The sequence below is a fragment of the Lotus japonicus genome, chromosome 6 (genome assembly GCF_012489685.1).
Source record: "Lotus japonicus ecotype B-129 chromosome 6, LjGifu_v1.2".
NCBI classification, from domain to species: Eukaryota; Viridiplantae; Streptophyta; class Magnoliopsida; order Fabales; family Fabaceae; genus Lotus; species Lotus japonicus.
The window spans coordinates 40,185,316-40,255,973 of record NC_080046.1 but is presented as its reverse complement, the minus strand read 5'-3'; the positions used below and the strand labels follow the sequence as shown (position 1 = coordinate 40,255,973).

The window sequence follows — 70,658 nt, the reverse complement described above, 5'->3', positions numbered from 1 at the left end:
ATAGAACCGCCATTGCTGCTGCGCCTCCATCTTCTCCTCGCCACCCCAGGTACGTTCTCCCTCTTCTTCTCGCTTTCTCAGTGTTAAAGTTTACAACTTTGCTCTTTCTCACTCTCCCTCTCTTCACTACACTGCAATTAAGCTTTGAACTGCAATTAGGGTTTTAGAACTAGATTAGAATGATTATCGGATTGATTAGAATGATTTTGATGCTGTTTAATAGAATTTTTGTTTCTTTACACTTTGAAAATTGTAATGATTAATTAACTGTTCTGCCCTTGTTGTGTTTGAAGCTGAAAAGTGAAAAATTACTCAATCTGATTGTGTTAAACAAATGGGGTTTTTTTTGTTTGTAGTTTAAGATTGGGTTAAGGCTGAATACTATAGAAAATTTAATTTTTTTAATAATTATAAATGAGGGGATGTGTGTTGTTTGATGTATTAGCTTATGGTTTAAATTGTTGAACTTTGCAATATCTTAAACTTTCAGAGTTAGTACTGTTATTGACTGTATTCTGTGATAGTAATCGCCAACATGCCGAATAGAAATTTGTTAAATTTGCCCTTAAATTTTGTCACTGAACTGGTCTGCTGATGTCTAGAACTGCTGGAGAAGATTTTGTTTATTAGCATTTTAATTTTATGCTTGCTTTTGTATAACTATAATTAACTTTTATTTTGGGTGGTCTTGGAACAGTTGCGCAATGCAGTCGAACGAGGCACCTTCTACCATGGAAGTTGAAGCTTCCCCATCTGAACCCAAAGTTCTGCCACCGAAGCCGTTGTTTGAGCCTTTGAAGCCTCATGAGATGTCGGATGGGCAGGTTCAGTTCCGCAAGGTGTCTGTTCCGCCTCATCGTTATACGCCTCTCAAGAAAGCCTGGATGGATCTCTACACTCCGATATATGAACAGATGAAGATCGATGTCCGTATGAATCTGAAGGCTAGAAAAGTTGAGTTGAAAACAAGGCGTGATACACCTGATATTAGTAACCTGCAAAAATGTGCTGATTTCGTCCATGCTTTCATGTTGGGATTTGATGTCATCGATGCCATTGCACTTTTGCGTTTGGATGAGCTCTATATTGAGTCTTTTGAGATCAAGGATGTTAAAACACTTCGTGGTGATCACTTGTCCCGTGCTATTGGAAGACTATCCGGCAAAGGTGGTAAAACAAAGTTTGCAATTGAGAATGCATCCAAGACAAGAATCGTGATTGCTGACTCCAAAATTCATATACTGGGATCTTTTGCCAACATCAAGATTGCCAGGGATTCTCTTTGTAGCCTAATTATGGGATCACCTGCAGGAAAGGTATACTCCAAGCTAAGAGCAGTTACTTCTAGACTGGCAGAAAGGTTTTGATCTTCTATTAATCATGGCATTTTAGGAACTTTCTTTCTGGTTCCATAGAAATTTCTATAATCTCTCTGTTATCAAGTGTGATGATGAGTTATTGTGGGGAAGTTGTTTCATTTGATTTAATTAAGCTATTTGTTGTACTCAAATCAAAAGTTATGGATGTAACAGCGTTGCTGTGAAGTTTTGCCTGTGACATTGATAATTATTATAGAGAGTTTATATACATGTTTAGTGTCTGATTGATACAGATAATGGTTAGTTTCTTTCTCGCAACGTACCCAGCATATTATCTAAGGTTTTAGATAAACAATTGATGTGTTTTTACTTTTACTCGGCTTGGATCCCCTGAAGTTGTAAAAACAACTGCAGTTCCATCTCGTACCTCATTCTAACTTAGCTAGTGTTTAGCCCAACTTATTTTTTGACTTTTAAGTTACTTTTAAGATAAGTTGGCAGTAGTTGCTCGTTTCTGTTCTTTCATCGTCTCCTTTCTTTGCCCACAAATCTCCTCTAGTTCTCACGCCGATAGTCGTACGTTTCTGTTCTTTCAACTTAGTCTTCATCTCATCTTCTCTTCACCCCTGTATTTTGCCGTCGTTACAAGGTGGATTGTATGCATAGTCGATTTTTGGTGGGGTGCTGTGAGATTGCAGAGTTCAACTTGGTCTTCATGAATTCATCCTTGTTACTCTGTTTTTCCCTTTTTTTCCTGTAACTCAATCTTCATTGATTTGTCCCGGTTTTAGACTTTGAGACTCTGTTTGAAACTTTTGAACTTTGTTTCAGACTTTCTTTTGAAGAAAGAATACTAAAAATAAGACAGAATTAGAAGAGAATGGTGAAGTGGGATGGGTCATGGTGTTAGGATTAGTGGTGAACTGTGCAGGCAATGTTCACAGGTTTTCTTTTTGTGGTTTTTCCTGGTTTTAAAAAGAAATTAACATGATATAAAAGAGGTTAATTTTGATGGATTTGTCACATAAATTATCATGTCAGTGAGTGCTTCATGGATGGAAAATGTTTCGGATGTTGTTTATAGATGAATGATATCAACCTTTGTATGTATAAGCTTGCATACCATTTGGATGAATATATATGAAAATACATACATTATTCATCAAACAACTTTTAACTTAAAAGTTACATTTAATATGTTAAAATATGAAAACCACCAAACAACTTTAGCTTTATTTTTAAAGATCTTATTTTTAACTTTAACTTATAAGTAACTTTTAAGCTTTAAAAAAGCTGGGTCAAACACTACCTTAATATTTTATTGATATCTTATTATAGTAAGTTTTAATGGTTAAGACCTCGTTTTCTTAATTTACCTATTGACTGTTGAGTAAACCTTTGCTCCACACCAGCCGTACTTAATAAGTTAATAGTACTAAGAGCATCAGCAACAAAGAAACTTTCTTTGTGAGTTTCTTTATGACATGTCATCTGAAGTAAAGTTTCTTAACCGTTGCAGAAAATTAAGTTTCTCCACGTGGCAAGCAACTTTGCTCCAAAGTTTCTTTCTAGAGAAACTTTGCTCAAAGTTTCTCTTCTAAATTTAATGATTAAAAAATAAATAAATAAGCAAATAAATAGGTAACTAGATTTACAAGAAAGTAGTGGGGTATATTGTGGGATCCATTTAAAAAACTTTTTAGAATTTCTGGATTGGAGTAAAAAGTGAGTAGAGTTTATTAAAGTGGTTTAAATGACGTGGCATTACCAAAATTTAAATTAGAAACTCTAATGAGTTTCTTGGATAATGATGCTCTAAGGGTACTAAGACCATGTACAATGGTCTCAACAATTTACCCCCTCTCAACACCACTTTTTCTCTTCCCAACACTCCACATCATCTTCTCTCTCCAATTCAACACACTCTCAACAATTACCCACTCCAATGGTTTTCATTCAACACCCTACCCCACCACTCACCCTACCCCACCACTTTTTTATTTCATATTTTTTTAATTTTATATTTTTGTTTTTATTATTTACATAAAACTACAATTATTATTTTAAATTAAATTAAAACAATAAACACTTAACAATTTAATTTTTTTTAATATAGACAATAATTTATTTTATTTCCTTAAATTAAAAATGGAAGACGACAAACTAAGCACACAATAATTTATTTTATTTTCTTAACTTAAAATGCAAGACAACAAACTAAGCACACAACACACAAATGGTGATTGTTGGGATCCATTTCAAAACAAATGTTAATAGAAAGATAATAAGATGGTGAGAGAGATAATAAGATGGTGAAAAACTTGGTTTTTTTTTCTGTGTCAAAATCAAACGAACCAAGTCTCTATTTATAGAGAAAAAAAATCATGAATTTTGGTATAAATTTTTTTTTCAGAAAATATTTTTTTGATGAAATAATTGAGTTCAAAAGATAAGGGTAAAAGAAATCCGACGAGCCAATCAGATTAAGACACGTGTCACTGCCTAAAAAAAGCATTCTCTCTCTCTCCTGAGACAAGGCGCGTCACGCGCCTTGTCTACGCGTGTATGACACGCGCCTGTCGGTGGCCACTGGCCTCGCACCACGTGGCATACCGCAGGTCTCTCAACAATGTTGAAAATCCTCAACATTTCTCCCCTCCCTCTCTCCTCCACATCACCCTCAATAATCTTTAACAACCATTTCAACATCTCAACAATCCTCAACAATCTTCAACACAAATTTTCAACAACCATTGTAAATGGTCTAAATAGTAAATACTATGGAGCATAAGGTAGAGTTAATCTTGACTTTCAATTTGAACATGGATAGGTAAGATTAATTTCGTTTAATTGTAATGCTTCAGATCATGAGGTTAATTAAAGAGTGATTTTCTCTTTTTATAATTTATGTGCTTTCACTTGAAAAAAACTTGATATGCATTCCCTTAGTATCTAGGTAACTCTGTTTATAAAGCCTGTTGGATTTAATAAAAAATAAAGGACTAAAAAGTTCATTTGATATGCATGAAGAAGTATGTGAATGATGCTAAAATGCACAAAACACAAGTCTGAACAAAGTGTTCAAAATTTATGATGCAAATTTTTTATTTGACAAGTCAACAAGCCATGTGCTTGAGTTTAGTGAAATTCAACCTCAGAGAATGAACACATGCAAGACTAGATAAGCAAAGCCGCATGGACATATTTTTCTTTTCTTAAAAAATACAACATGCAGAAAACTCATGCAAGCCAATGAAATTATTTGTATCGTGCAAATATTTAATTCATTTTTTTTATGTTTTTGCTCTATTTTTAATGACAATGCAAGAATGTCATGCAAAAGCCAATGAGTATGAATTTTTATTTGCTTTTTTTTATGTAATAGACAATATACAATATGCAAGTGAACATGAGATGACAAAACTACATGGGTGATATAAAATTTCAACGCAAGATGAAGGATTACATTTCTGAATCATGCTATAATTTCACGAGGATGGCAAAAAAACACAAGTATGATGCAAAATCATGACATTTATGAACCATTGCATTCTTTGATAAAATCATGGTAATTCTAAACAAGTTTTCTTCAACCACTATAAAGAATGCATTCTTTGATAGTATCATTTAAAAAAATCCTCAGTATAAACAATTCAGAATAAATGCCACAACATTTACAATTTAGTTTTAGAATTTATAATGAAATTGGCTAAAAATGAAAGTTGTTTCAAGTAATAAATTAATCCTTTCAAATAAAAAAAAAATTGTTCTTCTCAGCCAAAGAGAAATCCAGCTGCCTGTTCCTCATTGCCATTGCATAACTGAAGGGCTTGTATAACTTCATCTCTTCCAAATCCCAGCTCAACAAGCTTAGCAACTTTGGCTTCAAAAGCAGAGTCCTGCAACCATATAGACCAAATCAGGGAACTTAAAAGGTGAAATCAGTAATCATTAAGAAAAGAAAGAAAAAGACAAATATATATATAGGTACGATACATCAAGCATGTCCCAATTGTATACTTGTCATGAACATAGGTACAATACAAACGACAGTTATTGGTCTTCTTTTTCACACAAGCAAACAAGGTTTAACTATATAAGGATTCTTCTATCTTCAAACTAGCATTCCCTTTTAAATCCGAAAAGATGGGACTCCAGCAACCCATCCATGTCAATATTATAAGTATTTTCTTTTTATGTTTTTGCCTTCTTGTTCACCATGTTCATGAGATGATATGGTACTACATTTTGCTTCATAGACAAATGGACCAAGAGTAAAATAAATACTCCTCATTGTGAGTAAAGCTTTCTATATTAGTCATCCAAAGCCTAGTAAGACACATATTAGTTTTTTAAATATTTCACAGCGAAACTTAGTCCTTTAAAAAAATACAATAATTAACAAACTCCTAGTTTTGTACCACCACTTTAAGGTGTGTTTGGTTAACAAGCTCTTATGAATTGAGTTGGGAGTCCATTGCACTCAATTGGGTATACACACACTTGGTCCTCTACAAGGACAAATATGATGACATTTTAGATCTTTTAAACTAATTTGGTGGCTAAAATCTATAGAGTCTATAGAGAACTAGTATGGTAATTGGTAACACGCGAACGTTTGGAGGATCAAGCAGGGTTTACTCAATTTGTTCTACACCTACAACAAACTACAAGTGAATGCAAATATGTGAAAGATTTTAAAAGGATAAAGTACAAAAATTGAAATAGTGGTTGATATTTAACAGCATACCTTAGACTTGTCACCAGAAGCTCCTCCTGAAAAATATGTAAAAATAAAAAAATAAAGCAAATATGTTACTAACATTGGCTCTATTGATCAGTTTAGCAAATGTGAAATTTGACACAAGAAATAAAGCAAATTCAATCATATAGTCAGCTACGAAATAAATAACTACCCCATGAACACTGCATAACAATAAGCCTAACTACCCTAGAAAGAAGAAGAATATATTATGGTCATATTGCAAGCTTAAAAAACATGTTTACGATGGAATTTAATGGAAATTTATCCAATTGAACTCAAAAATAGGATAAACAAAATAAACTTTTCTTTAAACAAACTCCACTACTAACCAGATGATACACCTCCCTGTGATGGATTATTGCTCCCTGAAGTAACCTGAAGGTATGACACAAAATACAATTGTCATTGTTTTCATCAAAACAAAATGACAAAGCAAACCAGAAAAGCCATAACAATTCATGATAATGTATCACTGTTTTTATCTATTTCTTCATTTGTTTTAGATCACAGTTTTGTGGGCACTTAAAAACAGCCGTTGCAGATTTGAACTTCTAACCGGCCATAATACTGTTTTCACGTTCTCAATAATGTTCTGGCATCACATCCCTCAGTATGCAGTGTTTAAGATATGATAATAAGATCATGCACTCAATTTGGGGGGAAAAAGATGTACTTAACCACTAGAAATCAATCACCATGTTACAATCAAAAAGCAATAGTTAAAAAGGAACAGCCAATTGAAGATCAAATTAAGCAAAAATGCCATGGAAGGAAACGTGTCCTGCCTTCAACTACTCAGCAATCAAAGCGTCATTCTGCCCTATGAGGAACAAGGAAAAGGAAGAGGCTAATGAAAGCCAAATTCCTACTTAATCATTAAAAGTGTACTTACTGGGCCACCTGAGGTAGAAGCTTCCTTAGATAATTTTTCCTCATCAAAAAACCGAGATGGTATGTCTTTCTCTGAGCATAACAGACAATGTTAGCTATATATAAAATGCACAACAGAATCAAGTTGGAAAAGAACTGCGCAAACTAATGAGAAAAACAAAATGGTCAATACTACAAATCCAGAGAGTGGAAAACCAACCTTGCAAAAATGGCACAGAAACTTCTCCCCCACCAACTCGCAAAACATTATCTTTTAAATCAATTATACACTGCAGACATAAGAAACATCTATAAGAATAGCAGTTTAGGGTAATCATTGAAAGCGAATATATTTAAGATTGCAACTGAGGGTGGTACCTGGTGCTTTCGGAGCATATCCAGCCCAAAGAGAAATTCCATATTGGGAGAATCCAACACTAAGAATGAGCAAGGGTAAAATATAGTCCCAATCTATTGGAAACAAAGACACAAAACTAAAGTTGGTGTGGAACTATTAAAAGACAAAACATGTAAGATAATGGTGATCCATTTTAGAGGAAATGAAAATAAATGAATCTCAAATGATTAAATTGGAATAGTTCTTCCATAAAAAACTAAAACCACGAGAGAGTTCCTCTAGTAGATATTAGACACAGAAATCATAAACTACAAATTATACAATAAGCATTCACAAGAAAACAGAAGACATGGAGGTGTCCGCATGACTAGCTTACAACTCATATCTCCAATCATTTCCCTTCACCCTTATGAAAGTTAAAATGAACAGCACAAAACACCCACGAAGGGAGGCAGAGGCTAACAATGTTAAAATTTAAATTACAAATCCTCAGTATCACATATGTTAATACATTTGAGTAAGTAAGTAATACCGGATACAAGTTTATACAATTATACTTATTAATTTTGCCCCAAATATAATAAGGAAAATATAAAATCATATATAGTTTAACTCCAAAATAGACAAATCTAACAAATAAACTAAATATGTTTTCATTTACTAGAAAGACCAACACTACCCCATCAGACCTTATTAGAATTTAGGAGGCCTAACACTACCCCAAAAGATAGCTTAGAGGTGACGGTTGCTCTCCCTTTTATAAACAATTATTTGACCATATCTCTAGTCAATGTAGGACTTCTCAACACCCCCTCAAGCTCAGAGCTGGACATTTGGAGCGTGGAATTTGCAGGTATGAACATCTGCGGTGGCCCATATATGGGTGGTCTCCACTAAACAGATCTAGCATAGGCTTTGATACCATTTAGAATTTGGGAGGCCTAACTTTACCCCAAAAGCTCTACCCTATTAAACACTTATCTGACCAAATCTCTAGTCAATGTGGGACTTCTCAACAGACCTGTTAAAACATTACCTTGATTGGAGCTACATGTATACGACCCAATATTTCTGATTGACCAACTCCATGAGCAATTCCTTTGTAACGCTGATCTAAAAGTCTCAACAATCTGGAAGATAACATGAACATTAAAAAAAATCCCATATTTTAAAAACATGGAAACTTACACTACACTACTATTGATAAATAAAAGCACAAAAAGTATAAAAAGCATCCTTCACTGAAGAACCAGTCAACCAGAGAGAGAGAGAGAGACCCTTGCAATACACAAAAACTAACGATGGTTTAGAGCAGGGTTGTATGTAGCACCGTAGCGGCCCTTGGCCGCTCCTAGTTGTTGTGTAGCAGTTCAGTTCAGTGTAGCAGCTGTTGCGGCCGCTAAAGCGGAGGAAAAAAAAGCCATAGCGGCGCTATTTGGCCGCTATTTGTTCGAACTGATAAAAACCCAAAAACAACCCACAAAAAAGTTCATGTTAGGGCATTTTTGGGACGTATTTCAAGGTTTTTGCTATGCAAACATACTGAAAATGGTCTAATTGAGGAGGATGAGGAGGAAGTGATATAGAACTTTCATGTTTTTAGGCACTAAATTTAGGACTTAGGAAACTTAAACTTCTTGGTTATCTTGACTTCTGTTGGTACTAGTATGTTTTGTTTAAGACCTATGACTTTTTAATGTTAATTATGAGTGCCATGAATTTTGAGTATTTTTTACCAATTATATGTATATAGTTACATTATATAAGCTATACAAAAAATTCTTCATAGAGGACATCCCGCTATGCTATACCGCAATAGCATTTTTGCGGTAGGCCGATACGCACCGCTATTGAAGATTGACAACACTGGTTGAGGGATGAAGCTTCATAAAAGGAGCAAATTATTATAACAGAATGGACCTAAGGTCTCTACAAAAACAACAAGGCTCACAGAAATCATTTAATGTCTTTCTAATAGGTTTAAGTAAACACTGAAGTCAAGTCATTCATGAACTTATCTTGCACCTACCCCAAGTCACTCTCATCGACTTATTTACAAGCTTAAAAAATATCAGGCTCTAAATTCACATTTCAAACTCAAATGCAGTGTCTAGAAAATTTGTGAATATGATATTATGATCATATATCATATTCCTTACATGCCTGCATTTTCATTTTTGTTTTTTTAGTCCTTTTTTCTGAACTACCTGTTTTCAGTTTGATTCACATAAAGAGCACAATACACAACCAACTAAGGTGAATTTAACTGCCTCAGCCACACATCCATCTAGCTATGTACAAGTAGGGTATATTCATAGGCATGTAAATATGCTAAGTTGCTAACTGCTACTCAACAAAATAAACCATTTCCTAGCATTATAGATGTCTTTGAAGCAAATTCGAGTCAAACATGTGTACATACCCCAATCGCTCAGCACAGCTTTTTGATATAATGGTAGACTGGGCTCCACTATCAACAAATGCCTGAAACAAAGTGAAAATTCAATTGATGCATGTTCCATTTCAAATACCTGTCAATGAAGAGGGAAAGAAAAACTGCAATAGATAGCATGCGCTACCCAATTAAATGGACTAGTAGTCCCTAGCAGACAGGTTGAGATAAACAAGAGGAATATAGCCATGTATTTTACATAAGTAATAATTGAAAGCAGGGAGCTAAAAAAATATAATATCTATAATCTGTCTCCATATAAAACCCCGAACTTAAAGAGTAATGCTCTTGGTATGACAAGCCACTTGCCTTCAGTGGGACACCATTAACCTCCATGTCTACATACAACATGACCTGATATTACATAAAAAGTTAAGATTTTATTCAGAAAAACGAACAAATCTATTAGCATCGAATAGAAAAGTTGAAAATGATACAGACCACTCTAGCAAAAGCTTCAGGATTATGTTCAAGTGCAGCTTCCCAATTTTCATCAATTCCTTTCTGAAAAAATAGTTTAAATACCATTATTCGTAGTAAAACAACAGGAATTGTGAATAAGGAACGAGGAGGAGTATAACATCATTAATAATTTAATATTATGAACAGTGCATATTGAGGATAAAATAAGTAATAGGTAGCATGTAGATAGTAAATAGAAATATATTAGACACTGAGATTGACTTTGCCCCAACAAGAACAGACTTACAAAATTTTCTAAAGGTTATCTGATAAGGCAACACTTGTATTTAGCCAAGAAATTATGACAAACAAACTAGGAACTAGTTACCTAAAGATTGGTGGGAAAAGAAGATTTAATTTAATATTTTTCTGGTAGATAAATCAATATTTAAACAAATGTCAATTTAACTCTGTTCCAGACATGATTGGGTAAACAATATGCTCTTGAATTCATTAGAATCATCACAAGTTATTCAACATAAATACAAATAATCACATCAGACAGAATCAAAGCATAATAAATAAGTGATTTATATAATCAAAATAACAATTGAAATTAACATATACATGGTAGCACTTGGATAATCTCAAAACACTAAGTGGAAATAGATGTCCTATCAGTGGATGTATCAGGAGTTTTAAAAGTAACAAGACCCACATAAAACATCTCTTGGAGTTGCAAATCATAACTTCTAACTAATATTAACAACGCAACTGTCAAACATCAACTCTCCTAAATGCTCAGCTTAAGCTGTTGGGCAAAGGTCCAATGAAGATTTTAACCCAATCATGATTTGATTTTGACAAATAGGGCAGCAAGTAGCGAATTCATGTCATATCATGCCTAAAGTTAACCACCAAACGCTTAAGCTGTAAATTATGTAGATATTCGTAAAATGTTTTTATGTCTAACAGAAATGGGGGTAAAACTGACCTGACGGATGGCAGCTTCAATCTTCTTTTGTGCTTCAACATCAAAAGGATCAGCATAAAGAAGAGCCTACAAACAAAATAGAATCCAAGTAAATTTAGGAGGAAATATCAGAGTAATGGCAATGCACCAGATATAAAAATGAAGATCTCCAAAGGATTAGGAGCAAAGCAGCTTGTAATGAAACAATTGAACCTCTTGATAAATGTGAAGAAACAATACAGACTACTTACAAGCTCTTCTTCTTTCTGACGCCGATATTCATCTTTTTGGCGATGACGCAATCGTAAAATCTCCTGCAGTCTATTCAGATCATTCCCTAGAATAGCTTGTGCCAGCTCCGGGTCACTCTGTATATTCCATTGTAAAGATGGTCATAATATAGCCAATCCCAAAAAAAAGAACCAAAAAACAGCAAAGGAAGAAAATGATTAAAAATGACCAAATTATATCAAAATAATTTGAAATTGAATAACATTTACATCTATACGCTAATCAGTTTGAGAGGATATGTTACAATAATTTTATTAAGCATAAGAAATAAGAATACATGTATGCATTTAAAATCTTGATAAGGTTGACTGAAGACAAAAATAAAAGAAACATCAATTTACCTGAAAGAGCTGACCCATCATATTAGAATCACGTCTGATGTGCTGCTGGAAAGCACTAGGGTTTACAGCAGATCCATCAGGATTGAAGCTCAAATCATTGGCAGATCCACTGAAATAATTTAAATTTATCGCAAAGAGTATATCAGGTTTTTTGGTATTTTCTATTTCAACGAAAATGTACTTTCCCAAAAATTGGGGTAGAATATATAAAGATTACAGTCAAGACGGTATATGTCAATAACTCGGCAGCCTGTAGCATGCAATGGCTTCTTTCTTTATTCTTATTGTTTTCACATATACTCAAATTACATGGATGGTGAGCAAATGAGAAAAACAAATCAACTTATAGAAAGAGTGACTGATCTAAAATAAGGTAAGTCCGTTTTCAAGTGGTACCCAGTAAACATCTTCCAGATCCGTAATTGCAGCAGTATCACTTGATTTTCTTTTTTATGCATATACTCTTGACAGTTCATCTATAGGCCTATACAAATTAGGCCCAATTTAGCTGATAAAATTTGACAATGCATTGGCGGTTACGGAGCAAAATTTTATAGAAGAGACGTGATTAGAAGCTCATGAAATTGGATGGAAAATACTGCGACCTGTGCTACAATCCAGAAGTGGACTGGTCATTTTAACAAATTACATCACTGGTGAAACGTCGCCCTATAAAATCAATATCATACGTACAAGATCATAGTGCAGTACTAAAGTCAAGGAGAATCTCAATATTCTTATAAATATTTAGCATGTCTTAGTTCATAACTAACACCTAAGAAAAACTAGAGTACATGCTTTCCTATCATCTCATATTATTGGAGGGAAGCATAAACAGGACAAGGTAATTTCTAGGTAAAAAAATAGAGGTTCCCAGCATTATATCATAAGCATACCTAGAAGCAGCAGCACCACCACCACCACCAGACACCATCATTAGCAAATCATCATCCTTAACACCAAGGGCACTCAACTTCTCAGGATTCCTCACCTCCTTCCCATTAAACAGAAGTTGTTGCTTCTGAAGAGGCACACTTGTCTTTCCACACACAAGTTTAGCATCAAACAAACACAACAAGAAAGTAAGAAAACCCAATCACAGAAGCAGTGTATCCAAAACCAAAAAAGACAAACTAAAATCAAATAAATCCAACATCTCATGCACACTTCCCATCTCAACTCAATTATAAAAACACACATGAATCCAACACCAACATCATCATATGACCCAGAATTGCTAAACAAAAACAATGTTTGCTAAATATCCTCAGCAGCATTACTCATGGAACAAAATTTTAAAAAAAATTGACTTTGTATTAAAAAAACAATCTTTAGGGAAAAAGAAAAGATGGGTATTGGAGAACTCACCTCAACCTCGAGCAATGCCTTGACGTTTTCTACCTATAACAAAAAGAACAAATATTGAAGGAAAAGCAATAGAGTAAAAAGTGAAATACGAAGCCAAAAAGAAGATCTTTGATGATTACAGATTCGTTGGGATCCACATCCAGAGTGAGAATTTGTTCATCAGCAGTCATGACAGTGATCTTCATCTTGAAGGATTCGTGATGATGATGTTGTGGGAACAAGAGAAGAAAAAATTCGAGTTTTGTTTTGGGTGGTAGCTTCAAGGTACAAGATAACGACTGATGGAAGACTCGAATGTTTTATAGATGAAAACTTTTTTAGTTGTGACTTGTTGAAGGGGTTCAAGTAGGGGATGATGACTTTCAATCTCAACTAAGAAATTTGTTATTTCGATAAAGATAATTACAACAATAAATGAGATATATATGTAGATAAGACAAATAAAAATTTCGGGTGCGGGTGTCGTTTGTTTTTTACACATCGGAAAATTAACAACTAAAACGACTAAGGAGTATTAATACGAACACTTATTATGAGGATCTCTAAGTTTAAGAGCGGCACCTCCCGCTGATCCAGAGGGACAATGGGGGAAGAAGCCTATTTCCTTGCTATCCAATTTGTCGTCTTGTTGCACTCTCTATTAACACCAATTAGTAATACATTCCACTGCTTTTTTTGTACGGTCACATTTCACTATTATTAGTTGTAATAACTTATTTTACCTTCTAAAGTTACATTCTCTCACTTTCCACGAGTTAAATCTAAAAATTAATTCTCTCACTAATCCAAACAAAGCTAGAAGTAGGGAAAAGAAGTATTGATCACTATAACTACATGTGGTTACAAGTGAACATGTATTCTTATTTTCTTAGACTATTTTATTGAGTGAATAGTCAAATTAATCTCAGAAAGTGTTGAGCATTGACAAGTTCGTCCACAAAAGAATAAAATACCCTCGCGATCTCTGATTGTGTAAAATGTCAGTCAAGTTAGTCCTTGCATGGACTAACTCGACCCAGGTTTGACCCCCAGAGACAAGAGGGTTGACCTAAACCCTAAGCTCTAAACCCAAAACACAAAACCCGACGGGCCAGATCAACCAAAATGGGTTAAGATCAACTTCAAATGCTTGTCCTAAACCAACCGAGCTAACATGAACGAGCTGAATAGACTCAACCTGATCAGGGCGGGTCAACATCAACAGGTAGGCTTCAGGTTAGGCATGTAAGCTTTGGTTTGAGCGAGTCGGCGACAAGTTGGGTGGGTCAACATCGCGGCGAGCGGGTAGGCGTCAAGTCAGGCGGATCAAATATAGGGTTTAGGGCCAATTTTATGGTTCAGTTATGGGTTTATGAGTGATTTGAAGGTTCATTGCAAGTCAGATGTTTCATTTTATAACTTTTTGAGATAAAAATTGTTCAGGTTGTTTTTTACCAACGCATACCTCATACTCCACGCATATATCTCAACCTTCACCCTGTACAAAGACCATAGCTAGGAGGTTACTCTTCCGACCAATCTACAATTTGGTCATTTATGAGATATCTTGGTTGAACCCATGGTGAGGTTCCCAACTTCACACCCGACTTAGGTCACATAACCACCGACTAATGTTGTTAGTCTGAGTTGTCCTTCAACGAGTCCAACTTGTGAGCAAATGATGGTCGGCTTACGCTTTATGACGATCGACATTCTCCTCGTAGAGACAATGATCTTTGAAACTATCTATGCTTCATTTCCCTCTGAGTTAAAAGCTAAAGAAGCACCACACTGACTAGGCCAGGGTATTGAGACATTGTCCAAGATCTTGATCACCATATTGATCTCTTAATTAATTTCAAACCAATTCCCAAACGTCTTTCCCACTCGAATCCCCCAAGGTCAACGACACGTTGCCATATATCAAGTTCCTAAGGATATGCACATGAGGGGGAAGAGGAAGACCCATCACCATCAACCTGCTATAGAGGCAATTGGCCTATATGATCCAAGGGCTAGCTGCGAAGCACCTTGGGTTGTGGAACTCGAACGACGTTACACAACCTATGACTCTCTAGCCTTTATCTATATTAAGGATCACCAAATCACCACTTGGTATACATAATTCTAATCCTAGCTAATAACTAAAATTAAGGTGTCTTCGCAGGTACCATTAATATAGGGCCCAACACATACTTTGGAGGAGCAATCGTTAAGGAGGAGCACCATTAGTATCGTCTCTATCACCACTGTACTAACACTCGATCTTGAGTGATTGATTGAACTTTCCCCAATAAAAACCAATAGAAAACATTTTTTTAATGAAAAACATGAAAGAAAGATTCAAGTCTTCCAACTTTGGAGTCTTCCTCAAGTAGTGAATCATTGGGCTTAATGTGTATTTTTGAGAGATTTTCCTCGGCTTGGTCTATGAAGAGACACCATTTGGTGCTCCATTTTTCTTTTTCCAATTTACTTCCGAGCTCAAATTGAACGCGATATAATCAAACTTATGGTTGATGTCGTAGAGAATATGAACATTACATATATGAATGTAAATCATGAAGGATCGACCACGGTTCTAAATAAAGTCCAGTCCATCTTTATCTACAAATATTGTAGGTATCATCTTCTCAATCTTAATTATTCCACGTCGTAGAAGGAGACCTCATGTGGAACCTTTGCTTTGTGGCAAGCAAATAGGATTGTATTGAGAAGAGTAACACGTTCAACTTCTCAAGCGACTTTGTTCCCCTTTTTCAATAGGGGAGTAGAAGGTTTGTTTTCCATCACAATCTTTCACGACACTTCAAGTTTCATTGTTTCTAGGGATTATTTGGGTAATTCCTCTATCGAAAAACCAACCTTACTTAGTTTACTTTCCTCTTTGTCGATGCTTTTCATAGATCAGTTTCAATTTGTTAAAGTTAAATGTAATCCAACTTCAATGCAAATACTCACATAATTTTATTGTCCTTGAAGATTTTTGGGTATTTTGAAAAATACAAAATTTGTTTCTAAGATATTTAATAAGCTTAATTTTACCCATTTCAATAATTTTTTCATATTGAAAATTCTTTGAAGCAAAAAAAAAATCAAATATTTCTGAATCAATATTAATATTTTAAACTAAAACATTATTATTTATTTGTACAAGTAAGAAAGGAAAAACAAAGCTAAATCCTCTCAAGACAAAATAATCAGCAAACAAAGTAGGCGAGAGGCCTAGAGAAGCTTCCATATGAAAATGAAACTCAACCTAAGAAGATGATCCAAGTTTGGCAAAAATTTCAGCCGCAACATTACTCTCTTGCAAAGTATGCTAAAGAACAACAACCCAAAACCTCTGAAGCAACATGTGAATACCACAAATGACACTAGCACATAAATGGAAAGTTTGGCAATTGTGTTGAATAAAATGAAGAGCTCCTGACGAGCTCGAAAGAAGCAAAAGACCACGATAACCCATATCCCAACACAGACGAAGCTCAGATGGCAAGGAGCTCCGCCTGCAACCCATCGAATATACCAAAGAAATCTGAAAACCTAGCCATCCACCTATCACCTTCATCGCACAAGAGACCACAGTAGCCATCCAACTCAAAATTACCTAAAGAACTCCCATCAACATTGAGAGAACCCAACCCGCCGGAGGGAGCGACGTCGCCGCCGACAAACAAAAATTTGGAAGGGGTGTAGCAGCTTCTCTTGTCCTTAAAGTTATCTCAAGCAAGAATAAAAATTGGAAAAAAATAATGACGTATAAGAAATCAGTATGTTCGTCTAGATCTTACTCTCTTCTTTGTGCACTCACTCACTCTCTCTCTTTCTCTAAGTCAGAATCTTCATCTGAATCTCAAATTCTCAAGTTTTCAGCTTTTATGAGACTGAAGATTTTATGTTATGTTGACTAATATTAGAGAGTGTTTGGAAAATCATTAGTTTTTTATTTATTTTGTAAGAGATAAAAAAAAATGTATTGTTTGTTTCCTACCAATGAATACCTCGGACCCCATTTATATATCTCGACATTCACCATTCACCCAAGACAACGAACAAAGCTAGGAGGCTACTCTTCCGACCAATTTACGGTCAACTCATCTATGTGATAGCTCGACCGAACCCATGGCGAGGTTCCTAACTTCACGCCTGACTTAGGCCACATAACAACCGAATTATGTTGTTAGTTAGAGTTGTCCTTGAATGAGACCAACTCTCGAGCAAAGGATATGACGACAGACATGCTCCTAGTGGAGACAATGATTGTAGAAACTTTGAAACCGTATATGCTTTATTTCCCGCTAAGTCAAAAGCTAAAAACTGAAAAGGAACCACGCTGACTAGGCCTAGGTATCAGGATACTATCCGAGACCCTGATCACCAGATTGATCTCTCAAGTAGTTTCAAACCATTTCCCAATGTCTATCCCACTTGAATCCCCCAAGGCCAACGACATGTTGCCATATACCAGACTCCTCAATACTCGATGATAAGTGCAATAGTGCTAGAAGGAAGATCCTACGTCCATCAACCTGCTATAAAGACAGTTGGCCTAGAGGATCCAAAGGCTAGTTGCAATGCACATTGTGCCATGAAAATCGAGCGATGTTGACATAACCTAAGACTCTATGGCCTTTATCTATACAAAATATCACCAAATCACCACTTGGTACACATAGAATTCTAATCCTAGCAAATTACTAAAACTCTTAATAACTTGAGCGTCAAAGTGTCTTAACAAGTGTCACTCATAGAGGGCCCAACACATATGTCAAAGAAGCAACCATCGTACTAGGAGATTAATACTCAATCTTGAGTGATTAATTGAACTTTCTCCGATAAAAACCAATAGAAAACATTTTTTTTTATGAAAAGCATGAAAGAAGGATTTTAAATTTTTTAAAGTTAAATGTAATCATACTTCAATGCAAATACACACATAATATTATTGTCTTTGAAGATTTTTTGGTAGAGAAAAAAATAAAAAAAACTTGTTTCTAATATATTTTAGCAAAGCTTAAGTTTTACCTATATCAAGAATTTTCATATTGAAATTCTTTGAAACACAAATAAAAAAAATTAAATTAATATTTTAAACTAAAAAAATATTATAAGAAAGAAAGGAAATCAAAGCTAAATCGTTCATTAGCAAACAAAATAGGCAAGAGGCCTCCTGATGAAAATGAAACCCAACGTCTGGGGATGATCCATGTTTGGCAAAAGAAAAAATCTCAGCCGCAACATTACTCTCTTGCAAAGTATGCTAAAGAATGACAGTCCAAGACCTCTGAAGCAACGTGTGAATACCACAAATGACACTAGCATACAAATGGAAAGTTTGACACTTGTGTTGAATAAAACGAAGAGCTCCCCGACGAGCTCGAAAGAAGCAAAAGACCACGATAACCCATATCCCAACACAACAGACGCAGCTCAGATGGCAAGGAGCTCCGTCTGCAACCCATCGAATATACCAGAGAAAGCTGAAAACCTAGCCATCCACTTATCGCCTTCATCGCGCAAGAGACCACCGTAGCATAAAAATGGAAAGTTTGGCACTTATGTTGAATAAAATGAAGAGCTCTCGACGAGCTCGAAAGAAGCAAAGGACCACGATAACCCATATCCCAACACAGACAAAGCTCAGATGGCAAGGAGCTCCTCCGTCTGCAACCCGCCGAACATACCAAAGAAAGCTGAAAACCTATCAACCCACCTATTGCCTTCGTCACGCAAGAGACCACCGTAGCCGCTCAACTTCAAATTACCTAAAGAACTCTCATCAACATCGAGAGCAACCGAATCCGCCGGAGGCACGGCGTCGCCATAAACAAAAAATTGGAAGAGATGGATGTAGCTTCTCTTGTCCTCTAAGTTATCTCAAGCAACAAAAATTATAAAACACAAAATAATGACGTATAAGAAATCGGTGCTGCAACATTTCCGAAAACCCCTCGTCTAGATCTTACTCTCACTCTCTCTCTCTCTGAGTCAGAATCTTCATCTGAATCTCAAATTCTCAAGTTTTCTTCTGCAAATCTTCACCGCGATTTCCAATCTCAATTCTCATCAGGTTGAATTGATTGCTGAATTCAATTCAATTCAATCTGGTGATGGCTGCTCCCAATCAACAACCACCACCACCACCACCCACCTTCGACATGCACTCCTTCTTCAACCCTCCAAACCCTAACCCTAACAACCACCTTGCTTCTTCCCCATTCCCTTCCTCCGCCCCACCTCCTCCGTCCTCCTCCGCCTCCTACCCTCCTCCCGCCGGCCCCTTCTCCGCCGCGCCGTACTTCCCCTTCGACCACCACCAGCACTTCCCGCTACACCCCCATCACTACCTCCAGCAACAGCAACAGCAACACCAACAGCTGCAACAACACCGTTCCCTCTCCTTCCCAACTCCGCCTCTCCAACCCCAGCCTATACCTCCGCCTTCCAACCCCAACGCTGGCGCCAGCCTCATGGCTCTCCTCAGCGCCAATCCTCCTATGCAACCCCAGCAGCAGCAGCAGCCGTTTTCCGATTTCGCCGCCAGTTCCCCCCACGCCCCGCCTTCCGTGGGCGCACTGACAGCTGCCAATGCCGCTGCCGCCGCGCTGATCCGGCTGCCTAGCAGTAAGCTCCCCAAGGGGAGGCATTTGACTGGGGAGCACGTTGTGTACGACGTCGACGTTAGGTTGCCCGGTGAGGTGCAGCCCCAGCTCGAGGTCGCGCCCATCACTAAGTACGGGTCTGATCCTAACCCGGTTCTGGGTCGGCAGATTGCGGTGAATAAGTCGTATATATGTTATGGGTTGAAACAGGGGAACATCAGGGTGCTCAATATTCACACTGCTGGGAGATCCTTGCTCAGAGGCCACACTCAGGTTTGATTTATTGGGTTTTGTCATGGCTTGTCTTATTGGTTTTTGGGTGTATTGTCTCTGGTTTTGTAGAACACTATGTAGTCTATGCCTTAGGTAATGTGAGAGGTGAGAAAAACTTGGATTTTAGAATCAGTTTTGTAAGAATCAAACGTTGACTTATCATGTACTTGAGGAAGATTAGCTCTTAATTTCCCTATGTAAGAGATTGTCATATTTCAGTTGAGCTTAAGTTTCATTTTTTACATTTGGGGTTATGTTTGCAACTGCATTCTTTTGTGGAAGGGGGCTAAGCTAAAATTTGAATGATAATTCTAGTCCAAACATGTTGCGTTGATGAAGACTTCATTAATTTCTTGAGTGTCAAATTCATGGCCAAAAATGGTAGATAGCAGTAATGGGTACACCAACAACTATATGTCGGATTTCCTCCCCTAGCATTACTTTACTTCTCTGTGAGATTTACTTTGAAATGCTGCTATAATTCTAGGTGAAAGGCAACTTTATGTTATGTTCATTGTAGCAGAGTTTTGAAGGTTGTTTGCTGGCTTTCTGTCTGCTGCCTCATGAATTGTCCCCTTAATACAAAGTGTACTGCCTTTATGTATAAATGTGTGTGTGCTTGTGTGTTTTTAATGGTAGAAGTCATTAAAAGTCTAACAAATTCATCCTTTGACTAATGTTCCCTTTTTCCCCATGTTAGAGGGTCACAGACTTGGCATTCTTTGCCGAAGATGTTCATCTCTTGGCAAGGTAGTTTCTGTTGCCTGAAAATTTTCAATGACACAGTTTGTTTGGCTATGGATTATGGAAACATGTTTTTTCTACAGTGTTTGCATAGATGGCCGTGTCTATGTGTGGAAGATCTCTGAAGGTCCCGATGATGAAGATAAGCCTCAAATAACTGCTAATATTGTTATTGCTATCCAAATAGTGGCAGAGGAGAAAGTTGAACACCCTCAAATTTGCTGGCATTGCCACAAACAAGTAATTGCCCCATGTTCTCCTGTTTCATTGCTTCTCAATTCCAAAAGCTTGAAACACTGGTTTAGTTTTCTTCCTTATATTCTTGTTATATTAGTTCTTTTTTCCTTACAGGAGATTTTGATAGTTGGTATGGGAAAACATGTGCTGAGAATTGACACAACAAAAGTTGGAAATGGTGAAGCCTTTTTGGCTGAGGATCCTCCTAAGTGTCCTCTTGACAAACTCATTGAGGGGGTTCAGCTTGTAGGAACACATGATGGGGAGGTGACTGATTTGTCAATGTGCCAATGGATGACAAATCGATTGGTATCTGCATCTCAGGATGGCACGGTTTGTATTTTCTTGCTTGATTTAACTGCTACCTTATGTTTGTTTTCCAATTTCCATTTGTTTTTTGTTTGAAAGCTGACAAAACTTGTTTAAAAAGTTTTCTTGATCTGGATAAATAATGCAGTGTTATCAATAGTATCGTATCCCTCATAATTTAGTTTTTGATCAAGTTCAATGGTGTAGTGTGATCCATATAGCCGACCTCACTTAGTGGTTGGTTGGATAAACAATGCAGTGGCATGACTATTGTTTGAACTTCTATGGTTTTCTTTTAGCCGGCATTAGTATTCCCTAGAAAACCAAGCATATTACATATGTGTGGGTGCACTTGAGGATAGGAATAGAGATAGAAAATAAAATAGTAGATGCTGTGACTGAAAAACTAGTGAGATTACAAGGGTGGAGAACATATATGAAACTAGGGAAAAAGTGGGATGTAATAATTTCAGATTTATTTTATTTTAAACTGACTTAAAAGATTATCATCTCTGTCAAAGTTATGTGACATATATCATATATGGATCCTTTTGAAAGTAATCGTGAAAAGGTTCTGTTTGAAAACTAGCTCCTATTCCCTTCATTAACTTGTATAATATTGTCTCAAACTAGTCTGTCATCCTCATGTCTGCCTTTGTCCTGCTTTGTTGTTCTTTGTTTTATTGTAATAGATGTCTCAATCATGTGTTTTCTATCATCAAATGTGACAGATAAAAATATGGGAAGATCGGAAGATGCAACCTCTTGCGATTTTGAGACCACATGATGGCCATCCTGTATTTTCTGCTACATTTTTTACTGCTCCGCACCGGCCTGATCATATTGTCCTTGTCACAGCAGTAAGTGTATTGATAGACTTCTATAATAACATTATAGCTGATCAGGTCATCTGAATTTGTGTTGTCCTAAAGTCAGTGTAGTGCAATTTTATGATACTAGCCAATTTCATTGACTAGAACATACCTGTTTATACTTTATAGGTTAAAAAACTTAACATTTAGGAGAGGTTGTATCCATAAATCATTAGTATTGTCAGAGAGTCTTCCATAGAACAACTTTTATCATGTCGCTATTCTATTGACTTTTGTTTTTACTCATTTAATTACCACCAATTTGCAGGGACCACGAAATCGGGAAGTGAAGCTTTGGGTCGCAGCAAGTGAAGAAGGTTGGCTTCTCCCTAGTGATGCCGAGTCCTGGAAATGCACTCAGACATTGGAGTTAAAGAGTTCTGCTCAACCATCTCTCAAGGATGCGTTCTTTAATCAAGTTGCAGCACTACCTCATGCAGGTCTGCTTTTACTTGCAAATGCCCAGAGGAATGCTATATATGCTGTGCACTTAGAATATGGTCCTAATCCCGAATCAACACGAATGGATTATATAGCTGAGTTTACTGTGACCATGCCCATTCTGAGTTTTACTGGAACAAGTGATGTATTACCTCATGGTGAACATATTGTTCAGGTTTATTGTGTTCAGACACAGGCTATTCAGCAGTATGCTTTGGATTTAGTACAATGCTTGCCTCCGCTGTTGGAAAATGTGGGACTAGAGAAGTCAGATTCCAGTGTTTCCCGAGATGCAATGACTGCTGAAGGGTTCACCTCTTTAGACTCATCTGAAATGTCTTTAGCCAATTCTGCTCCCAAAACAATGATACAGGCAAGCGGCACTGAGAGTGGTCTTGTGGCAAGATACCCTTTAAGCTCTGGCCATATTGACTCGACTATGTCTAAAGATATCAGCAGTTCAAATATTGATGCTAAATCTGTGACATTGGCTTCTTCTAGTAGTGATGCTGATATTGTCTGCGTTCCTTCTCCACCTCTTCCTTTGAGCCCAAGGTTGTCCAGGAAGCTTTCTGATTTCAGGAGTCCACAGTCTAATTTGGGTGATCATGTTGTGGACCGACCTGTTAATGATTATTCAGTTGACAGACAAATGGATACCATTCACAGGAACTTGTCTGACCCATTGAATAATGATGAAAAGAAAATCAATCAGGATGACATTTCTAGTGTACCTAATCCTTCTGCCATGTTTATGCAACCAACTCATCTGGTTACACCGTCCGAGTTCGTAAAAGCCGGTTCTTCCTCTGAGGCTAATATTATTGATAAAAAGAATGAGGGAGAAACAATGATCCAGGACATAGTGGACGTGGGTAATGCTGAAGTGGAAGTGAAAGTGGTAGGTGAAACAAGATCTAATCAAAGCGATGACATTGGCCAGCAGGGGTCTCAACAAAACCCACTTTACGATAATAAAGAAAAATTATTTTGCTCTCAGGCTTCAGATCTTGGTATTGAGATGGCTCGTGAATGTTGTGCGATATCTGGGGAAACTTGTATTACGGAGGAACCTGGACAAATTGATTCTATTGTAGGGGACTCGCTGGCCCAACCTTCTAACGGTGGCCATGGAATCCAAGACATGACAAAAGATGTCCATGAGAAGGTTTCTGACTCATCTACATCCATGGTTGTACCACCATCACCTGCACCTAATACTAAAGGGAAGAGGCAGAAGGGTAAAAATTCTCAAGTATCAGGCCCATCTTCCCCATCTCCGAGTGCATGCAATTCAACTGATTCGTCCAATGAACCAAATGGAAGTTCATCCCTCCAATCTACTGAAAACGCTTCTCAAATTCTGGCAATGCAAGAAACGCTCAATCAGGTTATTTCTCAAGTGCTTTTTGCTGGTAACAGCGCATAGCTAATAATGAAATATGTTTTAATTTATTATAGTCTGGATGGACATTTTTGTGAAAAATATTTTAGCCATATATAAGCTTTTTATGTTAAAATGATGGGGAATTTTTCCTATTTAAAATGGTAAAGAAGTTAGTTTTTACTTTTCAACTTCTTTACGAGTACTTGTTCGTATGAAAATACTCATCAAGGTTTATTTTCTTCTTATTTCCTAATATTAAGACCTCACGTATTATGTAGATTGCATATGTTTGTTTACATACTAATTGCTTACTTTCTCGAAAGTGGAGACTGACAATGTATTCAAGTAACATTACAGAATTGTATTTTGTGTTTGTGCAATCAGGCTCATCAATAATTTATTGTTTTATTATTTGGCAGTTATTGACGATGCAAAAAGAGATGCAGAAACAAATGACTATGATGGTTTCTGTCCCTGTTACAAAAGAGGGTAGGAGGCTTGAGGCTTCCCTAGGGAAAAGCATGGAAAAAGCTGTCAAGATCCATTCTGATATTTTGTGGACTCGATTTCAAGAGGAGAATGCAAAAAATGAAAAGGTGTCACGAGACCGTCTCCAACATATTACGGGTTTGATTAGTAACTTTATGAATAAGGACCTGCCAGCTATACTGGAGAAAACAGTAAAGAAGGAAATTGCTTCTGTTGGACCAGCTGTGGTCCGTGCAATGTCTCCTGCTGTGGAGAAAATAATATCTTCTACTATTATGGAGTCATTCCAGGTTTGTGCATTATCTTTATGTCTTGTAGAATTTAGAATGAACTCAATGAAGTTGGTTTTGCTGGGATCTAAGTGGAACTTTATGTCATAGAGAGGAGTTGGTGACAAGGCAGTGAATCAACTGGATAAATCAGTTAATTCAAAACTTGAAGCTACTGTGGCCAGACAAATCCAAGCACAATTTCAGACAACCGGCAAACAGGTGCTTCAGGTGTGTCACTCGATTTGCTTTCAGATTGATTGATTGTGTTGTATTAATTCATTCTTAGTGTCAGTGCCACATTTGTTCATTAGAGTGAAATAATTTCTTCTGTAGGATGCACTTAGATCCAGTTTTGAAACATCAGCGGTTCCTGCATTTGAGATGTCATGTAAAGCCATGTTTGAACAAGTGGATGCGACATTTCAAAAAGGCATGCTTGAACATTCAACTGCGGTGCAACAACGCCTTGAATCTGGGCCTACATCATTGGCAATGGCTCTAAGGGTGAGAAACTGAATATACCTATTTCTCTGGGGTCTTCTGTAGCATCCTTCTTCTTTTAATAAAAAACGTTCAGCAATATCTTATTCAAGAGATATATGGATAATTCAGAGTTATACAAAATGATGATAAGAGAGAGTAATTCTTAGGTATAAGAAAAGAAATAATTAATTTAGATTTCATAACATTTTATCTTAAAAAATGTCTTTACCCCCCTTAAGTGTAGGGTTGTTAATGACAAAGCATGGCATTTGTCCGAAGGGGTTTCACACTTTATACCCAGATGTTGTCTTTGGACTGCCAAAAATATCAAATTATGATAGGAATAGAAAAGACTAAGACTGTTGAAAATTTTCCCGAAGAAAAGTCCCCAGTTCCCCTATACAGAAACAAAAATGCCCAACAACACTGGAAAGATACAGTTCCACTCCTACCACATTTTTGTGATTTCATTACCATGAGAGAGGTAAGGAAGAATAGTTACCACATTCCCATGATTTTATCCCCCCAATTAGAATTTGGGCGGCCTAAAAACTCAACCCTAAAGCTAGTTCAGGAGTTGAGGGTTGCCTTCATGTAGGAGCTATCTTGGTCATATCCCTCCCACTTCCTCTCTACATATAATGGCATTTCTTCCTCCTCCCATACACCCGAACCAATCCGTTTCATTTCTTCTTTCTTCTCTAGTTTACTTACTTCAAAGGCCCGTCAAATTACTTGCAAGGGGATCTGGACCCACTCCTGTTTGAAGGTGTTCTGTTCCCCAAGTTCTCTGTATTTCTCTCTATGATGCGGCAGTATTGTGGGAAAGAACGATCTTCCGAGCTTCCTAATTTTAGGAAATTTAGATGTTATGATTATTTGTTAACTTTTGATGTGGATAATTTGAATGGCAAGGTGTGAGTTCTAGCTCTGTTTTGTGGGCCCCTTTTTGGTAGTACAGTGGCAGGTGTTTTGTTTTAACTAAATAGCAGATATTTTACAAGAATAACTTCATATCTGTGTGTATCCCTGCCACTTGCTGAATGGGCCGTGGTTATTATACTACCTACCTACATTTGCTGAGTTTCATATTTACTTGATCATGATTGTATTTGTTTTTGTCATGTGGATAGATTCTCAGAAAAAAAATCATGGTTACTTTGTTCATACTTTGAAGTGCCATATTTTTCACCCACTGTCACTGAATTGTATTTTTTAGCTTGTCTAGTTGCCTGTCTCTAAATGGTGATATTCCTTGTAATGCTATTTGTAGGATTCCATTAATTCAGCATCGTCAGTTACTCAAACTTTAAGTAGAGAAGTGCTTGAGGGTCAAAGAAAGCTGATGACACTGGCAATTGCAAGAACAAACTCTGGCACATTAAACCCTCACCCCGTCCAGCTGAACAGTGGTCCTTTGCTTCATGAAAAGGTGGGCAAACTTCCTTTACCACTTTGGGGTTCTTGTGGGAGCGGGTCAATATTAATCCATATTTTTTTGCATAAACCATATTATATTTTAAGCTCTATGTTGTAGTAAATCCTCTTGCAATTTTTCTATGCATATTAGGTTGAGGTGCCACTGGATCCGACAAAGGAGCTAGCAAGGTTGATTTCTGAACGGAAATATGATGAGGCATTCACTGTATCTCTACAAAGAAGTGATGTGTCTATTGTATCTTGGTTATGTTCTCAGGTATGCCAGATATGTTTCCATACCTTAAATCAAACAGACTGTAGGTCATAATCTACTCGAATTCTATCCCTTAATTATTTACCTCTGAATGGTTTAGGAAAGGGGAATTATTTACTGGGTCATAATCATTTGCAGCCCAAATCTTCTAAATTTCAGCGAAGGATTAAATGGATTTCATGCTGTTGGGTGTGTTGACCATTCACTTTCATTGAACAGGTTGATTTACATGGACTTTTGTCAATGGTCCCTCTTCCTTTAAGCCAAGGTGTAGTGCTTTCACTTCTACAGCAGTTGGCTTGCGATATTAACAATGATACTCCCCGAAAGCTTGCGTGGATGACAGATATCGCTGCTGCCATAAATTCATCGGACCCCATGATCACATTGCATGTCCGAGGTATCTTTGAGCAAGTTTATCAAATTTTGAATCATCAACGGAGCTTACCTACAATGACCGGACCTGATCTCTCAAGTATCCGTCTTTTGATGCATGTTGTCAATTCTGTCCTTGTAACCTGTAAATGATTTTTCAATGTGCAAATTCACCTTTTGAACTTTTATTATGATTGGAATTTTGTACAGAGCGCTCTTTTGACTCACTCCATTAAATGCTCTTCCAGTCCCATAGCGGAATGTGTTAATTAATTTGTTTAGAATTCCGTTCAAGACATGAAAGTTCTATTTTTAACAATTGGGTCTTCTAGGGATGTGTACATAACTTCATTACATGTTTGCTTATTTTTAATTTTTGCAATGATCTGATGTCAAAAGAAAGTAAAAGAGAACATAATTGAATGGAAACCAGAGTCTTCTTGTGTGAAGAGGCAACAAATCGGAGAGGCTTAGCTTCAATTGTCGCATTCACATCAAATTCATTCTGAAAGAGAATATGAAATTTAGCTTTATGAGAACGGGAGTGCTACTTTTCATTTATTTTTCATAAAGAAATAATATTTCTTTATGTTTATATACGGTGAAATAGAGATTGAGGGTCATTATAGGGTAATAGAAATTGGCGATGACGTCACCTGGAGGCTCTGCTAGGGTTGGGAAAACCAGTGGAGATCTGAGAAATTCGACACCGGAGGAGCTTGATCAAATGGCCCGGAGCACCAAAAAGGTCAAAACGACGGGAGAGTGTAGCACTGTGGATACTGTCATGCCTCAAATCCATGCAGATCTGGAAGTAGAAGGAGGTTCTGAGGGCGTTGGGGCAGACCCAAGTCCGAAATCAACAAGTAAAATCTCCTACCGTGACAAGGTGGTTGAGGGAGAGAGCTTCAACCAAATGTTTTCTCCTCAAGAGATTCTGAAATCAGTACAAGATGAGCTATGTCTGAATGAAGCTGAGGATGATGGGTTGGGAAAGGCCAGAGGGCCCTTCAATCCAAACCCAATTATCCCTATCTCGATGGAGGAGTATGAAGAGTGGTGTAGGCCATGGAAAAGCTCGTTGATTGTCAAGCTCTTGGGCAAGAAGATAGGGTACAAGTGGATGGACCAAAAACTTCACAGACTTTGGGCTAGAGAAGGAGATATCAAGGTCCTGGACCTCAGCGATGAGTACTTCCTGGTTCGTTTCTCTGCAGAGAATGACTATAAGCTTGCTCTCTATGAGGGACCGTGGATGGTGGCTGATCACTATCTAATGGTTCAGAGGTGGAGACCTATGTTCAGGGCTGATGACAACGAGGTGAAGAAGATTGCGGTCTGGATTCGATTGCCTAAACTGCCAGTAGAGCTCTACACTGAAAAATTCCTCTAGAGGCTAGGTTCTAATCTAGGAACTATGCTGAAAATTGATATGCACACTTCTGTACATACTAGGAGCAGGTTTGCTAGGATTTGTGTGGAACTGGATTTAAGCCAACCTCTATCTCCTACTTACACTGCAATGGGAGAGGAACATGCCTTGGAGTATGAAGGACTCCACTCAATCTGCTTTAGATGTGGAAGATATGGACACAAAGTAGATGGCTGCCATGAACCTCTTGCTAGTGTGCAAATGCCCTCTGTTTTACAGCAATCAACTTCTATTGAGGGAGAAAAAGTGGGAACATCACCTATGGTGACCGAAGAAACCAAAGAAACTTCTATCAAGGATGCAACTGGTAATTCTCCAGCATCAGTGGACCAAGCAGTATCTGAGAACAAGGAAAATGAAGTACCTTCTGGGTTTGGCCCGTGGATGATTGTCAAAAAGACAGTTAAAAAGAAACCAGGAAAACCTACCACATTTGGTGAGCACAACCAACATTCTGGTTCGAGATTCAATGTCCTGAAAGACATTACTGTGTCTGTTCAACAGCCTGAGGACTCTACTATCCCTAAAGGCAATGGAGCCCCCAACCAGAAACAAGGAAAACAGTATCCTAACAACTCTAAGAGGGGAGGGAAAAACCCACCAAAACAAACCAACACTAAGGGTGTAGGGCAGACTAAACAGGCCAAAGATAGAGAGCCCCCTTCCCGTTGCCATACTCCCAAAGATTCTGGTAAGCATCATCTGATGAATGAAAAAGAAAAGGTTATTTTGGAGGAAGTTAGGAAGCACCAACAGTGGCTTTGGGAGGAATTCAAAGCAGGCAGAGGACCTGGGGATTGGCTTGAAGGAAGTGTGGCTGTTCCTAATGAAGAGGAGCTTCTTCTTATTCAAAACCTCCTCAGGAAAAAGGGTATTCCAGAGCCTCCACCTGGAGAACAAAATTATAGCGATTTGATGCAGGATGACTCCAATCCTAGTTCTGAGACTTCTGTCCTCACGCCCTTACAGGATGCTTCCATGATGGAAGATCCTGATGATACCTCTGCATGAGGTTTGTTCAGTCCCACTCCTTTCCTCTTTTTTATTTGTGTCATTATGAATTGGCTAATTTGGAATTGTAGGGGTGCGGGAAAGAAAAACTTTGTAAGTTTTATCAAAGATTGTACCAGGTTGTATAACTTGGGATTCATAGCTATTCTGGAACCCAGAATTGGAAATAACAGAGCAGATCAAGTCATCAAAAAACTTGGTTTTGATTGTGTCGTCAAAGCTGATCCTTTAGGATATTCAGGGGGGATTTGGTGTTGTTGGAAACCCTCAGTGCTCTCTCTCTCAGGGTAGTTAATGTTACTCGCCACTGCATTCATCTTCATGTGGGCCCTAATAATCTAGGGGGCTGGTTTCTATCTATCATTTATGCTCACCCGCAGGAGCATCTTCGCCTAGCACTCTGGGAGGATTTAAAAACTTTCAAAGACCAACTACAGGGCCCTTGGTGCGCAGCAGGGGATTTCAACTCTGTTACTTGTGAAACAGAGAAACAGGGAGGTGGTCCTATTAACAGAGTTGCTTGTAACAGATTCTTAGATTGCCTCGACTACTGTGAGTTGTTAGATTTGGGGGCCAATGGGCCTCCCTTCACTTGGCAGAGAGGGGAATTGCTTGAGAGACTTGACAGAGTTGTGGCCAACCCGCAATGGAGAAGCCTTTTCAGTTCTGCTTCAGTCACCAATATCACTCTGCCAATGTCAGATCACTGCGGTTTATGGCTGCGGCTGAACATTAATTCTCATTCTGGCCCAAAACCGTTCAAATTTCTAGCAGCTTGGCTAGACCACCCTGAGTTCAAGGACCAGATCAAGCTTAATTGGAGGACCTCTGATACTTGGACGAGTAATATAGGCAGAAATACAGATCACCTCAATCAGTGGAATAAAACAGTCTTTGGGGATATTTTTAGAACCAAACGAAGGATCCTTGCTAGAATTGATGGGATTCAAAAGAAATTATCAGAGGGCTTTAACCCTTTCCTCATCCAAACTAGGAAAACCCTCTGGGAAGATTATACAGCTATTCTGGACAGTGAAGAAATTTTTTGGGCTCAACATGCTAAATCAAAGTGGCTGAGACTTGGCGATAGAAATACTAAGTTCTATCACCAGAGTGCTCTTTGTAGACAGCATAAAAATCAGGTTGAGGCTCTCTTAAACAATGACAATCAATGGATCTTTGAAGGGAAGGAGCTTCAAGACATGTTTGTTCAGTATTTCCAAAACTTATATGCTGATAATCAGGACCCAGATGTGAACTTTCAGACCTCTTCTACTCATCCTATCCTGAATGAGGAGGATAGTCAAGACATGATGAGGAGCTTATCTCTTGAAGAAATCAGAAGTGCTTTATTTGGAATTGGAAACCTTAAATCTCCAGGCCCCGATGGGTTTCATGCAATATTCTTTAAGCACAACTGGGATATTCTCAAAGAGAGCATAGAAACATTTATTCTTACTGTTTTCTTGCGACCTGAATCAGTTGCTGAAGTGAATCAAACAGTTATAGCCCTCATTCCCAAGGTGGACTCTCCGGAGAGAGTAACCCAATTCCGTCCTATTTCTCTTTGTAATACCATCTACAAAGTGATTACTAAAATCTTGGCCAGTAGGATGACTATTTCTCTTCCTGATTTAGTGTCCCCTAATCAGTCAAGCTTTGTTAAAGGTCGAAGTGCAACAGATAATATCCTTATATTTCAAGAAGTGATTCATTCCATGAGGACTATGAGAGGTAAGAAGGGGTACATGGCCATTAAACTGGACTTGGAAAAGGCTTATGATCGCTTGAGGTGGCCTTTTATCATCGATACTCTTAATTTTTTTGGCTTTGATGACAGGTTTATAAAACTGATTGAGTGTTGCATTTCTTCATCTTCAATTGCTATTGCTTGGAGAGGAAAGTATACTAACTCCTTCAAACCAACTAGAGGCATTAGACAAGGAGATCCGATCTCCCCTTACCTCTTTGTCTTATGCATTGAAAGGCTTGCTCTTGCAATTCAGGATGCTTGTTCAACAGAAAGATGGAAACCCCTCAGAATTGGAAGGGCAGGACCACCTCTATCTCATCTCTTATTTGCAGATGATGTGGTCCTCTTTGCGGAAGCTTCCCAAGACCAAGCCTTAGTTATTGAAGATATCCTCAATAAATTCTGTGGAGCATCTGGACAAAAGGTCAGCCCACCTAAATCCAGAGTTTATTTCTCTAAAAATGTGGCAGATAATGAGGCGGATCAAATTACTGCAACCTTGGGTATTCAGAGGACTACAAATCTGGGCATGTACCTTGGGGTACCTCTCCTCCATACTAGAATGGTCAAAGACAACTTCAGCTTTCTTATTGATAAAGTGAGAAAGAAACTCTCGGGGTGGAAAATCAACACTCTCTCCTTTGCTGGCAGAGTTTCCCTTGCCCAAAGCTGTCTTCTTAGTTTGCCTACTTATGTGATGCAAACAACGCCAATTCCTATTGGTGTTTGCAAGGAGATTGAAAAACTTTGTAGAAACTTTATTTGGGGATCCACCGTAGATAAGAGGAGATGTCACTTAATCAATTGGGAAACCGTGTGCTCTCCTAAAGACCAAGGGGGACTTGGATTTCGTAATCTGCATATGTTGAACCAAGCTTACATGGCAAAGTTAGCTTGGGGAATCTTGACTGATATGAATTCTCTTTGGGCTAAAGTATTCAGAGCTAAATACAATTTTAATCCTTGCCTCAGAAAGCCTCCTGTTCCTAAAAACATGGACTCTCCAACTTGGAAAGGTATTTGCAAGTCGTGGTTTGTAATTGAGGGAGCTGTCATGTGGACACTTGGCAATGGGATAACTGCCTCCTTCTGGAAGGACTCTTGGATCCCTAATGTCGAGCCTCTCATCGAGTTTCTGCCTGATGACAATCTTGAAGAGTGGGCTGATAATATCCCTGTTGCGGGGTTTGTGTCTAATAATACCTGGAATTGGAACTTGCTTACCCAGTTGTTGCCTGATAATATCTGCAGTAGAATCTGTGCTATAAATCCCCCCCATCCTAATAGAGGAGATGACAAGCCCTACTGGGGTCTCACTCCAGATGGGAAATTCTCTCTAAGTTCAGCATCTTCCATTCTCTTTCCATCTCAGGTGCACAATTCAGATAAGGTTTTTGAAGTTGTTTGGAACTTCAGAGGCCCCCCTAGAGCCCAAACCTTACTTTGGAAAATAGCTCATGGTAAAATCTTAACTAATCTAGAAAGAGTTAAGAGAGGTATGACTGATGATGGGATCTGTCCTAGATGTGGAATAGAAGATGAATCCATTATCCATGCAATTAGAGATTGTGAAGTGGTGAAGGAAGTGTGGGAAGCCTTTGTGGAGGAAGAGAAATGGAGCTGTTTTTTCAGTCAAGGCTCCACAGACTGGTTAATCACAATGAAGGATTATGTCCATAATAGAGGAATGAGTTGGCCAATTCTCTTTGGTATTACTCTCTGGCAGATTTGGAAAGATCGCTGTGATCTTGTTTTTAATAAGCATACTGCAGCTCCTGACTCTCACAGTCATGACAGTTAGCCTTGCCTCTCATGTGGTTAAAGAACTTTCCCGCCCTGACAAGCCTCTTCGTCCCCCCAGAACTGAACACTTGCTCAGTTGGAAGCCTCCCAAACCTGGAATCTGGAAAATTAACTCTGATGGGTCGGTTGTTCAGGCTAATTTCAGAGCTGCTTGCGGTGGTCTTATCAGAGACTCTAATGGAAGACCCTTAGCAGGTTTTTATTCCCCCCTTGGCCTCTGCTCCACAGTCCGCGCGGAGCTCTGGGGAGTCCTTAAGAGCCTTCGCTTAGCTCTCCCCCTTTCTCTTGATCAAGTCATGGTGGAATTAGATTCCAAAACAGCCTATAGCCTTATCACTACGAGCTGCCCCCATGCCCACCCGTGTGCTGACCTTGTGAGAGATATCCAATATTTGACCTCTCTCAACAGGTCTATCTCCTTCCACTTTATCTACCGGGAAGCAAACCGGTGTGCTGATCACTTGGCCAGACTTGGCCACAATTCCCAGGGAGAAGAATTTGACAAGGACCATGTCCCTCGCTCGTTATTTCCCTTTTTAAAGGATGATGTTATAGGGGTTGCCTTTCCCCGTATGATTCTGTAGTTTCTGTGTTCTTTTGGGCTTTGCCCCCCATTTTATCAAAAAAAAAAAGAGATTGAGGGTCATTTGCATGGCTGTATAGGCATTTCATTACAATATACTTCACGCATCATGCAAAGCAAAAAGAAGTAAAAGCATCTCACTATAATCTTGTCTTTCTTTTCTGAAAATTTGCTCTTTGGCAAATAGCTTTTTCTGATAGGTGCTAAGCTAAGCAGCACACACTTGATATAGCTAGAGTGACATGATAAATCTTTTTTTTCCTTCCAAGTAACATGATAGATCTGAAGCATAGTAGTCAATCCCGGATAGCGGCGCGTAGCGGCCGACCCCAAAAGTGGGATAGCGGGATAGCGCATAGCGGGATGGCCGCTATTTTGATTTTTCATATATAATTTTATATAATTAATAGTATAATAGTATATACATATAATAACTAAAAAAATGATAAATATAACTTAAAATCTAGAACAAACAGATGAGATGATAGAGAAGAGAGGAGGAAGAGGATGCCATGCGAGAGAACTGGTAACAAAATGAATTGATTGAGAATAGAAAATTAAGAGGAAAAGAAAGGAAAGTAAAATAAAAAAAAACAGAGCAGAACAGAGGCCCAAGGGCAGTGGTCGCCAGAGATTGGCTGAAAGTCACCTCACAGCGTTCGTCGGAAGTTGGACGATGCTTGTCGGAGGTCGGCGGTGGCCATGGGTGCTGATCGAAGGTGGAAGGTGGCTGAAGAAGATCGCAGTGGCCATGGGTTCTGTCGCTGAAGAAGAAGCTGAAGAAGAAGATGAATAGGGAGAGATGAAACGCGCGTTTCATTTATTTATGTGCGAAATCCCAAAATTGCCCTCAAAGTTTAACCTAATTATAAAATTTCAAGGGCAATTTAGGTTTTTCCACAACTGTACCTTATCTTCTTCTTGTGGCGCCGCGATCTCACGCGATAAGGCCGCGATCTTGCCGCGATTTGCGGCGCGACAGCCGCGACGGCGTTCCGCGACACGATGGCTTCAGAATCGCGGCGAGCGGCCGCGACGCGACGCGACGGCGCGATAGCGCCGCGATTTGCCGCGATCGATAACTATGATCTGAAGTTGTCATTATATATTTTATGGCTTATGGTATTAAATGTACCATTGTTTATTTGTTTTGTAGAAGAAAGATAGGTAAAAAAAATGGGTTGGAGATTTAATTCCAGACCATCACACAATTTTCTTTTTAATTAAGTCTAATGCTGTCATTTATTTTTTATTCGTTCCGTAGAAGGAAGATAGGTGAAAAAAACGGGTTGAAGATTCAATTTCATTCTGCCATGCATTTTGCTTTGTGAGCTGGTACAAAAGGATATGGAATGAGTGAAGTTCCATTTAAGAACTTGAACTTATTCTTAGATACCATCGCCCGTATCATCGCTTTGGCCCAAGCATGGTAGTTTCTACCATTCAGTGGTTGATTCACCACCACTGATGAAGGATTATCCCCAGGGTGGATGTAGTAGGGAGACAAATGGATTATGTGGCAGAGCTTGACCCTTTCTTATCATGATCGATCGATTCCTAATAGCAGAGCCCTAGTTAGGGCTTTGATGGCATCTTAGCTACTATACATGAACGAATATGAAGAAATTAAGAGTGAAAATGATTGAAAACTGTATTCAATCTCCGAGTTTTGCACAATGGATAGACTTATTTTATATAGCTAGTGCAGTGACTAACTAATTAGATGTTAACTAACTAACTACTTGGACTAAGCAACTAACTACTTAGACTAAACAACTAACTAACTAATCACGTGCTAAGCTAACCAATTAATCTACTATCACACTTCACTCTTCTCAGCTTGTATGTTGCGGGCGAACTACTTTAGAGTTGAGAGTGCATGGACAGCATGGTGCTGAGCTTATGTGCCTTCTTCTCTATACTTGATAATGTGTGAGATAAGTGATTAGTATCACGACGAGAACATGAGCACAAATATTAGGCCTGTAAACTTTTTCAAGAAAACCTCACGGAACCAATAAAAAATCAGTTAACAAGTAACCTGGGGTGAGGTAGGTAAAAATAAAATGCATAATTTCTTAGCACGTTGGTAGAATCAGAATTGGTGTGAAATGGTTACGGGTTAAGAAGCATTTATCCGAAAAGAAGGTAAACAAAAGGAGATCAATTGAGTCAACTCCTAAATTGAAATTGTTGGGGGTTCCTTATCATGAGTTTTCCATGACAGTTAATTAAGAGAGATAAATAAACTGTCTACCACACATGATTCACATATTTTGCAAGTGACCTAATTTTTATGTTCTGTTTTCCTCTGCTCACGTGTGAGAGGATTGAAGCCTCTTTCTAACTCTTGTTATTTTTAAACTTTTCCCTTACCACAAAAATATTATTCACTTTTTCTATAGTCATATAATTGACCTGAACCAGTAAGTACATGTTTGGTTTCACGTTAGAACGGATATAAACATAATTTCTCATATCTCAAGGTATTAACAAAGAAGTTTGAATTTATCACATTGAGTTTAACGTATATTAGAAAAACAGAATTTACAACATTAAATTTAAGGTGAATTAAAAAATCCGCTGATTCGTTGACTTCAACATAGACCACGCTGATTAAGCAAGTCATGTACCTATAACCTTAAAGTGCATTACTTGCAAATGAGACATTCCAAATTATGTTCCATAACTACAAATTTCTTTATTCCATTTTTGTTGGCTTATGTCCAATATCAACATAAAGGAAATGTAAAATTAGCCAACAAAAGAAAATCATTTAAATTGTCACAAAAAGAAGACATAATATTTTTCTTATCTTTTACTCATCTGTTCTACATGGGCTAATGTTAGTAATTTCCTACCCTTCTCTTCACTCTCTTTTTACTTTCACTTTCTTGATAACCAATCTACAATTCCCTTTGTTAATAGGCGAAGCAAACTTAAACGCTTTCTCTAGTCTCTACCAGCATTGATCCGTTTCCCATCTTCGGGTCGGGTACGACCCGGCACGTCGGTTCATCGTCAGCGGAGATGAAAACCGCCGCCGTCTCCCGCCGTTCGCCGCCGACAGCGACATGTCATACGTCGCCCTGGCCGACGGATCGGAGAGCGTCTCATACGCGTTGCGGATCTGAATGAAGTCCCCGCCGTCGACCTCCGGCGAGCGGCGCACCGCCGCGTCGGGGTGGTAGACCTTCGCGAGGCTCCGGTAAGCCGACTTGATCTCCGTCGGCGACGCGCCTTGATCCACGCGGAGGACCTCGTAGAAGCTCGCCGCCGGCCGCCGCGACTGGACAGCCTCCGCTGCGACGGAACGGATCGAAGCCCGACGGGAGTTGAATAAGCGGTGTGACGGAGTGGCGGAGAAGGCGCCGAGAGTGAGCGTTGCCGTCGTCATCGGGAAGTTGAATCGGAGAGTGGTGGTGGAGGGTGGTGATGAGATTTTCCGGTGAGAATGTGAAGTGCGTTTTTCACGGTGAGGGGAGAAAGGTGTGAGAGGGGTTTATATAGAGGTCAATGGTAGAGAGAGAAAGTGAGGAGAGAAGGAGGGGTATAAGGGTCATTTAACGTGCCACGAGGGATGGATGCATGACGGGTGGGGCCCGTTGAAGAAAAAGAGGGTGGAACAAATGGAACTGTGCGTTTTGAGAGCGCTTCTAGAAGGCTTCGGTTTTGGATGGGAGTATAATAGGGTCCACGCCAGTTTTGCTTCAGTTTTTTAATATTTTTTGTAGCACTATGTGTCAAGATATTTTTTCATAAAAATATTTTAATATTTATCATTATTAGTGAAAGAATTTTTAATATACCTACAAGATCCGGCAGTAGTGATAGATAGTTAAAAGTTAAGATTCTTTCATTGCGCAGTGTGTATGAAAAATAATTCATTGAAGAGCCTTAGAAAAAGTAATTTAATATGTTAATAGGTCTTGGTGGGGTATAGGAATGAATTTGCTTTGAGGGTGTTCTTGATAAGTTACATACTTCGCATCGTTGTATGGTAATCACCCTTGTCTTATTGAGCTAATGTCGTTTCTCGTATGGTGGTCCTTGTTGTGTCGTGCATCGGCTACATTGGTCCACCATTCGACTAATGCTTATGTCCCTCCCTCCATTCCTCGATTTTCCATGTCGTACCTCGGCATTTGATTCGGGTACTCATGTTTCAACTTCGTTTACCAAGTCGTTGAGTGTACTTGTGCCAAGACATTCGAGGGTCAAAGGATGATTCCAAAACAATAATCCCCTAACTCTAGCTATAACATAAAAGTAATGTTCGAGCTAAAAAGTGTTCTTGTGCTGAGATATTCGGGTCATAAGGTAATCTCGTAATACATGCCATAAATTATTATTTTTATCTTTAATATTTGTCTGTATTATTTTTAGGAAATTAAAAAAATCTAATACTCCTCAACATATACTTTTCAGACTTTTTATTTTTTATTTTTTCAGTTATTTTAGGCTTGGGTTTTTATAGTTAAAGTTATGTTACCCTTAATTATACTATTTTTTGGCAATTTGAGGAACGTCTAGAAGCTTAATGAATTGAACAATTTGAGTTCGAATTTGGTAGTATTATTAAGTAGTGGTTCCCCTCTCATATACTTTTCTTCTGTTTATTCATTATTGGTATACGGTGCTTACCTGCCTTTTGGTTTGATACTGTAATAGAAAATCCATTTTGACTTATCAAATCAAATATATTACAACCTAAAGTTAACAAATGTGAATTTATATTGAATAATTATTTATAGTTTTATGTTGATGTATAAAGTAATCCAGAATATATTTCTTTATTTTGAGTTTTCCTCAATTTGTTATGGGCCCGTTTGGTACGCTGTATTGTATAAGACCTGATAGTATAATGCCTGATTGTATTAGGCCTGATAGGATAAGCCTGATAAAATTTTAATACTATACAGCGTTTGGTCATACACTGTATAATTTGGTGGCAACACTGGCGGTGTGGTAGCCGTGGTATTGGAAGGTGATGATGGTGGCAGTGGTGGTGGATGTTGGTGGCGCCGGCGGTAGTGACAGTAACAGTGGTGGTGGATGGTGGTGTTGGTGGCGGTGGTGGTGGAGTGTGGGGGCGGCGGCGGTGGTGGTATGAAGGTACAGCGATGGTGGCTGTGGTGGAGCATGGTGGTGGCAGCGGCGACAGTGGTGGTGGTAGTGGTTGTCGTAGTGGCGGCGGTGATGGTGGAGTGTGGTGGTGGCGGTGGTGGTGGTGGTGGTGGTGGCGATAACGATGAATAGAGCGTCGTGGCGGAGGCGGCGGTAGTGGCGACAACGGTGGTGGCGGCGAACGTGGTGGTGGCGGCGACGGTGGCGGCGGTAGTGGTGGTGGTGGAGGGTGGTTGTGGTGGTGGTGGTGGCTGCGACGACGGTGGTGGTGGGGGAGGTGGTGGTGGTGGAGGAGGGTGGTTGTGGTGGCAACGACGGTTGTGGTGGCAACGACAGTTGTGGGGCGGTGGTGGTGCAGGCAGTGACGGTGGTGGTGGTGGGGTGGTAGTGGTGGAGGCGGTGGTGGTGGAGGGTGGTTGTGGTGGTGGTGGTGGCGACGATGGTGTGGTGGTGGAGGTGGTGGTGGTGGAGGGTGGTTGTGGTGGTGGTGGTGGTGGTGGAGGGTGGTTGTGGTGGTGGCGACGGTGGTGGCTGCAGTGACGGTGGTGGTGGTGGAGGCGGTGGTGGTGGAGGGTGATTATGGTGGCGGTTGATTAAATATATTGAAGTAGTTTATACATTGCACTCTTATCATGTCTTATCCATCATCTATAGGGTGGATTAAATAATCCATCATTTTGATGTATAAGAGGAGGTTGATGTATAAGCTTATACAATACAATGTGATCACCAAACAATGGATAAGCTCATAATGTATTGTATAAGCTTATACTATCATGCCTAATACGGTGTACCAAACGAGCTCTATGTCTTTCTTGTAACATTTGACATCATGAATTTAATATATAATTAACAACAGTTTTAGAAATCATGACTTATCTATTTCTCAATGTTCGACAAACTTTTTAAAATAAACTATGTCAAAGATGGAGTTTAAAATGTGAAAAAATTATAAAATAACTATATATGTGAAGGATTTCAAACAATCGATTATCTAAAAAACTTAAGCTATTTTTTTTTATAGGCAAATGTTAGTGGTTAGTTGTTAGTAATTACAAATGCTCCTCCTCAGGATTCGAACATTGAACCTCCATTTCCAACACTTATTTCTACCCTTAGCTCAACCATGTGAGCCACCCCTCCCACCCCCTAAAACTTAAGCTATTGACTAGCGTCAAATAAATAATTTTATATTATATTCTAACACACCCTGGATCTCACATAATTTTTTTTGGCTTAAAGCGTCGATAAATGCACAAGTTCACCTATCATGTGAGATGGGTAGCTCACTTGGTGAGCTAAGGGAAATAAAGAGTATTGAGCTAAGAGAAATGAAGAGTATTGAAGGGTGAAGGACCGAAGGGTCAGGGTTCAAACCCTGGTGAAGAAATTAATTTACAAACAATTAACAACTAACATTTGTTAGATATCTGGTTGTGATAATCCTGGATAAAGTCAAGAATCGTGAGCGTCCACTTTCCGAACAAATTATTTCGACCCTATAATTTCCTGGGTTCACGAAATCTTTGTTGGGATAATACTTGACAATCAATCTGTTTCTTGGCACAAGAGAACAGATAAAGAAAGTAGAGATATTCTGTTTCTGGTTTTTCTGTGTAGAATTCCTTAGGCTGCAAGTAACCTTATATAGAGGTTGTGTTTTCACGAATGATCACAACAATTCGAAAATAAGTCACAACTTTTCAAACAATTTCAAACTAGGGTCACAAACGTTCAGAAAAATCAGCGGGACCCCAGCCAGGGGCTCCGCCCCTTGGACCCCGGTTCATATTCGCAGTCAATTATGCGTTGGCTCACCGAGCGTGCACTCCGCACTAACCTGACTCGATTCCGAGCCTAACACGTAATTGCATCAGCCTATAGTAGATCACATTACTACTAAAATACATTGATGATTCTAAAATCACCAACAACAATTGCCTATAAAAAATGTGCTTAAATTCAATTTTTTTTAATAGAAAGTGGAGAGTAAGGTCGAACTCTAGCATGGTAAGTCATAGAGGCTATGATACCCCGTCAAACAATAAATTATCTCAAAAACTTAAGTTGTTGGGTAAGAGCCAAATTAATAATTTTATATTATATTCTAACAAAGTACATCAATTTTTATGCTATATTTTACCACATAACTCTACAGTGAGATCACTAATCTGCTTGAGACTTTAATATTACATTAAGTGAGTATATCACTCCCAACAAATCTTTCTATTATAGTGGAGGAAAAATACATACACATATAAGTAAGTAATGGGGCAAATAACACATTTATTATTGAGAAAATAGATTTTTTGTGAGGTAAATAATACAAATAACACATTGTATTAAGAAAACATCAAAAGGTTGGTGGGGACAATTTCCCCCAAAGCTCGAGTGCATCCGTCCCTGTTTTTATATACACATTATTTAGAGACCGAACCTTAGGCTAAATATTATTATTTTTCCGGCTAAATACTTAAAGAGTCATATTAGATAGGTGGTTGGTTTTATGTTATTAATTTGATATAATTTATTAAAGTTTAAATTTATAATCATGAGAAGTTTCGAGATGAGTATATAAAATTTATGATTGACTGTATTTAAGCAATAATATTTAAAAGCAATAAAAAAAGCATATAAAATGTGAGTTTCTTAATTTAAATGAATCATGATTAGTAATATTTTTTAAAAATTTGTGAACCGATTAATTTTCTATCCAAACAAAAAGGTCAAAACCATATAATAAAAATGGAAGTTATGAGTTAAACCGAATTGTGTGGCGCGGAAGAAAGCTTCTGGAAGGGAAGGTGCGTAATGCATATGCATGAGTTTGATGTGGACATGGATATCACAGACAAACGCACTTGGCAGCACATGTGGTAAGGTTGAGTCAAAATTTCTATTCAACTTGAAAACATACACATGCATTACTAGCCAGACAATTGTACTACTACTAGTCTACTGCTACTACCACCTTTTAAAATTATATTTTTATTTCATAATTATTGATGTTAACAAATTTTAAAATGCCATTACTTTTTTCCAATTATATCTGTAGTGCTTAATAATTGTATGGATAATTTTTTAAAATTGTCTCAACTGACTACAATTATATCTGTCTTTCTTAACTACACCACTATATAAGAATGTTTTAATCTACTTTTCTTAATTTGTAGTAGTACATAACTACATATAAACCTTAACCATCAATAATATATGACTAAAAAAACCTTAACCATCAATAATTGCAAGAAGGGAGAATCAAATTACTATAATAAATGTCAGATTGGACCTCAATTCAAGTGCTGTAGCATGACCTGACACCTCTTTTCTTTTACCTTTCTTTATATATATAATATATAACTGATCGTCCCACAAAGATTCCGTTTTCATATCTGTTGAAAAAATCTCAAAACAGCTTCAACTTGTAAAAAAAAACGATAGATCTGTATGGTACATATTGTAGCAGTTCAGGGTAGAAGGGTCCGGATCCTCTCCAGTAAAATTCTCTCAATTTTTCTCCAGTGGATGTTTGTGGCGGTTTTGAACCGCCACAAAATTTTTCCAGCTGCCACAAAATGCTACTGAAAAAAATTGACAAACTTTGTGGCAGCTGTAAACATTTTATGGCGGTCCAAAACCGCCACAAATATCTACTGGAGAAAACTTGAGAGGATTTCACTGGAGAGAATCCCAACCCAGAATAAGAGGAGTTTAGGGACTGGCGAGGTGAAATTCTTTATCCTCTTTCTCAACTTCATCAAAATGGGTGGGAGTATTTAATTTCAGGGGCGGAGGCAGGGGTGGCCTGCCTGTGCCATGGCCACACCCAAGATTTTGCAAATCTCTTATAAAAAAAAAATTAGCTTTTGTATTGTTGAAGATCCACAACTGTTTCTTCTTCTCTATTGTTCTATTTTCATTCTTGGCCCCGGTGAGATTAAATTGCTTGCTCCGCCACTGTTTAATTTGTTAAGGGTTTGCAAATTTTATTCGACTATTTCACCACATCGGTCCATGAGCTTCTTTTATTCTCCTCTTTAACTGCCAAGATATTGGATAATTTCAGGAATTGTCCGATTGATTAGCTGCTTACAAGAGAAACATAGTTACATAGGGCCTTAGAATACACTAGTTCATCGAAAAGGAGAGACTCCCAGATGAAGTGTATTCCTCAGATACAAACTTAGAGTCTTAATTATTAGTACCATCTCCAATTTTTTACATAAACGGGTTATGCTTGGAGTGATTTTACAAAAAGGAACTCATCTTTAAACCATTTTTTACAACACTGAATATAGGGTTCTAAATTGTTTCCACTAGGATGGCTTCCGAGACTAACTAAGCCACTAGTAAGTTGAACGGATTTGGGGGTAGAATAAGAGGAGTTCAGGGACCGGTGTGGTGAAATAGTCGAATAAAATTTGCAAACCCTTAACTAACAAATCCCCACCCATTTGGATGAAGTTGAGAATTGAAGAGGACAAAGGATTTGAAACAATTGAAAGGGACCGTGAGCCTCATCTCGATCATGGGCTAGGTGTACATATAAATTCATCTGTGCACTTGGAGCGAAATCAAGCGTCATATTCAAGGACGATTGAGGAATACATCTCGGGAAAATCACTATTCGACATCACTTCTACTACCTTCTCACTTCCTCTTTGGACCCAAGTACTACGCGTTTAAGATGCACGATTATTTCTATGTTTTTCATGTGGGCTTGCACCTTTTTATTGCATTATCTATACATAATTCATGTGTTTTATAGAGTATTTGCAATATGCAAGTGAAAAGAGGAAATAAAAGATAAATACAACAGAAAAACAGTGAAAAAAGAGCAAAAAGTGTAGACATGCTGTCTGAAGAGGAAGAACGATTGTGGAACCCTAAAACACAAATTGACCAAATGAAGCAATAGACATAGAGAGCAACTCCAAACAATGAAAATCCATAAGTATGTTTGCATAAAGATGTATTGTACAAGTATAGAATCAAGTCACATCATCTCTCAAATATCAAAATTGAGTCAAAATACATAAAAGAGGAAGAGAGGGAAGATAGAACCCAAGGTGAATTGGAACCATGACCTTCCGAAGGAGATACATAGCTTCTCCATGGTGCCCTATAACCGGATTCCAAGAGCCCAATATTCCTCTCCACCAAGCAAGTCTCTTACAGCTCTAGAGTGCTTCCATAAAGTGTTCAATTAGGTTTTGAAAAGTTCAAGAGACTTAAAAAATCACTAAAAATGTTTAAATATCGTAAAACTTCACAGACACTAGTAAGATCGCACCCAGATTCGGTGCCTTTGCACCACTTGCAACAAAAAGCAATTAAGAGATTTATGGACCTTCGAGTGCGATCACACCCAATCCGATGCGTTTGCATTCACCGGACTTGACATAACCGGGCTCTCGTAGTAAAAGAGCTCTGGGATTTCGTCAGACAGGGTGAAATTTTGATATGTTATTCAAGACACATAAATCTTCGATCTGATTGATTGGATCATCAAGAAAATGTCTGTGTGCGGAGAACATGCCCACGCACAAAGCAACAAAATCACTAAGTGAAATATGCTATACCAAAACATAAAAAACACATGAAAATACCTAATAAATTTTATAAAACTCCTAAAACAACCTTGAAATATAGGAATGCATGATATGAGACAAAAATGCATGAAAAATGAGTAAAATTGTCATATGTATGTACCTCCTCTTTGTAGACTTGTGCTGCTTAGCTATGCTCTCCATCTCATTCATACCCCCACATCCTACCATGAGATATTCTTTACATTTTTTTTCAGGAAGAACAATACATGAAAATGATTTTTTTATAATAGTACAAAATTTGTGATTTCAGATAAGATTCCAAAACCGACAAGTGGAGCTAGAGTGGTTTCCTTCTAGAAGCTCTTGTCACTACTCTGATTTTACTTTGTTTTTAATCTTTTAATTCATTGTCAGTACACAGTACTTGTCAATTGTCATAGCTTGATGTGAGCTGTGGAAAGTAGGACCCTACAATACAATGAAACTTGATATTTAATTTCTATAAGCAGTGTCCTACACGTACATAGTTGTCTAGCCATGTGCCAGGACTTCTAGAACGACTCTCATATTATTATTTTTTAAAATAGTTTTTGAATTTTGTCTTAAATATCGAAGGTGAACATATAATTATCCTCTGAAAAAAAATTCTATGGTGCTCCTCTCTCTTTGATAATGACAACTGTCAGTTTGTGTAATTTGCCGTTTAACATATTCCTGTTTAATTTGATATATAGAGATCAGGAATCACATCAACACATTATTTATTGGAACAAATTTAATATACAACATAGTTTCTCTAACCATATCTGTCATATTGCGGTTATGAACATTCACATATCAATAATAATATTTGGTTCACACACTGAGGATTAGCCATCTTAACCTGTTTGGTTTGACCATTTTCTGTTTTCATTTTCAAAGAAAACAGAAAATAGTTGTGAAAACGTGTTTGATTAAAAATTTGAAAATATTTTCAGAGAAAATATTTCCGAAAATGGGTCAACTTTTGAAAATAAAAAAAAGTCGTTTTCACATTTTCAATGAAAACGGAAACGAAATGATGAAAACACGCGGTGGCAGGGTTGTAATTATAATGAAATTGGTTTCTTTCTTTTCTTTTCGTTCTGAAGGAAGAAAGTGTGTGCCGGCCCTAACCTCTGCAAGTTCTTCTCTGCTACCTCCTTCATCCCACAACCAAGGTTCTTCTCCTTCTCTTTTGTCTTCTCTTTTTTGAATTTTTGAAACGTGAAACTGGGTTCTCACCATGTTGCACTGTGAACCCTATTTTATGTCTTTTTTGGGTGCCATCTGATATGAACCTTATTTCTTGGTTACTCTATTTTGGGTGCTTCACTTGATGGGTTTTGGTTGATTTTGGAGCTAGTTTTTTCGGTTTGGTGTTTCAATCCATGTTTAAACCCTCTATACTGCCTTCAAAATCTGTAAAACCCATGTTTTTTGGTTGATTCTCAACTCTATTCCTTGGCTGGTTTGCGTTTTATGCTGGGCTCCACTGGTCTTTTAAGATGTCCAGGCAAATTGCTCCACTTTGACTGCTGATATTAGGGTGTCTTCAACAATTAACATACAACACAGAATCCACAGATTAACCAACTGGACATATATTTTTTCATAGTAATACATGTCATATGTGCTATGCAAAAACACGTGATGCTGAGGCAATTGAAACCTTGGGTTTGCCATAGAACCTAGTGGCTTTATGTGGAGACTTGGCTGGTTGCATATTTTTCCTGTTTCTGTAAGGGCCCGTGGCTGCTATTTTTAAATTAGTAGGGGATTTGAATTGTTTTTGGTATGGTGTTATGTTTCCTTTGTACAGTACCAGTACTAGATAGAAGTAGCTTTAATATTCTTCCTTCTTTCTTGTTTTTGCTTTGTACATGGCTTAAAATACTCATAGTATTTCCATTAATTAAACTTTGGCTTACCAAAAAAAAAAAAGGTTTACTTGTAGTAGGAACAACTTTGATGTAGGAATGCTTGCATCTTGGTTGCTTGTAGTTGGCTTTCCAATAATAGGTGCTGGTTCTTTTTCAGTTTTTGGGAATGCCTCCACCATGGTAAATTTGGTGGGGCTTTTGGTTTTGGGACTAGTAGGGGTGTGATGTATTACCTTTTCTTTTGTTTTGTTGGGGATTGAAGCTAGTGGCTGCATTTGGTTATTAACTTTTTCCAGTTGCTGTACCAATAATCTGAATGTTATGGCATCCATATATATTGTCTCTTGTGCTTCTTTTAATTGTGCTCTGCAGGGTCTGTTTTTTTTACTTGCCTTGTAAGAGTCTCTTGTGCCCTTTATTAGTTTACTTGCTTAATATGAGATTATTTGCATAAGATGGGAGGAAAAACTGAGAAGGGGGAGAGCATGGAATGGACAACCCAAAACACAAAGATATTCATTGATATTATTTATGATCGAGTGAAAAAAGGGCAGCTGCAAGGGTCTACATTTAAGAAAACAATATGGGAAGAAATAAACATTGAGTTGCAAAAGACAAGTGGAGCACCCCTACCTGATGGTGTAGAAAGGCTGAAGGGAAAGTTTAATCGGCTACGCCTTCAACATCGTGAATTTTCAACTTTGATATCTCGCACAGGAGTTACATGGGATCCTGAGGCTAACAAAGTGAATTCTCCTGAAGAAGTATGGGAAGAGATGTACAAGGTAAGTTTAACTTATAGAATATCATTATCATTGTTAAATTATCTTCTTCAATTATCAATGGCTTTATTGTGAAGACAAATTAGAGATGAATTTCTTAAAAAAGGAAAAAGAATTTGCTCTTGTATTGTAATATATATATATATATATATATATATATATATATATATATATGCATAGGCTAGTAGGCTACACAATTATCTTGAACCGAATGAAATTTTGTTAATTATAAAATAAAAATGATATGGACTTGTAGTTGTGGTATATACTGCAAGTATATGTACAATTTTAGTAAAAACTTATCATTGGATTTAGTAGTATATAGTTAATATATGTATATGGACTTGTTTTAGTAGTTATTTCTTTTAACAAGTGAGCATGTAATTATAATCTCAACTACTACTGCTTTTCTTATGTATTTGGACAAGAGTACACATGTTGGGAAATATAATCATTGTTCTTTTTTTTTCAGAAAGGAAAATTCTACAAGCAGTTTAAGAAACATGGATTTGAGCATGACTATTATATCCTTGGTGAGATATTTAATTCTAGTACAGCAACTGGAAAGTTAAGTCAAGCTTCTACTCAAGAGCCACCAAACTCCGATGAAGAGAGAGAAATAGAGGAAGACTTTCTCTCAACAGGTGTTCATATTGATTCTAAAGTTATTGATGTTGATGGAGAGGATCTGCAAGAAGTTAGTAAAAGGAGAAAAGTCACTGGGACTTCTAGTGAAGGTCGTCGTAAGGAAGCAAAAAATTCAAGGCTGGATGTGTTAGAATCAGCAGTGACCAAATGGTCTAACGCAATGGATGCATTAAATTATTAGATTCCATGGATGGTATTTCCCCAAAAGTTTTCAGCATTGCCGTGGAGAAGTTTACAAATAAGGATTTGAGAAAAATGTTTATAGCAATGTCTTCAATTAGGAAAATGGATTGGCTAGCATCTCTTGAGTAGTATCATTTAATTGATTCTAATTTTATGTTATTTTGTTTATGAGATTGAAGATCGGATTTTCTTGTTTTGTTTCCTTGTTAGTATTGAATTGCTATGATATGCGTTTAATGGGTTGACATTATTTTTTAGTATATGAATGTTTTCATATTATTGATAATAATTAATATTATTATTTAATTGAGCAGGTTAAAATGTCTATAGATAAATCTATGGATTGTTCAAGTGAAAGTAGCACTGACTCTTATTTGGATGACTTTGGAGATATTATTATTGCTTCATTGGTCATGGAATACCAGCAGAGTTTTATTAGTAAAACACCATGCAGAAATTCCAAGTTGACTGGAAGGATGTATACTCTAGAATTTTTGCTTGGTAATGAAACTACATGCTATGATAATTTTAGAATGAAGAAGACCGTGTTTCTAAATTTTTGCGAAACTTTGAGAGATGTTGGAAACTTGAGAGATGGAAAAAAGGTGAGCCTGCAAGAAGCAGTTGCAATGTTCTTGATCATAGTGTGTCATAACTTGCGTCATCGACTCGTTGTCGACCGCTTTCAACACTCATTGCATACAATAAGCAAATGGTTTAGAATTGTTCTAAGGGCAGTCTGCAAGTTGGGCACAACCATTATTCGACCAAGAAATCAGACAACTACACATCCATATATTATGGGCAACCCAAAATATTTCCCTTATTTTAAGGTAAATTTCTATCACGTACTTATAATATTTTAAATACTCCTACTAACCTACTATTTATGTTTTAAATGTAGAACTGCATTGGTGCTATTGATGGCACACATGTATCTGCTTGGGCTCCTGCTACTAAACAAACTGCATTTCGTGGAAGAAAGGTCTTGATAACACAAAATGTTCTGGCAGTATGTGATTTTGACATGCTATTCACATTTGTTTATTCTGGTTGGGAAGGAACAACAAATGACGCAAGAGTGTTTTTAGATGCTTTGACTCCTGAAAACAATTTTCCAAAGCCAGAAGGAGGTAATTTTTAGTTTTAATAATGAATTTTACCAACATATTTTTGTTATTCAATAGATGTTCTATTTTTTACAGATCAATTTTATCTTGTTGACTCTGGATTTCCAAATGTGTCTGGCTATCTTGCCCCATTTCGGAGGCAAAGGTATCACATGCGAGATTTTCGTGATGGGGTAAGACCACAACGAAAACAAGAATTATTCAACTATCGACATTCTTCATTGAGAAATATTATCGAAAGATGCTTTGGAGTATTGAAAGCAAGGTTTCCAATTTTGAAGTTAATGCCAAATTATCCCGTTCGAAGACAAAGACTAATCCCTATTGCTTGTTGCACAGTACACAATTTTATTAGAATGCAATACGCTAGAGATAATCTTTTTGACCAATATGCTCAAGAAGACTTAATTATGGATGCACAAGGTTTACAGGTAGACCAACAAGGAGTCAATGTTGATGCTAATCAAGCCGCTGAAATGGCTCATGTTCGGGAAACTATTGCAGATCAAATGTGGGAAAATTTCAATAGATTTTAGGTAGAATTGTATAATTTTTATTTTTAAGACCAATGATACTTATAATATTTATAATATATTTCTCTTACTTGCAACTTGTTGTGACAGCCGGATTCAACGCTTGAATAATAAATATTTTTGTTATAATAGTTATATAACAAACATATACCATTTTTTATATTTGAAAATAAAAGAATTAGATATAAAATATATTATTAATTATGTCAAACCTTGGTGAGTGTATTTTACTCAAAATTATTTCATAAATTGAAAACAGTTCAATCAAACACATTTTCATTATTTTCATTTTCAAAAAATGGAAAATACCAAATTAAACCAAACACGTTTTCTAAATGTTGAAAAATTGGAAATGAAAATCATTTTCAAAAAATGGAAATGGGAAATGAAAACAGAAAATGTTTCCTCAAACCAAACAGGCCCATTTAGTGAGATTTTTACTATCTGCATGCATGACTTGAAAATTAAATCTTGTATAATATTACCTCTATTCCTTATTAACTGTCCATTTTGTAGAAAAAGAAATTTGTTCCTATATATCTGTACACTTACAATTTCAAGAAAGCATTAAATGATGTTTTTCCAAGAAATACCCTTACAGAAACAATAAATGAGGAAATATAAGAATACATTTTAAATGGTGAAATATGAAAACAAAGAATACTTTCATAAAAATTAATGAAATTAATTGCACTTCTTAATATGTGTGTTTCTTCTCTTCCTTGACAGTTAAATAGGAACGGAGGTAGTATATATGTAACATTCTTTGATTCTTTCTCTAATTTTTTCCCTAATCAATAATAATTTTAAAAAACTCGTAAAATTTATTTGACACGGCTGTTATATTTGTTCATATTTTCATCTCATGTGTTACATACACATAGGTATAGCTCTTCATCTTAAAAACCAGTTTAGACTTAACTCTACTTCAACAATTAATTTAGAGATGATAATTGTTCTGCTATTTGTAAGGACTTAATTAACTATATATGTAGTTAATGTAAAACTTCTCGACATCCTCAATCACCTTTCCGTGTGGGACTCTATTATACTATCTTAGCTTAAAATTCGAATTATATCCAACTTTACCTCAAAAACTAGCTTGTAGGTATTTGAGGATACTCCGACCCAAAGCAGTGGCAATAAAAAATACGATTTTAACCCGCTTTCAATCCCAAATTTGCAATTAGATTATGGACAAATTAACGAAACAATAATTGGAAACCGAAACCATCCACTGGATATTTTTGTTAGTTGTCGTATTAATGCATCAATGGGCTTTGCTTTCGGCCCGTTTAAAGAGGTCCAATCATTCTTGGTCTTGACCTCGTCGGCAACCAAAAACATGGGTTTACAATTTTATCATAACTTAATTTAGGGATGACAACAAGGCGGATACCCGCACCCGCAACACTAACCGTAAGTAGTATATTCGTATCCTTCATGTGCCAAATGGGATTCCGTTTAACGGATATTAAAGAGAGGTTTGGATACCCGCAGGTACCTTTGGATATCCGTATCTGTTTTTTATTTTTTTGTATGACTGTAAATTTATTTTTTTAAATTGGAATAGAAACATTAACACTGGTGCTGCAACTCATTGTTGTTTTATTAACATTTTTTTTATCATGATTCGAATCATACTGCAAAGGTTGATACATGTGATAATAATAATTTTAGTGCAATCTTTACGAATCCCCAATCGGCATATTCCAAAATATGGGATCTTAGTTAAATTGACAAACTGAAATGAATAACGTAGCCGTGTAGAGGATAATTCAATTGTCTTCCAATTAATTCACTTATAATCAAAGAACTAGGTAACCAACTGGAAACAGAAAAATCAAACAAAGGAAATACAATTTTAGAGTGAGCTATAATGCAAATGTCATGCATCCCTTAGATCTCCAATGAATTTTAAAAAAGGCTTGAAAAATTCAAGAAATGAAGGTGGCTGTGGCTATAATGGGTACCTGCGGGGACGAGATGCAGATATCCACCCGGTCCCATTTGAAGACGAGTATTAAAAATATTCATTTTTTAAACCCACGGATTTTTATGCTCATGACGATTTTTTACTTGGGGGCACATATTTTTTTTCTACCTCATTGTCATCTCTATATCTAGGAGCTTATTTATTGTGAAAATGATGGCTTTCATGCCTAGGACTGCGAAAATGATGGTTTTCATGCCTAGGAACTTATAGTATTAACCCTGCTATTTTAATATATGATACCCTGATTTCGAGTTTCACTCCCCTAAACTGTCTGCTTTATTCTCCCTTTTGCACACATTGTGAAAAGGCTTAATTTCATTTTGAGCCCCTGATCTTTCAAAAATAAGCGATCGGGGCCCCCCGTGTTTAAACGTAGCGGTCAGGCACCCAAATGTTTAAAAAACGTGCGTTCCAAGCCCTTCTGTTAAGTACCGTTTGTTTGACCAAACGGAGCCAGTGACGTGGCGTTTTTTTTTTCATTCTTAATTCCACTTTGGGCCCCTGATCTTTAAAAAATGAGCGATCGCCCCCCTCCCCCCGGTGACCTGACCAAAATGAGCGATGACCAAACGGAGCCACTTTGGGCCCCTGATCTTTAAACGTAGCGGTCAGGCACCCCAACGTTTCAAAAACGTGCGTTCCAAGCCCTTTTGTTAAGTGACGTCACTGGCTCCGTTTGGTCAAACAAACGACACTTTACAGAAGGGCTTGGAACGCACGTTGGGGTGCCTGACCGCTACGTTTAAACACGGGGGGCCTCGATCGCTCATTTTTGAAAGATCAGGGGCCCAAAGTGGAATTAAGCCTTGTGAAAATGTTAGTTTTCATCTGTCCCCGATGGTTAGCTCAAGTGGTAACAGCTAGGGGACATAAAGATTGGGGAGGGAAAGGTCCAGAGTTCAAATCCTGAAAGGGAAATTTAAAGGGATTTTCTAATTTACTAACAACTAACCACTAACATTTTCCTAAAAAAAAATGTTAGTTTTCATCTCTTTGAACTTAGTGAAACTTTTCGCACATATCTTTCTATCATGTATAGCTCTTCAGTTTTCGTTTCTTATTCATTTAGGTTTGTCTAGCCATACTACTGTTCAGCATGGTCGGCCCACATCACCACAGTACCATGTTTTCCCCAATTTTTATGCAGGTATGATCATTTTTCATTCTCTCTCTCTTTTATGGCTCTATTACAACAGTACCATGTTGACTCTTATGTTTTTAAAACCAGGGGGATTCTTATTTTATATGCTAGGATTTGTTTTGATTAGAAGTGTTTGTTCTGAGGTTAAATAGGTCGTCATCTTACCGCCAATGACCGAGTGATCCTGAACAACTATCTTGAAGTCGTGGCCACTCATGAAGCTGGCCATACAATCACTGCATGCCTAATTCTTGGAGCAAGTCTACGTGTCGAACGATTGACGATAGTACCAGATCCAGAAGCTTTGTCAGCTGGGGGGACTTGGTTTGTTGATAATATTGAAGTGCTGAAGTTTGAAAAGTACATTCTATGGGACATTCGTATCACGCTAGGTGGTTACGTTGCAGAAAATATATTCTATGGAGAAGTTGGATATGGTGCTTTGGATGACTTAAATTCTGCTATTGATGAGGCTTGTAGGTTTGTTAGGGAGTTTGGAATGACCATTTGAGGCCTATTTCCCTAATGAATGATATATCTGTTGAGCCAAATGCGAGTGAGAAAATGATGAGTACTGTTGAAGATCAAGTGAAGTTTTTTTGGAGGTTGCTTGTAAGGAGGAAGTAATAGAATTGCTGAAGGATCATGAGAAGGTAGTGAGAGCATTGGTTGTTGCACTAATGGAGAAAAAGCACTCTTACTTGGGTAGAAGTGTACATGATCGTGTCGTCTAATGTGAACAAATGAGGAGTTTATTAGTTATCTTCACACTGTATGTTTTTACCCGCAGACAATTTTTTTTCCCGCTCCGTTGCCATTCCTATCTAGGAGCTTATTTACTGTTAAAGTGATGGTTTTCATGTCTAGGACTGTGAAAATGATGGTTTTCATCTCTAGCAGCTTATAGTATTAACCTTGCTATTTTGATAAATGATACCTTAATTTCAAGTTTGAAACTTTTTTTTTTTTTAAAAAAAGAAAAGTTTCACATCCCTAAACTGTCTGATTTATTCTTCCTTTTGCACACAATGTGAAAATGTTGGTTTTCATCCCTTTGAACAGTGAAACCTTTTGCACATATCTTTCTATTATGTGTAGTTCTTCAGATTTCCTTTTCTTATTCATTACAAATAGTTTAGGTTTGTCTAGCCCTGCTACTATTTAGCATGGTCGCCCCATATCATACCCTAATTTTATCCGACAGTTTTTTAGTCTTAATTTGAATTTAATTTCATTCTTTATCAAGGTGAATACTGAATAGAATACAAAATGAAAGTGCAAGAATCCTTTTTTATTGCTGATAGTCAAATGGGTTAATTAGTCTTGTACAGAAAATAATGGTAATTGGGCTAGTTTCTTTGAAATTGGCCCATCTACCTTTTGATTATTGTCCTCTCCTTAAGAAAAAAAAATGCTAAAAAAAACGTACACATAAACTTGGAGATTTTCCTTGATGATGTGTCTCAAAATTGGGCCCATAAATGGAGTTTCCACCCTTTTAAATACACAAAACAGCGGTTTATCTAAGGAAGCTTCAACTGGTTTCGTATAACTTTATCTCATTCTTTTTTTGCCTGTTCTCTCGGGGCTTCTCTCTCCATTCCATGGGAGTACCTTGCTACCTTGCTAGCTGATTGAACACTTTGGTTCCTTTTCCACCCTTGTTCCTGCCCTCTTAGCTCCTCGATTTTATTTTCTACTCTCTAGCACACATTACTTGTGTTTGTTGTTTCCTTGCAAGAGGAACGTCCTTTCTCTCAACTACCCTCACGCTACCCTTACTATGGAGCACCAAACCCTATCCAACGAGTTGGAAGGTGCTACCCTCCAACTGGATTTTAACCCCATTGAAGGACTTCACACGGCGGAGAGAACACTTGTAGGCAAGGTTCTGACGGATAAACCACTCAACAAGAATACAGTCAAAGAGATCCTAGCTAAAGCTTGGGGAATGGAGAATGAGGTGAAGGCGTCGGATCTGGGGACGAATGTCATCATGTTTAACTTTAAGTCTCGTGATGCTGCCAAAAAGATTTTTGAAGGAGGTCCATGGAACGTCATGGGCCATATGCTCAACCTCCAGAACTGGATCCCAGAAGCTTCCATTTTTGAACTGGACTTCAACCACCTGGCGTGCTGGATTCAACTACATGGTCTCCCTCTAGAAGCCCTCTCCACCCATAATGCTGTCAAGGTAGCTAAGATGGTAGGTGAAGTTATCGAAGTGGAGAACCCCTTTGTGGAAGGCCATCTCCTCAGAACCTTTGTTAGAGTCAAAGTTTTCCTGGACCTTCGCAAACCCCTCCTAACAGGTATATGGGTTCCCCGCCATGATCTCCCTAAGAGATGGGTCTACATCAGGTATGAAAAGCTTATGGACTATTGTTTCAACTGTGGAATAGTAGGGCATGAACAGAAGGGGTGTGCTCGTCCAAAAGCCATGGCCATCCTTGATCCATCTAAACCACGCTTTGGTCCTATGCTTGGTGTTGCACAGGCTAGGTCTCTTACGACCATCTTTGCGCCGGAAGGTGGATTCAGGAAAGGGAGAGAACACGGGAAGGGTGATGATGCTGACGTTGCCCTAGAAGACTTCCTTGGATCCTCGACTGCCACGAGGTCAGGGCAAACTCGTTGGGGCCCTAGGGAAAATCACAAGGATAAAGCGATCTCCAACCAGTCAGAGATCTCTAGAGGAAATCCCTCAAGTCAGAGCGCTGGGCCCCCATCAACAAGTCAAGATCCCCACTTTTCAGGTCCCATCATACCAGAGCCATGCAGCCAGTCCCAGGATCCCCAAGGAAAAGTGAGAGCGCCAGAAGGAAGCCTTGGAAGATGGGAGAAAGGAGACAGAGACGTTACTTCCAACACCATGAGTTTAGACCTGCTAGCCCCTGTTTTTGACTGCGGTAGGAGAGCAAGGACACATCAACAAGAAAGCATACCTCTCCCTAGTGACATGCCAGTACAATCCATAGCCACTGACCCTCCTAACCTAGACAGAGAAAGTAAGCAACTAGGAGATACGAGGTTGGAAGTAAGCGGGGGATCTTTACCTAATGCAAAAAGAGGGACCCACAACTCAAATACCCCTTTGGGGGCCTACTTCCAAGGGAACTGGCACTCCTCCACACCAATGGGCCTCAGTGCTTGTGATGAGTGGCCCAGTATGACCAGAGTGGATCTCAGGACACTTACCATCCAACCAGGCCTGGGTCCACAAAAATTGGAACTCTTGAGACTGGAAAGGGAAGACATTGGGCTCAAGGAGCCAGTTATTATAACAGACTATCCAAGTCCAACTAAGGGGGGCACAAGCCTCTACTCTAGCCAACTATCCAAGGAGGAGGTGGAGAAGGGCAAAAGATCTATAAAGATGACTAGCTCCCATGTTATCAGGAAGCCCAGGGATAGAACACAAAGCACCTTCCCTTACGACAAATCCTCCACAAAGGTCCACCTCTCTCCAGCTGAACCAATGCAAGTCCAAGACTACATTTGGAAGCCAAGACTAGCACCACAAAAGCTTGTCCAAACACCATCTTATTATGTGGAGTTTCCACTTGAGGAGGAGAGAGATGACTCACCGCACTCGCCAGGTAAAGCCAACACACCTCTGGTGGATAACACAGGTTCAGCAATTGAGAAACTGACCCTCAAGAGAGGCAGGGAAGGGGGCGAAGGCTATAGTGAAGAAGAAGATGTTGAGCCAATAATAGAAAACAAACTCCCAAGAGTGAAACACGCATTGAGACATGAAGACAGCACACCCAACAAATCCAAAGAGGCTAAGGAGGCGGGCCACCCCATGCCCCCAACCTTCCAATGAGCTACATCAGCTGGAACTGTCGCGGAATTGCTTCTCCCGCAACAGTCAGAGAATTGAAGCAACTTTGTAAGGACTACACTCCCTCTATTGTATTTCTTATGGAGACTAAAATCCAAAATCAAAAAATTAGTAGATTAAAACAGTCACTCGGATTTGATAATGTCTATACTGTCCCCCCCAGAGGTTTATCAGGGGGTTTAGCCCTTTTTTGGAGAAAAAACATGCAGGTTGAGATTTTGGAATGGAGCCAGAACTATATACACACACTAATCCATGACAGGGAAGAAGGAACAACCTGGAGCAACACCTTTTTCTATGGAAGCCCAGAATTTGCAATCAGGAGACACCAATGGGAGGAGCTCAAAGCCTTACAAACAAATCGCAACAGACCATGGAGCTGCATTGGAGACTTCAATGAAGTTTTACGTCCCCAAGAAAAACAGGGAGTTCTTCTGGCTCATCCCAACCGAATGAGGCTTTTAAGGGATTTCCTTTCTGATACAGCAATGATGGACATTGAGCTTTCTGGATGTCAATTCACTTGGCAAGGGGGCTGCAGGAATAATGTGATAATCAGAGAAAAAATTGACCGGGTCACTGCAAATTGGGAATGGCGTAGAATATTCCCTCATGCACAGTTCCTGGCTATCCCCCCATCCACTCAGACCACAGCCCCATTGTAGTTACGCTCAAGCCCAAGACAAGAAGCCCCGTCCCTTTCAAATACGAGGCTTACTGGGGAGATCACGCAGAATGTGGCAAGATTGTTGAGACTGGCTGGAAACAAGAAAACAGAGGATCCTCTTCCTGGGATACCATTGAGAAAAAACAGAAGAGAAGTAGCAAGAACCTTCAAAGATGGAGCCGCACCACCTTTAAAAGAGCTAATAAGGAAATCTTTACCCTAAAGAGACGACTCGAATGCTTGCATGCTCGCCAACCTTCCAACCAAATTCTAGAGGAGATGAGGATGATAAAGAAAGAAATCTTAGAACTATGGGCTCAAGAAGAAAAATACTGGGGACAGAGGGCTAGGCTCAAGTGGATTAAATGGGGAGATAGAAACTCGAAATTCTTCCACGCTACCACTGTCCAGCGTAGGGGAAGAAATAAAATTCTCAGGATCATGGATGATGATGGGCGGTGGAGAGAAGGCACCAAGGATATCCTAACGGCGGTGGAAGGCTTCTACTCTAACCTGTTTACCTCGTCGGGCCCGAGAGATATCCACAAAGGTATTAGAGCTATCCCACGACTGGTGAATCAGGATTGCAATGATGGAATCAACCTCTCCATTTCAGACGAAGAAATCAAGTGTGCTGTAGACAGCCTAGGCGAACTCAAAGCCCCTAGGCCTGATGGGCTTAATGGGCTATTCTATAGGCAGCATTGGAACACAATCAGAAGTGAAGTGTGTGATGCGATACGAACCTTCTTTCAGGAAGGGAAACTACCAAGCTTTATTAATGAAACTCAAGTAGCCTTAATCCCAAAGGTAGACAAGCCTGAGAAAATCACTCAATTGAGGCCCATTAGCTGCTGCAACTTTCTCTACAAAGTCATCACCAAGATTCTTGTGAACAAGCTAAAGCCTTTTATGAACTCCTTGGTCTCACCAGCTCAAAGTGCCTTCATCAGTGGAAGACAAATACAGGACAACATTCTTGTAGCTCATGAAGCCTTTCACTTCCTCAAAAAGCCCAAGCGCTCTCAAGGAGATTTCATGGCTATCAAATTAGACATGAATAAAGCTTACGATCGCCTTGAATGGGACTTCTTACAAGCTTGTCTAGAGGCCTTTGGTTTCAATAACAAGTGGGTTAACAGAATTATGACCTATGTTTCGGGGGCCACGTACCGGTTCAAAATCAATGGGGAACTGAGCAAGAAAGTTGTCCCTCAAAGGGGGCTCCGTCAAGGAGACCCCCTCTCACCTTACCTGTTTGTACTTGCAGCAGAAGCCATGTCTTACTTGATGCTCAAGGCAGAGGAGGATGGCTCCATAAAGGGTCTGAAGATGGCCCCCAATTGTCCCCCCCTCACCCACTTACTTTTCGCTGATGACTCGCTTTTTTTCGCTCATGCCACTGCCAGTGAGGCCTACCAGATTGTTTCAGTGCTTAACGACTATACCTCCGCTTCAGGGCAAAAAATAAGCCTGGAAAAATCTGGGATTATTTTCAGCAAGGCTACCAACCCTCATACTAAAAGGCAGGTTGCTGACATTCTTCGTATGGGAGTGTGGGATTCCCCTGGGAAATACCTGGGCCTCCCTGCGGAATGGGGGAGATCGAAGAATGCAACTCTGGATTGGCTTAGAGCAAGGGTATTGGAAAAAATCGATGGTTGGAAGGAGAAGCTTTTAAACCAAGCTGGAAAAGCTGTGCTCATTAAAGCTGTACTGCAAGCAATCCCTAGCTATGCTATGTCCATCATTAGGCTTCCAAAAAACTTTTGCAGCTCCATTTGCTCTCACATTGCGAGATTCCGGTGGAGGGGACCGATGAAAGAAAGGGGCATTCACTGGAAAGATTGGAACTACATCTCCAAAGCGAAAAGCAGAGGTGGGCTTGGCTTCAAGGATTTCACCCTGATGAATACTTCTTTGCTTGCTAAGCAAGCTTGGAGGGCTCACAAACAACCTCATGCCTTCTGGGTGGGCACACTGAAGGGCCTCTACTTCGCTAATACTGAATTTCTGCAGGCCAATAGGAAGAGGGGAACTTCCTGGGGTTGGCAAAGTTTGCTACAGGGTAAGGAGCTTCTAACGACGGCAGGACTTTGGCAGATTGGAGATGGCACTAAAGTTAACGTGTGGACAGAGAATTGGGCCTCAACAAACAAAATCCAACGGCCACAGGGAGCTGACCCAGACATGAAAGTACAAGACCTCATGCTGCCCCAGCAAAGAAATTGGGATATGAGAAAAATCCTTCAAATTATGCCAAGACCCCAAGCCCAGATGGTGGAAAGGATCCCTCTAAGTCTTTTTCACGAAGAAGATTCCCTATGCTGGCCTTACTCAAAAGATGGAGAGTTCACTGTTAAAGCGGGATATCAAGTTGCCTATTCAATCTCTCAATCTGTCAACCTTCCAGAGGAGAATGATGCATGTTGGAAACATATCTGGAATCTTAATGTACCTGAGAAGATTAAGATGTTCTTGTGGAAGTGTTGCCAAGGAGCCCTCCCTGTGAAATCAATCCTCTACCAAAGGCGCATTGCCCAGGATCCCCTTTGCCTCATCTGCTTACAAGAGAGGGAAGATATTCTTCACGCTTTAGTGGAGTGTTCCTGGGCCAGGGCTGTCTGGACAACATCAATGCTCCATCTTGGTGACCACACTCCCAGACCTTTATCTTTCAAGGAATGGTTTAACAACCTGATTGAGGGGCTGATCTTAAAACCAGAATCCTTTGAGAAGGGTATGACCACTATGGCCCATTACCTCTGGGGAATTTGGAAGGACAGGAACAAGTCTTACTTTGAAGGGAAGCCCCCACTGCCCGCAACCACAAGCATGAAAACCAAAGCTATTCTTTCAGAGATCCCAGCTGAGGATACTAGTAGGAGTGGAAATCCCTCTCCCTCCACGAGGAACCCATACAAATTCCAGATTACTTGGAACCTTCCCCCGCCAGGTACGGTCAAGATTAACGTTGATGCAACCTTCTTCAAGGAATCAGGAAAAGGGGCAATAACAGTGGTTATCACAGACAACATCGGATCCTCCCTCCTCTCCCACTCTAGAGTCATCTCCGCGCATTCCCCCTTGATGGCTGAGGCTTTGGCTGTCAAGGAAGCCCTCATGCTAGCAGGGAATTTGGAGATCCCCAGGATCTTTGTGGTTTCTGATAACCAGACGCTAGTCTCACTTATTAGGGAGCACAGAGTAGATTGGAGCATTGCCATTATTCTTCGGGACATTCAGAGGATGAGAGCCTCTTTTCGAGTGTGTGGCTTCCTGTGGACGGCAAGAGAAGGCAATCAGCAGGCACATAGAGAAGCAAGGAGATCGTTTATGCAACAGGGCTGACCCAGTCCCTGCTTTGGCAATTACAGTGTTTGTGATGACCGTTATCTCCTAGGATTGTGCTTGGTTTTAAGGGTTTGTTTTGAGTTATTAGTGCTTCCTTGGGCCTCGTTGCCTAAGTTTCTGTTACTTTGTATTGTCTTTGGGCCTTTCAAGTAATTGGAATTATGATCCATTGGCCAAAAAAAAAAATACACAAAACATCAGACATAGAGGAAAATGATACCACACTCACTCACTGAGTCACTCTGCCTTCCTTGTCTGCTAGGGTTTTATATTCTCTGAGCCGCCACCCCCTTGGGGGTTCCCCTTTTCCTCCATTAGGGAGGCCTTTTTCCCCACAATAGGTGGGTTTCTCCCACAATAGGTGGGTTATCTTTCACTCTAGGTGAATATGCTACCCAATAAGTGGGTTTCTTTGCTGTTTTTCCCCTCCCTTGTATATGGTTTCCTTCCATCTCTGTTGGCTACAGATCTGCTCTCCCCATGGGTCTCTGAACGCCCTCGCCGTGCAACCACCGTCGTGCCGTCGCCGCCACGCTCTTCTCACGCCACGCTCTTCTCACAACCACCACTGTGCCACCTGCAACCACTCACCACTGCGGCCTTCACCTGCTTCCACCAACCACCAACCGAAGCCACCGCCGTCTACAAAGACAACCTCCAAGTTGGTTTCTCTCAGATCTCATCGGATTTTGGGTTGAGCTTTGGAGCCTTTGCTGTTTCCGTCTCCGCCGCCGTTCCACCGCCATCTCCTCGGTGGTTGGGCGAGGGTTCATCTGACCTATGGTTCATGGGCTGGGCCAGTGTTACAGGCTTGGTCCTCTTGGGCTTGTTGCAAGTAGTGTTATTTTTAATCTCCTAGTTTCTAACTTTGGGTTAGGTGTAAAAAGGAGTCATGAGCTCAAGTGTAAGGAACTGACTTGTATTTCTCTGGCTTTGCCAACCAGTTGTACTACCCTTTCGGGTTATGGGCCTGGCCCATGTTATTAATGAAATGATTATCTTTGACCAAAAAAAAAGAGGAAAATGATCATTTTTCGGATGATTACAATTCTTACCTAAGTTTGGGTGCTTGGAAATCACTATTTCTCCTCTAAAAAACTCTACTTGAAGAATTGCTTCTTTTCCTTGAACTGGAAGGTCTATGAAGAGCTTGCTTTGAAGAGATTTTAGGTATTATCCTTTCTTCACCATTTAAATGCACATTGCTCTTACTCTTATTTACCCTTAATTGCTCGTTGTAGCATTATAAACATTATTATTATCTGATCGGGATAAATCTGACCCCTTCCCCTGTTGCCGCCTACGTATATAGGATATTTTAAGAAATTAACCTTATAATAAGAAGAAGCATTAGAAACAGATTCATGAACTAGAAAAACAAGAAATGTAGATACTGGGTGCCTTGTCTTTTTTTTCTCCTTTCTTTTTTCCTTCTCCTGTATGTTCCATTAATGTAGGTTAAGGTTTTGCCTTTGTTTCACTTGCTTGGGCTTTAGTTTTTTTTTTTCTTTCATGAATCTTCTTCCTTTTATTTTGTATCCTAATTGGGCCTCTCGGCCAGTACATTTATTTTTCCCTTTCTTATTAATAAATAAAGAACATGATTAGAGCTTATTTATTTACTAATAATAGTAACCGAAGAAAAGGCAAAATGAAGAAACGGCAGCAGAAAACACTTGAAACTTCCTTTTCAATATCCATAAATTAACGAGACTGAAACACCTGTGTTTCTTCTCAAGTCTTCCCTCACCAAAAAAAATAACCACCACTGTCATAATTCTGGGAGGCTTAAATGGAGACTCCAGTCGAAGTCAAACCAACTCTTAGGCAAGATCTTATACTAGATACTTCAATTTTTGTTCTTTAATATTTAACTCTCTTTTGTCTTGTCATTTATTCATAGTAAATGTCCATTTGTTTGTTCCATAACATAAACATATTCCCTCGTGGTTTTTTTATGACTATAATAAAGTTTCTCCCTCTAATGTTCTCTCTGACTCTCTCTCTTTATGGGCAGTGCATCTGGATTCTTAGATGACTTGTCTAGCACTTGCAAGGTGAGTTCTTTTTCTCGTTTTGATGAACCCTTTGTAAAGTTATTTTGAATTTTGAATTTGGGGTGATGTTTTACTTTAAAAAAAATTTGTGTTGCATTTTTTCAAGACTAGGAGTTTCCAATGTTTGTGGGTGTTTATGATTATGAATGTTCTGTTTTGTTAGCCGTGTCTAAAATTCAGAACTTTTTGATTTATGCATTTGTGATGTGGGAGAGATTTGGTTAATTTTCCACTAGACAATTGATGGCATGTGAAGTTTAGTGAAAGGGTTCAACTTTCAAGTGTCAAATGCCATAATGTTTGATTGTTCTTTTCCCCTTTTCTTTCTGTATGAGTCAATGTTTCCTTTGGAACATTTTGAAAATAATTCATATAATTGGAAATATTTGGCTACTTGTCATGTAATCATAGTGCACCATCCACTATCTGTGTCACAGATGGATTGTCCAAATGGAACACTATTGCACAAGTCTGAGGCTGAGGTTCCATTTGGCCCTGAAATCAATTTTCACCAGTCAGAATCTACTCTGGTGGGTGTTCATGGATCACAATCTGGAGTTTCGCGGGCTGCTCATCATCAAACGTTGAGGGGTACGATTTACAGGAGCATCCGGGTTGTAGTTTTCTCTAACAGATTCAACTTGCTTATGCCTTTTGGGCCTCTTGCAATTCTTGTACATAATTTGACTGGTCATAATGTGAGTTTTAATTCTTGTAATTCTTAACTTTCCCGCACTTCTGGTTATATATCTTATATTGATTTGTTAAAGTGGACTGCAGGGATGGGTCTTTGCTCTGAGTTTATTGGGTATAATGCCTCTGGCGGAGCGGCTAGGTTATGCTACAGAGTAATATTGCATGTTCCCTTCAATGGTTTTCTCAAGATTTTCACTTTTTTATGGTTTCTGACCTTACTCTTTTATTGGTCTTATATAGGCAGCTAGCATTTTACACTGGAGATACTGGTAAAGTAATAGCATTCTACTCAATTTATCTAACTCTAAATCAGCCCAGAACAGATTCTGATTTAAGTTAAAACACAGATATTGAATGCAATACAATATGTTTGCGCCTGTGCATTTTTGTTACCAGTTTAATAGATGTTGCTTTTATATGTCTTGGTAACTAAGTACTAGGAGAAACCTCTCTAGCATATTTCATTTGAGAATATTTATTCCATGCTGTAGGAAATATATGGATTCAATAAGCATGCAGTATCTAAGTGGTTCATTATTGTTTCTAGTCATATGCTTGGTGTGGTTTGTTTCTCATTTTATTCTATTGCATCTTGCAGTTGGGGGTCTCTTAAACGCTACGTTTGGAAATGCAACAGAATTGATCATCTCAATATATGCACTGAAAAGTGGAATGACTCAGGTTGTCAAGCTCTCTCTACTGGGCTCAATTTTGTCAAACATGTTGCTGGTGCTTGGATGTGCATTCTTATGTGGTGGGATTGTATTTCATGAGAAGGCGCAGGTGTTTAATAAGGTAAACATGTTAATTTTAGCAACTTTCATAATAATCCTGATTTTCATTTGTAACCCTTAGCTGATTCAATTTAGCATCCAGGCAACTGCTTCTGTGAACTCAGGATTGTTGCTGATGGCAGTCATGGGCCTATTTTTTCCTACTGCTCTACATTACACACACACGGAAGTCCATTTGGGGAAATCAGAGTTGTGGCTTTCAAGATTCAGTAGCTGTGTCATGCTTGCAGCCTACACTGCTTACCTATTTTTTCAGTTAAGAAGTGAAAGAAGTCCCTACGTCTCTGTGAACGAGGTTAGCAGTCTTATATCAAGTTTCATTTTTTGCTTCCTCAGTTATTCATTTTCTTTTTTTGTGTGCATATGTTGCTTGTGGTATGGCACATGAATATGTGATAATGTTGATTTGCTTGTTCTATAGGTAGGGAATCATAGTCAAAATTTTAAGAGGGGGGGAGGGGGGGGGGTGCGGAGCAGCAAAGTCTCAGTAGGAATTTATTCGGAAGGCTTGTTTGTTATTTGTTATAGCCTTTAAGAGAAACTTCATTGTACATTCAAAAGATCTGTCTGGCATTTCTTCTCACTTCAGGAAGGGGGATTAAATGGAGGAAGATTATAATTGGTGCCATGTAGTTCTAAGCTTCATGCTGATCATTAAGATTGTTTCATATTTTTATTCCTTGGAATTATTATGAAAAAGATTTATCTCAATTGCCAGAATATTATTACCTGTAAGTGAATAGATGCAGGTGAATAATTAAAATAACTATTACATTGTTTTCAATTTTTTTTTAATTGAAAACAATTATATTTCTATTCAACATTAATTTTTATATTTTATTTGACTTTGATGTTCATTATCGGGATAAGATATTTTATCATATGTTTTATTTATCTCCTTTTCATGCTTGAATTAGCATTTTGGCTCACCAAGATGTGTTACCGTGATGTGAATTCAGGAAGAGGGTCAGAGTGGAAACGACTCAAATGATGAATCTCCAGATATTTCTAAATGGGAATCAATAATCTGGCTTTTAGTTATGACTGCTTGGATATCAATCTTGTCAGAATATTTGGTTGGCGCTATAGAGGTGGATAATGTTCACGTTGTCAGCTGTTTGAGATTTTTATGTCTGTTTTCTTTTTCTACCATTGGTATCTCTAGTCACTGATATATATTACACAAGCATACCTTTCCAAATTGTATTAGTAGAAGTTAGTGGAATTGAAGTAGATTCCTTGAGAGTTCACATTTCTGACTGATAATATATCCACTCCATAGTATATCATCTTTATATAAGTCTTCAAATGCTGGTTTGTCAAGAACTAAGCTGTGTTTATCATTAACAATACCTAGATAATGAGGATGATCTACATTTATTAATATTAGAGGCCTTTACTTATAGATGTAATGTTTCTGATGTTAAACTATTTCTGTCCACTAGTTAATCTTGATTTTGTCTTTAATTCATTCGAGTAGTTTATCTTATTCTTCCTTGATCATTGCCTTTGTGCTTAGCTATATGAGGCCATTCAACATATGCAGTTTTGCATTTGAAATGAAAAATGTCATGTCTTTTCAATATTTTACAAAAAAGGAGAAAAAAGACTTGCCTAAGATGTCATTGATGGGTTTTTAATAAATTTTAGTATTGTTCTTATAAGTTCACTTTTGGAGGAAATAAATCTTTCTGTTTGATAAACTGCTTCACAGGGAGCATCTACTGCTTGGAAAATTCCAGTAACATTTATTAGTGTCATATTGCTTCCACTGGTGGGGAATGCAGCTGAACATGCCAGTGCTATAATGTTTGCCATGAAAGATAAACTTGTGAGCTTTCAGTTTTTGTACTCACAGTCATAGAAAGAGAGAGAGAGATTCAAATTAATAGTTTTTATATTCCTTGCAGGACATTTCCTTAGGAGTAGCAATAGGGTCATCCACACAGATAGCTATATTTGTGGTAAGCATTACACTTTATGGATTAGATTGAATTACTATCTAGAATTAGTTTTGCTTTAGTAAATAGACAATGCTTTCTCTAATTTCAGTTTTTATGCGTATGTGGATATCTGTGCTGTTATGCAAACATGATAAGTCTTAAAGTGGAATTTAGTTAGTGTCCAACACATTGAACTTTATTGAAAGGTTGGCATCATGTCAGAAAAAGACAGATTTTTTTTTGTAGGATTAACACATAACAAGAATATCTGGATTAAATCAAGTCATGAAACAACAAAATATATTCAGCTTCTTCTGGTCTGCCCTGTGAAATTCCATTTCTATCTTGGACGGTTTGTTCATTAAAGAATGACAGATGCCTCCTTACAATACAATATTCTCTCACCCATTCTCTACGGCTAGTGAGTTGAATTTTAGAGAGCCGAGAAGGGAAAAGGGAGACCTATGAGAAACTCTCCCCTTGTTTGTGAGTTAAAAAAAAAAAAGTGAAGTTAAGTTATTTGGGGTTTTTGTCAAATTTCTGAAAACCTTCCAAGTCCATCAAGTTATTTCATTGAGTTTCCCTGAATTAGGGATTTTTGTCAAAATTTGAACGGCTTAACAAGTGGAGAGCTTACCCTCCCTAGAATCAAAATTATATTTCTCTTGTGACTCGTCTACCCTCCCTCCCTCTCTTCTCTCTGTGAAAGCTAAGAAATTTTAGTATGGCTAGTACATGAATCTATGAAAGACCTCATAATTCATATTTTGTAATGGAGAAGAGTGAGAGTTTGACTTCTTTAATAGCATATAGTTCTGTATCAGTTTTCAACTTCCATCATCTTTTTTAATTATGATGTTATCTGTTTCCTTAATACTTTCCTTTTGATTATGCAGATACCATTTTGTGTGGTTCTTGGATGGATAATGGGAAACCCTATGGACCTAAACTTTCAACTTTTTGAGACTGGATCACTGTTTCTAACTGTTTTAGTAGTAGCCTTCATGTTGCAGGTTTGTATTCAAGGATAAAAAAAAATGAAAGATAAATTTGTGTATGCGATCATTATGGTATTAGGAGCCTCAAACATATTGATAATAAACTCCAATTTGATTATCACTGTTGTTGATAAAAGTCTCATTTTGACATCTATTATGCTTTTGCAGGAAGGAACTGCTAATTACTTCAAAGGAATAGTGCTAATTTTCTGCTATCTGATAGTGGCAGCAGGTTTTTATGTACATGTAGACTCATCAGTGTAGGTTAGGAAATAACTTTCACATCACGTTTAGTTTTCTCTGGTAATTTCTATTTTTTAAGATGAGGTTTGTTCCCTGATGCAAATGTGAGGAATTAGTTGTGCTTTGTAGATGTCATAGGTATCTTGCTGGTCAGATTGCTTTTTGTTCTAAACAAGGTTCAGTTTCAACCTATGTATGCCAGAATATGGAGAAATGTAATTACTAATAAGGCAATATAAGGCAAGTCCAATTTGAGTTGGCAAAGTATCATCCTAAACTTCATGATACACATAAAAGTACAAAAGTTCTTGGAGAAATTAATTGGTACACTTTTGTATAGCTGAGTTCCAAGATGAACAACTTTTTTTTTTTAAGGCACAAGATGAACAACTTTATGTATATTTAGAAGGGCTAGTTTGTTGAGTTACTTCATGGCTACCTAAGATATTTTCCTAGTTGAATGACAAATATGTTATGCACGATGATGTGGTGTTTGGATACCAGTTGAGTATAGCGTGAACGTACTTTCATTTCAATTTATATGAAGAGTTTTGCTGACTTTTTGTCTCAAAGTGTGGGCTAACATCTGCTTGCACTAGTGTCCTTGATATCTTAACATAGTCAATATCATCAATGCCAGCAATGGAACAAGGTAATGTTGTCATAGCTTGCAATGGTGAGAAATATTTTATTATGAGCAAGGAATCTTGTGGCCATAGCTCCAGAACGATTGTTTAGACATTGAGTTACTTGAAAGGGAAGATTAGAAGATTGCACACAAGTTGTAATTCAGAAATGTCTCGTTTGTTTCCACAAATTAACAAGAGCTTACAACTTTGTCCCCTTCCTTCTGTTGAATCATTCAACTCAACTTAAACAATTCAACACAGCCAAATTCTGGGTTCCATCCAATCCTAATTTAAAGGTTATTAATAGTTTTTTTATTGGCTTGAATAAGCTTTTAGTTCTCAATTTCATACTCAAATTTGGCTTTAGTCCGCACCATCTAATTTTTACAGTTTTGCTTCATGCTTTTACATTATAACTTTGGATTTAATTTCTGCTTCACAATATGAAGCAAAATGTGTCACACATGATTATTCTGGATACATGACAATGCTGATGTGACCCTCTATTAGGTTTGCATGTCAATGTGCCACCGGAGCCGCCGCCTATTGTTACACGTAGCATTTGTGTTAAGAAAAGAAGATCATAAATGCTCCATTGGTTATGCATGTCAACTGGTCATGTAGTACCAGTACTACTATTACCATCACACCTTCCAAAATAATCACACCGTTATCTTCTTCTTCCCGATGAGGATGTCAGTGATATGGTCTTCACCCGTATTGAGACAGGGACCAAACAATAACAAGCTTTCGAGGTTTCCATGCCATTAATGGGGGGCATTAAATGTGACAAAAAACCAAAAGAAAACTAAGCACTATTTTATTATTTTATATGCTGAAACCTCATCCGTGAACCAAACAAAACAACACCCTCTTGCCATAGATGTATGATTTTAGTTACCTAAGACCATATGTAATGGTGTTGAATTGAGGGTGTTTAATGTTAAAAGGGGTGTGTAATTGTGTTTAAATGAAGTGTTGAAAGTTGAAAGGGGGAGAGAGGAGTTGAAAAAATTAAACATAGTTGAAACCTGCGTGTGGGACCCAGTGGAGAGAGAGAGGGCTGCAGATCAACACGTGGCTCCGTTTGATTGGTCCGGGTGATTTTCGTTTATCCTAATCTTTTCAACTCAATTATTTCATTCAAAAAAAAAAATTTAAAAAATATAATTTTTTACCAAAATTCATGATTTTTTTTTCTCTATAAATAGAGACTTGATTCGTTTGATTTGGACACAGAAAAAAAAACCAAGTTTTCCATCATCTTATTCATCTTATTATCTTTCTATTATCCCCTTTGCTTTGAAATAAAATATATTATTGTGTGCTTAGTTTCTTTTCTTCCATTTGAAGTTAATAAAATAAATTATTGTGTATATTTTTTTAAAAAAATATTAAATTGTTAAGTGTTTTAATTTAATTTACGTTAAAAAAATATTACGTTAATTTAATTTAATTTTAAAAAATAAAAAAAAACATTAAATTAAATTAAATCGATAATAGTTTATTTAATTTAATTTTTATCGAAAATTTTAATTTTATGAAATCATAAAAAGAAAAATATAAAATTAAATCAAAATATGAAATAAAAAAAGTGGTGGGGTAGGGGGTAGGGTGTTGAATGAAAAACCATTGGAGTGGGTAAAAGTTGAATGAAGTGTTGAACTGGAGAGAAAAGGTGATGTGGAGTGTTGGGAAGAAAAAAAGCGGAGTGTTGAGGGTGTTAAATGTTGAAACCATTGGAGATGGTCTAAGGATGGAAAAACAATTGTTTTCAAGAATGACAAAAGCCAGGGATTGTAACAGTTTGACATGGGAATATAATGTAGTTTTTATATAGGAATTAGGAATACATTGCATTGCAGTTAAACTCTGCATTTTGTAGTGGTAAAAAACCACAGTAAACTGCAGATGCGTGTCCCCACAAAATGATGCACACCAGGGGTGCCGGGTGGCAAAGTGGGCCAGTATGGCGAGTTAGGTCAAGCCCGCCAAAAATAAATTGGGTTAGACTACTTGCAATGGCTCTGTTGAATGAGTGTTGAAAAATGGATTCAACTGTTAGAATTGTTCCAATGACCCTGTTGAATAGGGTGTGTAAGACTGGTTACAATGGTGTTGAATATGATGTGTTTAATGTTGAAAATGTAGTATAATGGTGTTGAAAGGGGTAGTTTAATGTTGAAAGGGAGAGAGAAGTGTTGAAGAGTTTCAACACTTGTTTAAAGGGGTATCCGGAGACACGTGGCACGCCCTGGTTGGTGACCGCCAGGCGCGTGCCACACACGCGCAGACAAGGCGCGTTATGTGTCAGGGTGGGGTAAGGGGGCTGCGTAGTGGGACGCGTGGCACGCTTCGGTTGGCCACCGACAGACGCGTGCCACGCACGCGCGACAGGAGAGAGAGAGTGCACCGCCAATGCCACGTGTCTCGTTCTGATTGGTCCGGGCGATTTTCATTTATCCTAATCTTTCCAACTCAATTATTTCGAAAAAAAAAATTAAAAAAATATAAAAAAATACCAAAATTCATGATTTTTTTTTCTCTATAAATAGAG

The 70,658-nt window shown here is 38.2% G+C and overlaps 7 protein-coding genes across 7 annotated transcripts in view; 5 read left to right on the top strand and 2 right to left on the bottom strand.

The window, feature by feature from the left end:
• The window catches only part of LOC130726090 (uncharacterized), a 1,667-nt gene extending 78 nt beyond the window's left edge, over positions 1-1,589 (top strand). The window contains exons 1-2 of the mRNA XM_057577314.1: positions 1-49; positions 698-1,589. The exon at positions 1-49 is cut by the window's left edge and continues 78 nt beyond it. Of these exons, the coding sequence (XP_057433297.1) occupies positions 705-1,367 (663 nt within the window). The 5' untranslated portion in view covers positions 1-49; positions 698-704 and the 3' untranslated portion in view covers positions 1,368-1,589. The remainder of the gene's footprint in view (positions 50-697) is intronic.
• Positions 1,590-4,902: 3,313 nt separating this feature from the next.
• Positions 4,903-13,496, bottom strand: LOC130723835 (protein DNA-DAMAGE INDUCIBLE 1). Its single transcript, XM_057574973.1, has 16 exons — positions 13,259-13,496; positions 13,140-13,172; positions 12,668-12,810; positions 11,772-11,880; positions 11,391-11,507; positions 11,161-11,226; positions 10,206-10,268; positions 10,074-10,118; positions 9,735-9,796; positions 8,349-8,442; positions 7,333-7,425; positions 7,175-7,244; positions 6,977-7,047; positions 6,414-6,459; positions 6,070-6,095; positions 4,903-5,218 (listed from the first exon to the last, which is right to left on the bottom strand). Exons 1-16 carry the CDS (start codon positions 13,322-13,324, stop codon positions 5,093-5,095), a joined length of 1,230 nt encoding a protein of 409 aa, XP_057430956.1. The 5' UTR covers positions 13,325-13,496; the 3' UTR covers positions 4,903-5,092.
• Positions 13,497-19,037: 5,541 nt separating this feature from the next.
• Positions 19,038-27,633, top strand: LOC130721923 (enhancer of mRNA-decapping protein 4-like). Its single transcript, XM_057572510.1, has 12 exons — positions 19,038-19,996; positions 20,697-20,746; positions 20,824-20,980; positions 21,092-21,310; positions 22,018-22,146; positions 22,427-23,989; positions 24,406-24,765; positions 24,856-24,975; positions 25,081-25,251; positions 26,504-26,662; positions 26,801-26,926; positions 27,143-27,633. Exons 1-12 carry the CDS (start codon positions 19,232-19,234, stop codon positions 27,449-27,451), a joined length of 4,128 nt encoding a protein of 1,375 aa, XP_057428493.1. The 5' UTR covers positions 19,038-19,231; the 3' UTR covers positions 27,452-27,633.
• Positions 27,634-36,839: 9,206 nt separating this feature from the next.
• Positions 36,840-37,277, bottom strand: LOC130725296 (chaperone protein dnaJ 11, chloroplastic). Its single transcript, XM_057576538.1, has one exon. The coding sequence runs from the start codon at positions 37,275-37,277 to the stop codon at positions 36,840-36,842; it is 438 nt and encodes a 145-aa protein (XP_057432521.1).
• An 8,160-nt stretch (positions 37,278-45,437) lies between these two features.
• Positions 45,438-48,269, top strand: LOC130723952 (uncharacterized protein At2g29880-like). Its single transcript, XM_057575100.1, has 3 exons — positions 45,438-45,758; positions 46,916-47,245; positions 47,715-48,269. Exons 2-3 carry the CDS (start codon positions 46,916-46,918, stop codon positions 48,069-48,071), a joined length of 687 nt encoding a protein of 228 aa, XP_057431083.1. The 5' UTR covers positions 45,438-45,758; the 3' UTR covers positions 48,072-48,269.
• A 525-nt stretch (positions 48,270-48,794) lies between these two features.
• LOC130723928 (uncharacterized) lies at positions 48,795-49,795 on the top strand. The gene is made up of 3 exons (XM_057575078.1): positions 48,795-48,906; positions 48,978-49,206; positions 49,279-49,795. Exons 1-3 carry the CDS (start codon positions 48,874-48,876, stop codon positions 49,737-49,739), a joined length of 723 nt encoding a protein of 240 aa, XP_057431061.1. The 5' UTR covers positions 48,795-48,873; the 3' UTR covers positions 49,740-49,795.
• Positions 49,796-62,397: 12,602 nt separating this feature from the next.
• LOC130723927 (vacuolar cation/proton exchanger 5-like) lies at positions 62,398-67,789 on the top strand. Its single transcript, XM_057575077.1, has 12 exons — positions 62,398-62,568; positions 62,759-62,798; positions 63,236-63,496; positions 63,579-63,646; positions 63,735-63,763; positions 64,093-64,289; positions 64,371-64,583; positions 65,248-65,379; positions 66,003-66,119; positions 66,199-66,252; positions 67,128-67,244; positions 67,398-67,789. Exons 1-12 carry the CDS (start codon positions 62,534-62,536, stop codon positions 67,491-67,493), a joined length of 1,359 nt encoding a protein of 452 aa, XP_057431060.1. The 5' UTR covers positions 62,398-62,533; the 3' UTR covers positions 67,494-67,789.
• The last annotated feature ends 2,869 nt before the right edge of the window (positions 67,790-70,658 follow it).

What these genes read in the sequence shown, in the direction of transcription:
- LOC130723835 (XM_057574973.1), bottom strand. Translation starts at nt 13,324, where the DNA reads ATGAAGATCACTGTCATGACTGCTGATGAACAAATTCTCACTCTGGAT. An exon ending in ATGTGGATCCCAACGAATCT is followed by an intron (nt 13,173 to 13,258) that starts GTAATCATCAAA and finishes TTTTTGTTATAG; the next exon opens with GTAGAAAACGTCAAGGCATT. An exon ending in ACAGGGAGGTGTATCATCTG is followed by an intron (nt 6,096 to 6,413) that starts GTTAGTAGTGGA and finishes CATATTTTTCAG; the next exon opens with GAGGAGCTTCTGGTGACAAG.
- LOC130721923 (XM_057572510.1), top strand. Translation starts at nt 19,232, where the DNA reads ATGGCTGCTCCCAATCAACAACCACCACCACCACCACCCACCTTCGAC. An exon ending in TGCAAGAAACGCTCAATCAG is followed by an intron (nt 23,990 to 24,405) that starts GTTATTTCTCAA and finishes ATTATTTGGCAG; the next exon opens with TTATTGACGATGCAAAAAGA. An exon ending in CCGGCAAACAGGTGCTTCAG is followed by an intron (nt 24,976 to 25,080) that starts GTGTGTCACTCG and finishes TTTCTTCTGTAG; the next exon opens with GATGCACTTAGATCCAGTTT.
- LOC130725296 (XM_057576538.1), bottom strand. Translation starts at nt 37,277, where the DNA reads ATGACGACGGCAACGCTCACTCTCGGCGCCTTCTCCGCCACTCCGTCA.
- LOC130723952 (XM_057575100.1), top strand. Translation starts at nt 46,916, where the DNA reads ATGGGAGGAAAAACTGAGAAGGGGGAGAGCATGGAATGGACAACCCAA. An exon ending in TATGGGAAGAGATGTACAAG is followed by an intron (nt 47,246 to 47,714) that starts GTAAGTTTAACT and finishes TTTTTTTTTCAG; the next exon opens with AAAGGAAAATTCTACAAGCA.
- LOC130723928 (XM_057575078.1), top strand. Translation starts at nt 48,874, where the DNA reads ATGGGCAACCCAAAATATTTCCCTTATTTTAAG. An exon ending in AATATTTCCCTTATTTTAAG is followed by an intron (nt 48,907 to 48,977) that starts GTAAATTTCTAT and finishes TTTTAAATGTAG; the next exon opens with AACTGCATTGGTGCTATTGA. An exon ending in TTTTCCAAAGCCAGAAGGAG is followed by an intron (nt 49,207 to 49,278) that starts GTAATTTTTAGT and finishes TATTTTTTACAG; the next exon opens with ATCAATTTTATCTTGTTGAC.
- LOC130723927 (XM_057575077.1), top strand. Translation starts at nt 62,534, where the DNA reads ATGGAGACTCCAGTCGAAGTCAAACCAACTCTTAG. An exon ending in GAAGTCAAACCAACTCTTAG is followed by an intron (nt 62,569 to 62,758) that starts GCAAGATCTTAT and finishes CTTTATGGGCAG; the next exon opens with TGCATCTGGATTCTTAGATG. An exon ending in AGGCGCAGGTGTTTAATAAG is followed by an intron (nt 64,290 to 64,370) that starts GTAAACATGTTA and finishes TTTAGCATCCAG; the next exon opens with GCAACTGCTTCTGTGAACTC.